This window comes from Xenopus laevis, chromosome 7L, assembly GCF_017654675.1.
Source record: "Xenopus laevis strain J_2021 chromosome 7L, Xenopus_laevis_v10.1, whole genome shotgun sequence".
NCBI classification, from domain to species: Eukaryota; Metazoa; Chordata; class Amphibia; order Anura; family Pipidae; genus Xenopus; species Xenopus laevis.
Window position 1 is genome coordinate 6833259 of NC_054383.1, and position 72089 is coordinate 6905347.

General features: G+C 43.0%; 3 protein-coding genes across 6 annotated transcripts in view; 2 read left to right on the forward strand and 1 right to left on the reverse strand.

Annotated features, from left to right (window-relative positions):
* Positions 1-463: 463 nt before the first annotated feature.
* Positions 464-17847, forward strand: lipa.L (lipase A, lysosomal acid, cholesterol esterase L homeolog). The gene is given in 10 exon segments (NM_001096228.1): positions 464-542; positions 1604-1745; positions 6477-6591; positions 9411-9609; positions 10628-10737; positions 11314-11450; positions 12758-12904; positions 14458-14529; positions 16111-16179; positions 17458-17847. Coding segments are annotated over 9 exon segments (1215 nt in total). The 5' UTR covers positions 464-542; positions 1604-1613; the 3' UTR covers positions 17692-17847.
* Positions 17848-21933: 4086 nt separating this feature from the next.
* ankrd22.L (ankyrin repeat domain 22 L homeolog) lies at positions 21934-35689 on the reverse strand. The gene is made up of 6 exons (XM_018225037.2): positions 35304-35689; positions 28260-28451; positions 27903-28010; positions 25203-25280; positions 24133-24231; positions 21934-22773 (listed from the first exon to the last, which is right to left on the reverse strand). The coding sequence occupies exons 1-6, from the start codon at positions 35322-35324 to the stop codon at positions 22696-22698; spliced, it is 576 nt and encodes a 191-aa protein (XP_018080526.1). The 5' UTR covers positions 35325-35689; the 3' UTR covers positions 21934-22695.
* Positions 35690-42005: 6316 nt separating this feature from the next.
* Positions 42006-72089, forward strand: part of stambpl1.L (STAM binding protein like 1 L homeolog) — a 30843-nt gene continuing 759 nt past the window's right edge. The window contains exons 1-10 of one of the 4 annotated variants that reach the window (XM_018224497.2): positions 42006-42168; positions 42425-42519; positions 62888-62982; positions 64509-64726; positions 65852-65927; positions 66836-66931; positions 67964-68306; positions 69498-69622; positions 70860-70997; positions 71904-72016. In XM_018224497.2, coding sequence (XP_018079986.1) covers positions 62953-62982; positions 64509-64726; positions 65852-65927; positions 66836-66931; positions 67964-68306; positions 69498-69622; positions 70860-70997; positions 71904-72016 — 1139 coding nt within the window. In that variant the 5' untranslated portion in view covers positions 42006-42168; positions 42425-42519; positions 62888-62952. 4 annotated transcript variants of the gene reach the window in all.

Below are 72089 nucleotides of genomic sequence, written 5' to 3' on the forward strand. Positions count from 1 at the left end.
TGCTGAATAAAAAGGCAAATAACTCAAAAAACACAAATAATAAAAAAAACAATTGCAAATTGTCTCAGAATATCCCTCTCTACATCATACTACAACTGAACAACCCCTTGAAAGAGTTTACACTGTGCCCACGCTGCCTGGTGCTTTGACAAGTATCCAGCCCGGGCCCACCATTTCAGCTTTGGGTAAATTTACCTTTACACAATAATTGCCCATTGATTCTCAATTCCCTCTATATTCCCTGTTATTTAGTTGATCCCCCTTCCCTGTCAATGGGTTAGTCCAGCCAGACCCTAAATCCTCCCCCCCCCCCCCGTCAGGCATTTGGAATCACCCAGTCCCTGAATCCCCCTCTTCCTGTCAGACAGGTCTGCCAATACCCTTTTATTTCCTGTTAGGCGCTAAACGATTGGTTGTTGCATGTCATGTCCTCAGAAGGATGCCCCTCCCCGTTATGTCTATGGCGTGACCGTTTACTGGACCCTGATTGGCTAGCCGCTTCCTGGTTTGTCTGTCAGTCAGATTCCTCCGGTGCTCTTGAGGTGAGTATCACTCTGTGCTGTGATGTAAATAATATGTGTGCCCGGCTTTATTATCCGACTGTCTGTCTAGACTTAACATATAGACACTGCACTTACAGGCAGCAGAGCTCACTAGAGGAGGGTTTGAGAGGCTGTAGTTCTGGCCAACAGCATGTGCAGTAAAGTAACCCTGTGCTCTATGTGTGACCCTTTAGTGTATAGACATTTAATAGAGCCAGGGAGGATGGGCACAGAAATACTGGCAGCAGCTGAACCCTCACACCTTGTCTCTCACACACACTGGTCTTTATTAGCTCAGGACTCGCTGCTGGGCGGGATTCAGGGACTGAGCCTTATTATAGAATCATTTCATTGGCATTTTAATTAGCCTTATTCATTGCTGCAATTACTGTAACAATTAGTGTAAGTACTGTATTATTCTCTCTTTAATGGCAATCTGGAAATTATTATAATATCAGGGTGTATAACTGTCTATAAACTTGTGACCCTGTAATACTGCCCATGTGCACATAGATGTACCCCCACATTTATATGGTCACAGAACAACCCCTCAGTGACTTCTAATATCCTTATCATTTACAGTAGGGGGTACATTATCCCTTATAATACATCAGTGATACTCAGAGTTCCCTGTATAACTCAGCCTGCAGCCTTGTGCCTTTATATGGTCACAGAACAACCCCTCAGTGACTTCTAATATCCTTATCATTTACAGTAGGGGGTACATTATCCCTTATAATACATAAGTGATACTCAGAGTTCCCTGTATAACTCAGCCTGCAGCCTTGTGCCTTTATATGGTCACAGAACAACCCCTCAGTGACTTCTAATATCCTTATCATTTACAGTAGGGGGTACATTATCCCTTATAATACATGAGTGATACTCAGAGTTCCCTGTATAACTCAGCCTGCAGCCTTGTGCCTTTATATGGTTACAGAACCCCTCAGTGACTTCTAATATCCTTATCATTTACAGTAGGGGGTACATTATCCCTTATACTACATGGAAGGCAATTCTCTATAACTTAGATGTAACTGATTTTTTTGTGTGATTTATAGCTGTCCCGCAATGTGGCTGTTGGTGGCTGTGACAGTCCTGGTCCCGGCAGTGGCCCTTACAGATGATGTATCGAGTAAAATCAGACAGGGATTTGCCAGTGACTTGCTTTATTCTGCAGATCCCGAGGCCTTTATGAATATTGTAAGTTTTGTTTTTTTTTTTCTCTTAAATAGTTTGAGAACACATTAAAGGAAAAGTAAAGGTAAAATTGCTGGTGGGTTTGAGGTAGTGGGTACTCTTCATGCTAGCCAAGGACGCATTCTTCTGTATGCCTAAAAACTTCACAACCCCATTCATTTTTTTTACTTTACTTGTCCTTTAAAGGACAGTCGTCTGTTTTTGACTGTGCTACATTATCATCACTATGAGCAGGCACCTTACTGAGCAGTGTTGGCTTTAATTGGCTTTCCTTTTCATGTAGTCTTGTTACTGCTCCTTTGGCTAATACACCCATCACAATGTCAGCCAGTGCCTTAAAGGAGAACTAAACCCTAAAAATGAATGTGGCTAAAACTGCTATGTTTTATATAGTGAACTTATTGCACGAGGCTAAAGTTTGAGCTTGTCAATTGCAGCAATGATCCAGGACTTCAAACTTGTCACAGGGGGTCACCATCTTGGAAAGTGTCTGTGACACTCACATGCTCAGTGGGCTCTGATTGGCTGTTGAGAAGCTAAGCTTAGGGCTCGTCACTAATTATCCAGCAGAAAATGAGCTTCCCTGGCTGTAATATAAGCTGATGCTACAGGTTTGCTGATTATTCAATTCTGATGCTAATTGCACTGGTTTCTGTGCTGCCATGTAGTAATTATGTGTATTAATTACTAATCAGCCTTATATTGTGACATTTCTATTCTATGTGTACTGTATATTGTGAGTGGCTCCCTAAGCTCAGTAAGTGACAGCAGCACAGAGCATGTGCAGTGAATCAGCAGAAAAGAAGATGGGGAGCTACTGGGGCATCTTTGGAGACACAGATCTTTACTGCTAAAGGGCTGTGGTTGCCTTGGGCTGGTACAGAAGCACAAAACATCATGTACAACATTTCTAGCTACTTCTTTAGTTCTCCTTTAATAGTCACAAGATGGGAGCCATGAGAATGTAACAACTCACAGGGTTTATATTATCAAGATCCTGGATAGGCACTGGGGGGAGGGGGGCTGGGATTTGTAGTTCTGCTGTGAGTCCTTATTAGGCTTTATTGATCTTATGATCCCCATCATGCATGAGCAGCTATTTGTCATGTCTGGAGATACATTGTGTTTTATTAAAAAAACAAAAAAAAAAAAACAACCCCAAACTGAAGGCATGTGAGGGTTTATCTTGTGACCAGTAGAGAACTGAGTCTTTAAGGAAGTCCAGAAGATCTTGGCTCCCTAATGTCCCTATGCTCTGCCATGTAACACACTGGATGTAAATAAGCACGCTATGCATGGTGCATTCATTTAAAATAATCAGATTTATTAAAAAAATTCCATCCTCCCCCCATGCAGCCATGAGGGTACTGGTAGGGGGGCATGGTAAGAAAAGGCACAGTGGCTCCTTTATGAAACACTGCAAGGTGCAAAGTTTAAAAAAGAAGTGCAAAAAAGCCAAGTTGTTTGTAATTTGCACCCTGCTTTGCACTTTGCGCTCGTAGGTTCTCCCAGCTGTATTCATTGGTTGGCTGCAGTCAGGGCCGCCGTTAGAAATCACGGTGCCCCCCTACAACAACATTTTCGGGGCCCCCTGTGCCTCACCCACGGCGGGTCCCAAGCCCTGCCCCAGATCCCACCCACTCCACATAACAGTTAAAAGACCACACAGATATTAGCGCTAAAAAAGGTAACACCCCCCCCCCCACACACAAATTAAAAAAGATATTGGGGACCAGGGCGCCCCTATAAGTTAAAAAAGAAATATTGGCGCCAGGGCCCCCCCATAAAAGATTTTTTGAAAAAGCCCCCTTCAGTCCCGGCCTGGGACACTTGCACCCCCTGTGTCCCCCTGATGGCGGCCTTGGTGCAGTACATGGGCATCCCCATTTAGGTGAGCAAGCAAGGGAGTACCAGTAGACACAAGAGGGCTCATTTATCAACACTGGGCAAATTTGCCCATGGGCAGTTACCTATAGCAACCAATCAGTGATTGGCTTTTTAAAGCCAGCTGTAAGAAGAAAAATGAATGCAGCAGTCTGATTGGTTGCCATGGGTTACAGCCCATGGGCAAATTTGCCCAGTGTTGATAAATGACCCAGATGTTACAGAGCCCTGTACTTGCCACATGTCTATGGTGGCCGATAAGTGCAGGCCCTGCACTTTGCACCTTGTGCCATATTTGCACCTCTTACTTCTCATGCATATGCTCCAAGGGCCGTGGTAAATGAGCCCTACAGATTTTGCCCCGCCTCTAGTTACTTAGGGCAGCCAATCGGCACATATCATTTACTGACTGCCTATCTGAAAGCAGATATCTGATTGGCTGCAACATTTGTGACTTTTCATTGCATAGTGATAGTCAGAGAACTGCATCACGTAACTGCACTAGCCAACTAGATATTCACGTAGGCTTCCTTCATGGCAGGCTTGGGAGCAGGACGATTCAATTGGATGATTTCAGCAGCCTATCAGATTGTGATGCCTTATAGATGTCACCTGGGGACACTGATTGTTCTGAGCTCAGAGTTCACCCTGTTGGTATCTAGCTGCCCAGCTGACTGGATGCACTTTGAATTGTGATAGTCACAACCTGAGTCATCTAATGATTCCTACAGTGCAAATTCTCTCCCCTTGTTAATCAGCAGGAATGGTTTCATCATGATTTCACACACAAGGCGAATTCCCCTTTAAATGGAAAGCATATATTAATTATAAGGAAGGTGTTACCCCATTGGAGAGACATTTAAGGGGTTGTTCACCTTTAAATTAACTTTCAGTGTGATGTAGAGAGTGGTATTCTGAGACAATTTGCTATTGGTTGTCATTTTTTATTATTTGTGTTTTTTGAGCTATTTCATTTTTTATTCAGCACCTCTCCAGTGTGCAATTCCAACAATCTGGTTGCTAGGGTACAGATTACCATAGCAACCATGCACTGACTTGAATAAAAGACTGGAATATGAATAAGAGAGTTCTGGATAGAAAGATGAGTAATTAAAAGTTGCAATAACAATAAATTTGTCGCCTTACAGAGCATTTGATTTTAGATTGGGTCAGCGACCCCCGTTTGAAAGCTGGAAAGAGTCTAAAAAGATGGAGAATAATTCTAAAACGAAAAAAATAAATCATGAAGACCAATTGAAAACTTGCTTAGAATTAGCCACTCTATAACATACTAAAAGTTAACTTAAATTTAAACAACCTCTTTAAAGTGTTGTTCACCTTTAAATTAACTTTTAGTATGATGTATAGAGTGATGTTGGTTCTCATTTTTTATTATTTGTGGTTTTTGACTTATTTAGTTTTTTATTCAGCAGTTTGTAATTTCAGCCATCTGGTTGCTAGGGTACAGATCACCCTAGCAACCATGCACTGACTTGAATAAGACACTGGAATATGAATAGGAGAGGCCAGAATAGAAAGATGAGTCATTTAAAAGTAACAATGCATTTGTAGCTTTACAGAGCATTTGATTTTAGATGGGGTCAGCGACCCCCATTTGAAAGTTGAAGGAGTCCGAAGAAGATGGAAAATAATTCAAAAACGAAAACAATAAATAATGAAGACCAATGAAAACTTGCTTAGAATTAGCCACTCTATAACATACTAAGGGGCTGATTCACTAAGGGTCGAATATCGAGGGTTAATTAACCCTCGATATTCGACTAGGAATTAAAATCCTTCGACTTCGAATATCGAAGTCGAAGGATTTAGCGCAGATAGAACGATCGAACGATTATTCCTTCGATCGAACAATAAAATCCTTTGCATCGAACGATTCAAAGGATTTAAATCCAACGATCGAAGGAATATCCTTCGATCAAAAAAAGTTAGCCAAGCCTATGGGGACCTTCCCCATAGGCTAACATTGACTTCGGTAGCTTTTAGATGGCAAACTAGGGGGTCGAAGTTTTTTTTTAAAGAGACAGTACTTCGACTATCGAATGGTTGAATAGTCGAACGATTTTTACTACGAATCCTTCGAAGTTTTTTACCTTCAAATCCTTCACTCGAAGTTAGTGAATCGCCCCTATAAGTTAACTTAAATTTAAACGACCACTTTAAACGGTTGTTCACCTTTAAATTAACTTTTAGTATGATGTATCGAGTGATGTTCTGAGACAATTTGCAATTGCTTTTAATTTTTTATTATTTGTGGCTTTTGAGTTATTTCGCTTTTTATTCATTAGCTCTCCAGTTTGCAGCTATCACCTATTTGGTTGCTAGGATCCAAATAATCTTCTCAACCAGGCATCGATTTAAATGGGAGACTGGAATATGAATAGTAGGGGGGCTGATGAGAAAGATGAGTAATAAAAAGTAGCAGTAACAATATATTTGTAGCTTTTCAGAGAATCTGTTGTTTCAATGGGGTCAGTGACCCCCATTTGAAAGCTGGAGAGAGTCTAGAAGGCAATTCATTCAAAAACTATAAAAAATAAATAAATAATGAAGACCAATTGAAATGTTGCTTAGAATTAGTCATTCTATAACATACTAAAAGTTAACTTAAAGGTGAACCACCCCTTTAAAGTCTGAAGACTGTACTTGCTCAGTGCCCAGAACAATCCTTCTGTTAGCATTTGCCATACCAGTATACTTGATATACCTCAGCAACACAGCGCCACCTAGTGGCCATGCTCATAAGGTTTTGGGGCCCTGTAAATGCCAAGTTTTTCTTGCTTCTCCCAATGCGTAGATCCACTTATCACTGACACTTTTTTCTTTGCATAGAGCGAGCTAATCAGATACAGAGGGTATCCCAGCGAAGAGTACGAGGTGCTCACTGAAGATGGCTATATCCTGAGTGTGAACAGAATACCACACGGGGTTAAATATGAATCTGAAGGTAAGTCTTCCAGGAGCCTATAGGTTAAAGGATATGTAAACCTTAAAAATAAGTGAATGTTAAATAGATGAGGGGGCTTTTCTAAGCACTTCTGCAATGTACATTTATTATTTATTTATTTTTAATGCCAAGATGTTAAGGGATACATGTACAGTTAATATGAATGAATTTTGTTACAACAGCGCCACCTGCTGGTCATTTTCCCACCAGTCTGACCAGCAAGTAGTCAAGGAAGTTGTCAGGAGAAAGAAAGAGGCTGCTCTGATGTTCTTCTGCTTAGGAAAGATTTGAGAAAGGTTTCTAATTTTTTTCCTAAGCAGAAGAACATCAGAGCAGCCTCTTTCTTTCTCCTGACAACTTCCTTGACTACTTGTTGAGTCCTGCGCAGAAACAATTTCTAAGACCCAGACCCGAACCCCCAACCCGCATATTTACCCACTTTGATCCGCTACCCGACCCATATCCGCCAACCACCATCAAACAGGAAGTGATGGTGCTGCTAACCGGAAGTGACCTCATCAAAAGGGGGACTGGGACAGAAACAAGTTTTGTAAAACTTTAAAAGGAGTAAAATATAGACAATATTACATAAGATAAGAAATTTAGATGAGACCCGCAACCCAACCCATGGGTATACCCGCACCTGAAAATCCTCCCCTCGTTCCGCAGGGTGCCTGCTTTTTTTGTGTTTTTTTTTTGTAGTTGTCAGGAGAAAGAAAGGCTGCTCTGATGTTCTTCTGCTTAGGAAAGATGTGAGAAAGGTTTTTAATTTTATTCCTAAGCAGAAGAACATCAGAGCAGCCTCTTCTTTTACTACTTGGTGGTCAGACTGGTGGGAAAATGAGCAGGAGGTGGTGCAGTTGTAACAATTCATTCATATTAACAGCACATGTATCCCTTAATATCTTGGAATTAAAAGAAAATAAATAATGAATGTACATTGCAGAAGTGCTTAGAATAGCCCCCCTCATCAATTATACATTCACTTATTTTTAAGGTTTACTTATCCTTTAATAGATTGCAGGACATGCCTAATTCCATGTCCTCCCCTTGACTAGAGCCCGCGCCTTGCTGGCTCGCTGCCTCCCCTTGTGCCCAGCTGTGTGTCTTTCTGCCAAACTCACCATATATTCCCATGTACGGTGGCCTAATGGCACATACTTTTACATAAGTGTCACTAAGCAGCTGTGTTGGGGACAGCCTGGCTTCCTCCTATGTAGCAGGCTGCAAGTTCATGGAATATATTACTGACATTATCACACACACACACTCTCTACTTCTGTTCTGCTGTGCTGAAAATCTAGTGAAGTGCAGCCCCCTGCTGACAGGTGACTGGTAACTGAATTCCTCCACCCAGTCCTCAGCTGTGCCCTGTCCTCACTCACTTTTCTGGGAGTTTTCTGCTGGAAAAGAACATTTTAACATTGTGTGCCAGAAGCGAACATGAGGTTTCCTTGCGGCCGGGACAGTGTGTCCATGTCAGGGTGAGACTGAATTCTTGGAAATAACAGATGATTTAGGAAAACAGCGTATTTTTACATTGGACGTGCGTGAAGATGCAATCTAATTCCTGGCCCTGTCAGGAATGATAACAGAACATTACAACAGCACCATTGTGAGCCCTACTGCTCCTTTCCAGGCCTGGTTCATGGAAACATGTAAACCCCAGTTAACCCATTAGGTAACCAATCACAATGCAGTCAGGAAAATAGAGAAATAAATATCTGCATGCTTCACCTGCTAATAGGGATGCACCGAATCCACCATTTTGGATTTGGCCGAACTCCTGAAATTTTTCGCGAAAGATATGGCCGAATACCGAACCGAATCCTAATTTGCACATGCAAATTAGGGGTGGGAAGGGGAAAAATTTTTTTACTTCCTTGTTTTGTGACAAAAAGTCACTGAATTTCCCTCCCCATCCCTAATTTGCATATGCAAACTAGGATTCAGATTCTGTTCAGTCTGGCAGAAGGATTCGGTCGAATCCTGCTGAAAAAGGCCACATCCCGAACCGAATCCTGTATTCAGTGCATCCCTACCTACTAACCATGAAACCCAAAGAGTGCCTTTAAGAGCATAAAATAAAGACATAAATACAATGTATGATGGAGCTGCCTATGCACCTGTTTAACTCAGGTTAGTGTATTTAAAAGGATACTGTCATGGGAAAAAAATTTTTTTCTCAAAACGTTAGTTAATGCTGCTCCAGTAGAATTCTGCACTGAAATCCGTTTCTCAAAAGAGCAAACAGATTTTCTATATTTCTATATTTAATTTGGAAATCTGACATGGGTCTAGACATATTGTCCGTTTCCCAGCTGACCCCAGTCATGTGACTTGTGCTCTGATAAACTTCAGTCACTCTTTACTGCTGTACTGCAAGTTGGAGTGATATTACCCCCTCCCTTTCCCCCAGCAGCCTAACAACAGAACAATGGGAAGGTAACCAGATAGCAGCTCCCTAACACAAGATAACAGCTGCCTGGTAGATCTAAGAACAACACTCAATAGCAAAATCCAGGTCTCACTGTGACTCCTTCAGTTACATTGAGTAGGAGAAACAACAGCTTGCCAGAAAGAAGTTCCATCCTAAAGTGCTGGCTCTTTCTGAAAGCACATGACCAGGCAAAATGACCTGAGATGCACCTACACACCAATATTACAAATAAAAAATACACTTGCTGGTTCAGGAATTAAATTTTATATTGCTGAGTGGATTATTTGCAGTGTAAACAGTGTCATTTAGAAATAAAAATCATGACAGAATCTCTTTAACCAGGAACTAATCCTTTGGCTTGTCTTTGTTTCCCCTTCAGGCCCCAGACCGGTGGTTTACTTGCAGCATGGGCTTCTAGCAGATGGCAGCAACTGGGTCAGCAATCTGGAAAACAACAGCTTGGGCTTTATCCTGGCTGATGCCGGCTATGACGTTTGGATCGGAAACAGCAGAGGGAACACCTGGTCCAGGAAGCACAAGACCCTTTCCCCCGAACAAGATGAATTCTGGGCCTTCAGGTGTGTAAGGATTATATGGTCCAGTGGGCCTGTGTTACTGTCCCTGCTGAAAATAATAATTATAATCTAAAAATATTATCAGATTATGTATTATTAAATAGCACTGACACACTTTACTGTCGCATTAAATAATTCCTGAAAAGGCATCCAGCGTTCGACATGGTAAGAAGCAAGGGGTGAAGGGATTCTGTCATGACTTTTATGGTGCAGTTTTTTGTAGTCAGATATTTGACAGTTAACTCCAATATATCTTATAGGGGGGCTCCTTTTGCCTAGAAGATGTATTAGAGCTCACTCTTAAAATCACCACAAATCCTGTCTCTCTACATGCAGAATTTGTGCAAAAGGCAGTTATTTTGTTAGATTTTGTTTGTACTGGAATCGGTTATTTGAGTGAGCTCTAATTCATCTGCTAGGAAAGGAGCTCCCCTATAAGATATATTGGATCTAACTGTCAATGAATATCTGACACCCAACTGCTGCATGAAGAGAGAATGAAGAGAAACAGATGCTGAGAGAGGACTAGTGAACATAAACTTGATTATTTGTACTTAGAAAGCTTATATTACATTTTAATTTTCATTATATTAGGGATGCCATGAATCCAGGATTCGGTTCAGGATTCGGTTCAGGATTCGGTTCAGGATTCAGCCTTTTTCAGGAGGATTCAGATTCGGCCGAACCGAATTTGCATATAGAATTTGGGGGCGGGGAGGTAAATCACGTGACATTTTATCACAAAACGAGGAAGTAAAAAAATGTTTCCCCATTCCCACCCCTTATTTGCATATGCAAATTCGGATTCAGTATTCGGCCAAATCTTTCATGAAGGATTCGGGGGTTCGGCCGAATCCAAAATAGTGGATCCCTAGCTGAAATGCAAGTGTTAAACATCCACTTCCGTTAGACAGTGACCAAATTGTTGTGAAATGTTGCAGAAAGTTTTACCTGCACCCACAAGCCTGGGCTCTGTGTCTTTGTGTCATTTTATTATTGTGACTATTGTTTCCCCTTACAGCTACGATGAGATGGCTAAAAAGGATCTACCTGCTGTCATAGACTTTATCACTAAGAAAACTGGCCAGGAGCAGATATTCTATGTTGGCCATTCTCAGGGGACCACCATTGGTACGTATGAATACTGTCATATATTTACCGGCTCATCGTGCAGTATTTGTCCTAATTAAAGGGGTTGTTCACCTTTAAATTAACTTTTAGTATGATGTAGAGACTGATATTCTAAGAAAATTTGCCATTGGGTTTTCATTTTATTATTATTTGTGGTTTTTGAGTTATTAAGCTTTTTATTCAGCAGCTCTCCAGTTTGCAATTCCAGCAATCTAGTTGCTAGGGTCAAAATTACCATAGTAACCATGCATTGATTTAAATAAGAGACTGAAATAAGGAATAGGAGAGGGACTGCATAGTAAGATGAGTAATAAAAAGTAACAATAACAATACATTTGTAGCCTTACAGAGCATTTGTTTTTAGATGGGGTCGGTGACCCTCCATTTGAAAGCTGGAAAGAGTCAGAAGAAGGAGGCAAATAATTCTATAAAAGAGAAAAAACAAAGAGCAATTGAAAAGTTGCTTAGACTTAGCCATTCTATAACATACTAAAAGTTAACTTAAAAGCGAACCGCTCCTTGATGTATTTTTCACCTACAAATATCCTTTATTTGTACTGTTCTCTGTTTTCTCAGCATTTATTGCGTTTTCAAGCTTGCCGCAACTGGCTAAGAAGATCAAAATGTATTTTGGCCTGGCACCCGTCGCCACAGTCAAGTTCTCCAAGAGCCCGTTAGCAAAACTGGGAGTCTTGCCAGAGTTCGTGATCGAGGTACAGCATTTGGTTTCATCCATGTAGAACTCAGTACAAAATGCAGAAGGTTCCTGACAGCATTGCAACTGCACATGTAACATGCATGCAAGTAATCTCAGCATGTTGATCCAGGCTTCTTTTTCATTCTCAGCTACTATTCACCTATACAGTACCCTGCAAATGCATCCAGACCCCTGAGACATATTGTTTTCTTTGTGCTTCTGAGTACTGAAATTAAGGATTTGCTTAAATATCTATACGGAGAGGTGCTGAATAAAAAGCTAAATAACTCAAAAACCACAAATAATATAAAATCAAAACAGAATATCACTCCCTACATCATACTAAAAGTTAACTCAAAGGTGAACAACCCCTTTAAAGGGGTTGTTCATCTTCCAACACTTTTTTTCCAGTTTGGTTGATTTTAGATAGTTGACCGCAAAAGAAAGACTTTTCCCAGTTACTTTCTATTTGTGACCATTTTCCTAATTCTGAAGTGTAAAGTTTCATTTTTCAGCTTCTTATAGCTTTCTAAAGCAGCTCTGGGAGGAGGGGGTCGCCGACTCTGTAACTGCTCTAAATTGATACATTTAGTTGATACATTTCTTATCTTCGTCCCTGCTGAGCAGAATCCCTGAGTTTTATTAAAGGCAGCTGTTAGAATTGATACAATAGTTGTTAATATTCCAGAGATGTTGCTGAGAAATGTATTAACTAAATGGAGCAAATCGCAATGGTTCAGAATCTGCCAAACTGAAACACCAAAGACAGGCACATTCAACTTTAAATGGGGAAAAACGGTAGCAAATAAAAGAAGGATGGCAATTTGAAAAAGACTTGATTTTTGGTGAACAAACTGAACTGGAAAAAAAGTGTTTAAAGGTGAACAAGCCCTTTAAGGGTCTGAATACGTGTGCAGGGTATTCTTTGTATTAAAGACGTTACACAGGAATTTTCTTTTCATATTCATGGTTGCTGAAAGCAGGCCTGTCCCTGTGCCTTTATGAAATGGAAGATCTTCGTCTGTGCTTTTGGGTGGGTGATGTAGGAGACATTGTTATTCTCTAGGTTGCCCAATTTTTTTTATTTTTTTTTTTGCATGTTTAGAGAAGCTTTTTACCTTATATAGATGTTTTACTTGCTCCTGCTTCATTGATGGGCTGTTTGTATTGAAGGCAGTAATACCACATAGGATGATTAGATAGAGTGGATGTATGAGAGCTCCTCCTTATTCATACAGCCAGTCTGTAGCTCTAGTACCCCAAGTGCAGGTAAAGGAACATGCCCCTGATTTGTACACAATACATCTCTGTTTGTTGTTGCAGAAATTGTTTGGAGAGAGAGAGTTCCTCCCGCAGACCTACCTCATCACCTGGCTCGCCACCCACTTTTGTACGCATGTGATCGCCCAAGAGTTGTGCGGAAATATTTTCTTCATTCTGAGTGGGTTTAATGAGAAAAACTTAAACATGGTATGTGCCATGCATCTGCCCGGGCTGCTAACATGCACTTCAGAGCAAATCACAATTTCTTGCACTTTTGGCCAATTTGCACAGAACAAGGTCTCGACACTCAAATCTTAAGGGGAACTATCGCAAAAATGGAAATGTAATATATGAGCTTCATCATACTGAAATAAGAAACTTTATAAATACAATCAATTAAATATTCTGTACTGTGTCTGAAATAATAAAGTTTATGTTCACTTTTCCTCTCTCAGCATCTATTTCTCTTCATTCTCTCTTCATGCGGCAGTTAGGTGTCAGATATTCATTGACAGTTAGGGTAAGGCCACACTAAGCGATAGCGCGGCGATTTGACTCGCCGCGACTATTCGCCGCGACTTTTAATCCTCAATCGCTGGCGAAACTTTGGCGCTGGCGTCTATGGGGAATCGCTGCGTAAAAACACACGCGGCGATCTTTTTTCTATTGTCGCTCGAAATCGCCTCGCTAGGCGATTTCGAGCGACAATAGAAAAAAGATCGCCGCGTGTGTTTTTACGCTGGCGATTTTGCGCGATTTCCCATAGACGCCAGCGCCAAAGTTTCGCCAGCGATTGAGGATTAAAAGTCGCGGCGAATAGTCGCGGCGAGTCAAATCGCCGCGCTATCGCTTAGTGTGGCCTTACCCTTAGGGTAAGGCCACACTAAGCGATAGCGCGGCGATTTGACTCGCCGCGACTATTCGCCGCGACTTTTAATCCTCAATCGCTGGCGAAACTTTGGCGCTGGCGTCTATGGGAAATCGCGCAAAATCGCCAGCGTAAAAACACACGCGGCGATCTTTTTTCTATTGTCGCTCGAAATCGCCTAGCGAGGCGATTTCGAGCGACAATAGAAAAAAGATCGCCGCGTGTGTTTTTACGCAGCGATTCCCCATAGACGCCAGCGCCAAAGTTTCGCCAGCGATTGAGGATTAAAAGTCGCGGCGAATAGTCGCGGCGAGTCAAATCGCCGCGCTATCGCTTAGTGTGGCCTTACCCTTAGAGGGGGGTTCCTTTTGCCTAGAAGATGTATTAGAGCTCACTCTATTAAACTCACCAGACATCATGTCTCTCTACATGCCGGATTTGTGCAAAAGGCAGTTATTTTGTTAGATTTTGTTTGTGCTGGAATCAGTTATTTGAGTGAGCTCTAATACATCTGCTAGGAAAGGAGCCCCCCATAAGATATATTGGATCTAACTGTCAATGAATATCTGACACCCAACTGCTGCATGAAGACAGAATGAAGAGAAACAGATGCTGAGAGAGGATAGTGAAGATAAACTTGATTATTTCAGAAACAAGGCAGCATTTTTAATTGATTGTATTTGGAAAGTTTGTTACTTCAGTATGAGGAAGCTTATATTATTTCATTCTGCGATAGTTCCCCTTCAAAGCCAATATCCCTGCTGACTGACCAGTGGATCTCTCCTTGAAGCCGTTTTGTGATTATCAATCCCTTGCACCAGAGCTGGTGTTTCCATTCTGATTTTACCATCATTATTTATGACTTTCTAACTTTTTCCCCTTTTTCATTTAGAGCCGTGTCGATGTGTACTCTTCTCACTGCCCCTCGGGAACATCTGTACAAAATATGCTGCACTGGCGTCAGGTACTGAGTATTACTGTCTGTCTTTCCTCACACTAAGATATTAAGAATTAGGAAATGGATTATATTGCAGACACCGAAGATTGGCAAAAATATGCCCTGGCTTGTGTGACCCATCATCTTTTATGTAGAAATAAGAGCATATTACCTTTTTTACAGTTATGGAAACACAAAACACACTTTATTACTTCTTCCTGAGTAACTCCACTTGTCGCAGGATTTCATTGCCTGGCAAAGCTAAACAGGCATTCTACCATTCACATTAGAATCTGTGGATGTGGTTCTACTCATGGCTGCTCCCACTGATTTGGATAAATGCAAATGTGAAAGGTAAATAAGGTTCACTGTGCAAACCTAGGCCAATATGTCCTTAATTAATGAAAATATAACGTACAGTTGCCCTACACTGGTAAAACTGATGTCTTTCCTTCAGAAACACTATTATGGTTTATATAAACAAGCTGCTGTTTAGCCATGGGGGCAGCCATTCAAGCACAGGATACACAGTAGATAACAGATAATACTACTATAGTTTATATAAAAAAAGCTGCTGTGTAGCCATGGGGACAGCCATTCAAGCACAGTATACAAAGTAGAAAACAGATTAGTACTACTATAGTTTATATAAACAAGCTGCTGTTTAGCCATGGGGACAGCCATTCAAGAACAGGATACACAGTAGATAACAGATAAGTACTACTATAGTTGATATAAACAAGCTGCTGTTTAGCCATGGGGACAGCCATTCAAGCACAGGATACACAGTAGATAACAGATAAGTACTACTATAGTTTATATAAACAAGCTGCTGTGTAGCCATGGGGGCAGCCATTCAGGCACAGGATACACAGTAGATAACAGATAAGTACTACTATAGTTTATATAAACAAGCTGCTGTGTAGCCATGGGGGCAGCCATTCAAGCACAGGATACACAGTAGATAACAGATAAGTACTACTATAGTTTATATAAACAAGCTGCTGTGTAGCCATTGGGGCAGCCATTCAAGCACAGGATACACAGTAGATAACAGATAAGTACTACTATAGTTTATATAAACAAGCTTCTGTTTAGCCATGGGGGCAGCCATTCAAGCACAGGATACACAGTAGATAACAGATAAGTACTACTATAGTTTATATAAACAAGCTGCTGTTTAGCCATGGGGGCAGCCATTCAAGCACAGGATACACAGTAGATAACAGATAAGTACTACTATAGTTTATATAAACAAGCTGCTGTTTAGCCATGGGGGCAGCCATTCAAGCACAGGATACACAGTAGATAACAGATATGTTCTGATGAATCCCATTGTATACTACAGAGCTTATCTGCTATTTTGCCGTGTATCCTGTGCTTGAGTGGTTGCCCCCATGGCAAGTGAAAATATAATGTACTGTTTCCCTGCTGTCTCCATTTAGCTCTGCTGTCTCCTCTTTGTCATACCTAATCTAATATATTCCATTTTCCTATCTACACCTCTTCGAGGCCTCACTATGATTGGGCCCAGGGCCACTTGCTCTGCAACCTGTGAACTTTTCTGTGAATTTAACCACTACTGAGCTCTGTTCCTTGTTTCCATAGGCCGTCAAATCTGGGGAACTGAAGGCTTTTGACTTCGGTACCAAAGGGAACATGATTCATTATAACCAGGTAAATTCCATATTCTGAAGTGCAGCAGGATACAAATAGAACATCCCTGCCTTAGAAGAAAGAGACCCTGTCGGGGTGTCAGGCCAGTCTATCTCTAGCTTCAAATGAAAATCAAGGACATTCTCTTTACTAATCAATTGTTTTCAGGCAATGCAAATAAAACCTTCATTTTGCATACCTAGATTTTATGTTTTCCAGCATTTTATACTTTTTTTTTGTGGTCCCACCAACATATAATAGATATCGCTTATTTTAAATGTTTCCAGATTTTACACAGTTTTTTTTCGGTCCCCTAAAAAACATAAACTTTGGCTTCTACTCTAGTCTTTCATATTAGACCTCTGCATTGTGCAACACCACTAAATTTCATTATATTCATGTGACTTACTGCTCATTCCCAACCCTAACTAGATACAATGGGGGTTTTATAGTTTGGCTCTATGTCCTTAAAGGGGGTGGTTCACCTTTGTTAACTTTTAGTATGTTATAGAATGACAAATTCTAAGCAACCTTTCAAATTGGCCTTCATTTATTCTTTTTTTATAGTTTTTGAATTATTTGCCGTCTTCTTCTTACTCTTTCCAGCTTTCAAATGGGGGTCACTGACCCCATCTAAAAAACAAATGCTCTGTAAGGCTGCAAATGTATTGCCATTGTTACTTTTTATTACTCCTCTTCTATTTAGTCCTCTCCTATTCATATTCTAGTCTCTTAGTCAAATCAATGCATGGTTGCTAGGGTAATTTGGACCCTAGCAACCAGATTGCTGAAATTGCAAACTGGAGAGCTGCTGAATAAAAAGCTAAATAGCTCAAAAACCACAAATGATAAAAAATGAAAACCAATTGCAAATTGTCTCTGAAAACCACTCTCTACATCACACTAACAGTTAATTTAAAGGTGAACAACCCCTTTAACTATTGACTATCCTGGCTGAGGCTGCAGGGAGTTGCTGTTTGGAGGTCATAACCTATAATTGTTTTGAAAATATAATGGAGAACAAGTGGTTGTAAATGTGCAGTGCTGGTCAGCTTAGACCTCATTCCTGCAGCAAACGCTTTTTAATTACCTAGTTCTAGGATCCTGTATAGGCAACTGTGGCTCTCCTGATGTTGCTGAACTAGAAGTTTTAGTTGAGCAACACATGGAGCACCATTCACCTGTTTAGTATCTATAAAACAGGTGGGATAGGTGATTGATTAGCTGACACAGCTGAATGTGATCAGTTTAACCAACTTGCCATGATCTAAATGAAATCCTTTTCTTCTTGGCTTTCAGACTACACCTCCTTTTTACAACGTGAAGGACATGACGGTGCCAACGGCTCTCTGGACGGGAGGCAATGATTGGCTCGCTGACCCCAATGATGTTGCCTTGCTGCTTACACAAGTCAGCAATCTGGTGTACCACAAAGAGATCCCCGAATGGGAGCACCTCGATTTCATCTGGGGCCTTGACGCACCTCAACGCATGTACAATGAAATCATTGCATTGATGAAGAAGTTTGGCTAGTGAATCAGAATACTCTCTTGCCCATGGACTTCAGAGCTTCTGGCAGGTCTGGAGCAGACATTTCCAACTTACAAGTCACTTGCTTTAGCACCATTTTTGCTCATCTTGTTTATCCTGGGCCAGAATTACAATTCTCAATAAACTCCCACCTGTCTAGGCTGTTGTTCGTCCACATACCTCAACACAACTCCCAGTCAAGAATAGTCCTAATTCCCATATCTGAACATGGATGGGTCTAGAGGTTACGCAATGTTAAATGAACAATAACACCAGAAAATGAAAGTGTTTTAAAATTATCAAAATATAATGTACTGTTGCCCTGCACTGGTACAACTGGTGTTTTTGCTTCAGAAACTCTACTATAGTTTATATAAACAAGCTGCTGTGTAGCCATGGGGACAGCCATTCAAGCATAGGATACACAGTAGATAACAGATAAGTACTACTATAGTTTATATAAACAAGCTGCTGTGTAGCCATGGGGGCAGCCATTCAAGCACAGGATACACAGTAGATAACAGATAAGTACTACTATAGTTTATATAAACAAGCTGCTGTGTAGCCATGGGGGCAGCCATTCAAGCACAGGATACACAGTAGATAACAGATAAATACTACTATAGTTTATATAAACTAGCTGCTGCGTAGCCATGGGGGCAGCCATTCAAGCACAGGATACACAGTAGATAACAGATAAATACTACTATAGTTTATATAAACAAGCTGCTGTGTAGCCATGGGGGCAGCCATTCAAGCACAGGCTACACAGTAGATAACAGATAAGCTCTGTAGTATACAATGGGATTCTTCAGAACATATCTGTTATATACCGTGTATGTTGTGCTTGAATCCTGGATTTGGTACATCCCTAAAGTTAATCAGAGGACATTTATCTGCTCTTTAGTTTCTTACTACAACTACAGGTATGCGTTCTGCTATGCAGAAACCCGTTATCCAGAAAGCTTCGAATTACGGAAAGGACGTCTCCTATTTTATGCAAATAATCCAGATTTTTAAAAAAACAATTTTTCTCTGTAATAATAAAACAGTAGCTTGTACTTGATCCCAACTAAGATATAATTAATCCTCATCCCTATTGGGTTTATATAATGTTTACATGATTTTCTAGTAGGCTTAAGGTAAGAAAATCCAAATTAGAGAAAGATCAGTTATACGGAAAACCCCCAGGTCCCGAGCATTCTGGATAACAGGTCCCATACATGGTATTTACTTTGCATAAAACATAGGGATGCACCAAATCCACTATTTTGGATTCAGCAGAAATCCGAATCCTTCGCCGAAGAATGTTTTGTGCCAAAAAGTCACCCCTTCCCCTGTAAATTTGCATATGCAAATTCAGATTTGGTTTGGTTCAGCCGGGCAGAAGGATTTGGCCGAATCCGACTCGTACAGAAAAAGGCCAAATCCTGGATTCGGAGAATCCCTAATACAAAATGAAAAGACTGATACATGTGATATGACTTGCTGTGTGCCTTATAGAGGGAAAGCCTCTTATCGGGGTTCCTTTTGGTCAACCCCTTTTTCGTTGTTCAGATTCTATTCCCAGAAGGCACAGCCAACTGTCAGAAGTCTCTGTACAGTATTAATATCTCAAGCAGAGGCTGTGGCCCTGGCACTTAGTGACTCAGGTATGTTTCCTAATACTGACCCAGTGTGAGTCTGTGCATAATTATGGGTCAGATACTTTAACTACTAGATCATTATATTGCAATACAGAGAGTAATAAACGTATTTTTGTATTCCTTCTCTAACACAAAGCACCAATGGGAACTTGCACTGATCTTAGTTATAATAATGTTTCTCTTTACTAATAGATCTTTGTGTATTCTATATATTCTAACTTTAATACAGTCCATGCTGAGTAACCTATAGAATACAGATAGAGTACATAGGTGGGGGGGGTAGTCTACAAATAAGAGAATGCCCAGCTGCCAAGGGGAACTATGGCGAAAAATGAACATTTAATATAAGCTTCCTCATACTGAAATAAGAAACTTTGTAAATGTAAATGGATCTAACTGTCAATGAATATCTGACACCCAACTGCTGCATGAAGAGAGAATGAAGAGAAACAGATGCTGAGAGAGGGATAGTGAAGATAAACTTGATTATTTCAGAAACAATGCAGAATATTTAATTGATTATATTTACAAAGTTTCTTATTTCAGTATGATGAAGCTTATATTAAAGTTTCATTTTTGTGATAGTTCCCCTTTAAGGTTCGAGTTGATTTTTCCAAGAAAATTTGAGTTTTCTTTTTTTTTATTAAAACTTAAATTTTTGGTTTAAAAAAATCTAATATTCGAGATTTATTATAAACACCATCTAAAACCTGTCGAGGTCATGTAGCAGAGGTTCCTTGAACCATTTAAAGATATTAACAGCCGGTTTGATGCTTGAGTTTTTTTTGCCCAAAAACTCGAATCATTCGAGCAATTAAGGTTTTTTTCCCCCCCGAGTTTTCAGGTTGCGGGACTCGAACTTGCAGAATCGCGTTTTTTGCCCGAGTTTTTTTCTTAAACAAGAAACCATTCGAGTTGTGAGTTAATTCAAGGTCAAAAAAAAAAACTCTCAACCTTTGATATATAAAACCCTTAAATATATTAGTGAAATGAGTAACCCTTTCTGGCTATCATTTATATGTTGAGATTTTATTTGTTGGCACGATTCTATTGCAGGTTATAGGCAACTAATGGTTCTGTAGCTGAACTACATCTCCCAGCGACCCCCTCCAACCTAGTATGCCAGGTTTGTACTTGTTCTGTACAGATTATCGGTTATTCAGATCAATTATATAGGATCTGAGCTGTTGTGTGACTATCGTGTATAATCTATGCGCTAACAGCAACTGTGATGTAAATCAGCCATAAGAGAAGGTTAAATATGAATTATGGGGTGGATAATGTTGCCTTGAAGCTCTTGGTGTTGCCCATAGGGAATGGCACTGTAATAGGCGTCTCTCTCTCTCTCATGGGGTTTTATACAGGGCTGAAATCCTCAGTAATAGTGGTCCATCTTTATGATACATTGCTATTTATGGCTATGAAGTCTTTATGTCTGTGTGTGTTTTTGGGTTATAATCGTTTGTCATGAAACAAAGTGGTCTCATTAAAGGAATTATTTTAATCATTAAGTTAACTAGTCCTGTTATTTCTATGGTATGTCTTATTAATGTCACTGTTACTACAAGGGCTTTCCGGTCTGTGGCCTTCACGCTCTTGTTGAACTGAAGTTCTCATCACCCATCCAACAGCTGAAGTTTGTGAGGGTATGTTGGATATTGTAGTTCAGCGTCGAACCGGGCCGGGCAGGACACTGGGAAAAAACCCGATGGGCCCCAGCCCTCGTTGGCTCAGACCCGCTCCACAGAGCCAATGCTCCTGACCTCCCCCATCCGGTCGCATATAGAAGATGTGAAGCAGGTATGTGCCTGGTTGGGGGGGAGAGGGTCAGATGGGGGCTCTGCGACTGGGAAGCGGGGCCGTTGGGAGCCCTGTTGTGGCAGCCCCAGTGGGCCCTGCCCCCCCCAGACTCACCCTGTTGTAGTAAGGGAATTGTAAACCCTTCCTGAGAAAATCTGAATTCTATCAAATCTGAATTCTTAAAGGGAAACTGTCATGGGAAAACATGTTTTTTCTCAAAACACATCAGTTAATAGTGCTGCTCCAGCAGAATTCTGCACTGAAATCTGTTTCTTAAAAGAGCAAACTTTATATTTTGAAATCTGACATGGGGCTAGACATATTGTCAGTTTCCCAGCTGCCCCAGTCATGTGACTTGTGCTCTAATAAACTTCAGTCACTCTTTACTGCTGTACTGCAAGTTGGAGTGATATCACCCCCTCCCTTTCCCCCCCAGCAGCCTGACAACAGAACAATGGGAAGGTAACCAGATAGCAGCTCCCTAACACAAGATAACAGCTCCCTGGTAGATCTAAGAACAACACTCAATAGTAAAATCCAGGTCCCACTGAGACACATTCAGTTACATTGAGTAGGAGAAACAACAGCCTGCCAGAAAGCAGTTCCATCCTAAAGTGCTGGCTCTTTCTGAAATCACATGACCAGGCAAAAGGACCTGAGATGCACCTACACACCAATATTACAACTAAATACACTTGTTGGTTCAGGAATGACATTTTATATTGTAGAGTGAATTATTTGCAGTGTAAACAGTCATTTAGAAATAAAAACGACACCATAAAAATCATGGCAGAATCCCTTTAAGGGGCATATTTATCAACTCTGTGCTACTTTTAACTTTACAATGGATTCTGCCATAGGGTGGGAGGGGGGAAAAGAAAACAAGAAATAGTTTCTATTAATAAATAGGCTCCTTGAGTAAGGGCTCTATATATTATTACTTCCAACTTCCAAGGGAAGCAATATGCCAGCGTATTTATAAATGCTGATATTAATGTCACTTGCACACACCACACTCCTTATTCCTCCTGTTCTCTCTGTGTATTGAATGACGGGAAACACTTCTTATAAATAGTTTTTTATTTAAGCAAATTATAGGCGGAACCAGTAGCGGCTGCCTTTGTTAGAGAACAAATATATAAATAAAGCAGAAATCTTATTGCAGTCTGTTGCTGTGTAACACTCTCCAGAACCCACCAATCAGAATTCACCTACACCTATTCCATAATAAGGCGGCGAGAACAAATGCTGTTTGTGGTTTAGGGAGAATCAAGGGCGCAATAAGTGATTTGGGGGCCCCATTGGATGTCCAACCTGAATGTCCTATGACTCCCAGCATTTATCCCAGATGTCTATGATAAGAATATGAATCAGGTGCTTTTAGATGCATTTCCTCCAGGGGCCACAGATTAAATCATCTCAGTGTAATATTAAAAGCTGGATAAAATGTTGGTTATAGTAACATCCCTACTGACTCTCTCCACTTCTGTCTAATCACCAGCAGGGGGAGCCACAGTTTGCAGAGACTTTTGCAGCCAGGGCAGTGGGTATTATCTGGGATTTAGGAGGATTTCTTGAGCATCTGTAAGATTTTTGCAAATTCGAGTCTCTCGGCGATATCGATTGGACTTTCCCCATCCTGGAAAACAGAGAGAGAAGGAGAAATTGAGGTGCAAGTAAGATACAGTTGGCTTTTTATTTCTCATTTTCTGCTTGGGAAGTGGGGAACAGGGTTTCTGCATAACTAATGGTGCACTGGTCCCGAGATCAACTGTGAAATAATAATGGTTTATCTCTATGTCTTGCTAAATATCCATTCAACCTATCTATAAATCCCGCCAACCAGTGACTCATTAATACCTCTCTAATACGGCTGCCCTTAAATTAAAGTAACTCTTCCTATGCTGATGATTAAAGCCCCACCTTTGTCCGGACCCAATCTCCATGTGCATCTGAGTCCTGCAGCGGTTTGGGTACCAGCAAAAACCTACGGTACCCTGCGGGTAGAATTTCTGGGTACGGGCCGGACCAGGGGCGATCCTGGCCCCTCCTCCGCCTGAGCCCTCCCCCTGAAATTCGCTCAAAGTACCAGGAGCAGCATTTTTGCTGCCCCTGGTACCTAGTGGGGCGCTGCTGCCTGAGGCGACAGCCTCAACTCGCCTCATTGGGCCAGATGGGTCGCGGGTTTGGATTTCTGATCACGCCTACTTCCGATGATGTCACTTCCAGATTACAATGACAGCACTTCCTGATTCTTGATGGACAGCGGGTTGTGGGTCCGGGTTGGGGATAAGGTACTTGTGGGTCGGGTAGCGGGTCCAAACGGGTAAGAATGTCGGTTACCGGTGCGGATTGAAGGTTGCGGGTACAGGTTCCAAAAAATGGACCTGCGCAGGGCTCTAATCTGAGCTACTCCCTGACCTCCCCTGCATGAATAGATGGTCGGTATACATTAGCAGGGGAGAAAGGGGGGTTCAGGGGGGCATGTGGTGGCAGGGGGGGGCTCGGGGATGCAAGTCAAGGATGCGATTTTACCCCCCCAGCTTGACACTGATATTGTTCATGTACTTTTAAGATGCCTCCTTCCTGGTAGATCAATCTCAGTTTGTCCAACTAAATTGGAAGGAGGTTTCACTATCAGCATAGGAAGGGTTGCTACACTGCAAGGGCAGTCAGGTAATGAAAGACTCTACTTAAGGGCCATGCATAAGTGAGTTGATGTAGTTATATTAAAAAAAATGCCCTTTTCACTTTTCAATTAGGGACTGACTCAGCTCAGAAACCAGTAACCAATGTATTCTGCTTCAAAATATATTGATTAATCCTGTAGCATCAGATGAACCTGATGTGTGAAGAGCCCCTAAGCTCCGCTTCCCAGCGCCACTGAGCATGTGCAGTGCCACTGACACTCCTTTCAGTATATCAAATACAGAATTTCCAGCCATGTCCATTTACTTTGCAAATCTCAGTCAGTATTTAAGTATCAGTCAGTGCTCACCTTATTCTTGATGTTGGGATCGGCCTGAGCATCCAGAAGAAGCGGCACCACAGACTTGCTTTTCATGCGGCAGGCGTAATGCAGCGCAGTGTTCCCTTTCTGCAACACAAACCCGGGGGGCAAATATCAGCCACTGATAGGAATCCACTTTACCTTTTTCTATTTGATTCTTTATAAGGATGAAATGATGTAGGAGAGGCTTCAAAATGTCTAGTATTGGAAATTCCAGTCCATGTGATTGTTTAGTGGCTGGACCCTTGTATTTGAGGGGTACATAATAGTAAATGCAGTGACGCAAATAAAATCATTATAAAACCCTATAAGGGAGATGGACAAGACAAGGCAGCGCTAATTAACTCTCTAAATGGATTTTATGGGTCTAATGGATTCCTCGTTGGCTTGTTCTCCAAGGAATGCGTTGTGTTGCCACAGGGTCCTTCTATTCCATTACCATCCGCGCAGCCCAGTATAATGCAATCCATGCACAATGCAACTGAAATGTATACAGCACTTAATGCTCTCCCCTTCTGCACATGAGATCACCAGCGTTGGGCAGATAATGCTGCCGGAAGCTGTGGATTATGCACTAGTGACTATTAGACACATAACCGGCAGCTAAAATCAATGTGAGGGAGCAGGGATGAAATAAGGACAGAGGCCAGACAGCATTAACCCTGCGGTAGCTGAGCAAGTGCTGCAAAGTAATATCCCAGCAGGATCCCAGGGAAAGGGTTAAACATGATCCTGCACCTGTTTTCTATAGGGATATACTTCCTATAGGGTTATGGGAGATAGCTCATAGTACAAGTTGATCCAGGGACTGATCCGATTTTGCATCTTGGAGTCAGGAAGGATTTTTCCCCCTCTGAGGCAAATTGGAGAAGCTTCAAAACAGGGGTTTTTTTTCACCTTCCTTTGGATCAACTGGCAGTTAGGCAGTTTATATATAGACTTAAAAGGTTGTCTATGATGGACGTGTGTCTTTTTTCAACCTAACTTACTATGTTAGTTCCCCTTTACTAAAATAGACCCACCATAAACAGCGCCCACTGCACCCCTGCACAACTTACACTATCCACAGCATTGACGGACACCCCTGACTGTAACAGAAGCTTTATCAGCCGCTCGTTCTGCTTGGTCTTCGATACCTGGGTACAACAACAACAGCATGTTAGTACAGAGCAAGGGTATGAGTTCACTGGCACAAATGGGGGCATAAGAGCTAACACTCAAATAGGTTTCCCAGCAGAAATTGGAAGTAAAACTGGTGGAGGCTGAGGAGAATGCTGGGGTGACATTAAAGAGGTTTTTCACCTTTAAATTAACATTAAGGGGCAGATTTACATAGGGTTGAATATCGAGGGTTAATTAACCCTCTGTATTCGACTGCCGAATGTAAATCCTTCGAATAAAGAAGTTGAAGGATTTACCGCAAGTTCGATCGAACAATTTTTCTTTGACCAAAAAAACATTAGAAAGCCTATGGGAGACAGTACTTCGACTATCGAATGGTTGAATAGTCGAACGATTTTTAGTTCGTATCATTCGATTCGAAGTCGTAGTTGAAGGTCGAAGTAGCCAAAAAAAAACATTCCAAATTCGAAGTTTTTTTTATTCTATTCCTTCCTTCGAGCTAAGTAAATGGGCCCCTAAGTATGATGTAGAGAGTGATATTCTGAGACAATTTGCAATTGGTTTTCATTTTTTATTATTTGTGGTTTTTGAGTTATTTAGCTTTTTATTCAGCAGCTCTCCAGTTTGCAATTTTAGTAATCTGGTTGCTAGGGTCCACATTACCCTAGCAACCATGCATTGATTTGAATAAGAGACTGAATATGAATAGGAGAGGCCTGAATAGAAAGATGAGGAATAAAAAGTAGCAATAACAATAGACTTGTAGCCTTAAAGAGGATTTGTTTTTTAGATGGGGTCAGGGACTGCCGTTTGAAAGCTGGAAAGAGTCAGAAGATTAAGGCAAATAATTAAAAAACTGTACAAAATATATAATGAAGACCGATTGAAAACCAATAACATATTAAAAGTTTACTTAAAGGAGAACCACTCCCTGACTAATTCACTGTCTTTTTTTTTTCTTATTCATACCAAAGTCAAATTCAGTTTCTTCCTACAATTCGCCATAGATTTTCTTTCACATTGGCGGTTGGATTCTGCTGTGAGGCGGTATAAATCATTATCAGCTACGGCAAACATTGAAGCCAGTGTTGCGGAATATTGCAAAAAAAAAGTTGCTGAAAATGTTTTTGGGTGTGTCTGTGGGAAGGTCTCTGTTGGGACAGGTTGAGAATCAGAGGTCAGATGATCGATTAATGGTAATTTCTCAGCTGCTGGTATGTGGGCGGCGTTGGGAAAAACGGGACTGGGCAGTGGGACACTGGGAGAAATCCCGATGGGCCCTGGAGCTCATGGGCCCCTCACTGCATACTGGGATCTGTGGTGCAAGAAGAGGTTGGAGAGTTGGCCTCCATGACTGGGGTGATGGGCCCTTGGGTGACTGCCTGCGGCAGATTTAAATTGGAAAAGATTTCATATTTTACTTTTTATCACCAGTGACGAAATTGAAATTGTCTAGGAATTAGAGATGTATTATATACATATATCCAGGATTCCGTTTGGGAATTTTTCTAGGAAATGTTTCTGTATTTATCCTCTTTGTTTGTCACCTGTCCGATTTTGATCCAGACAGCCGTGTTTTTGTTTTGTCTGGGTCAAAACCAGAAACTGACGCGGTGATCAACCAATCGCCAAACGCCCTGTGACAACACAAGCCCATCCCTCTCCTCCTGTGACATCACTTTCCCAACTGGAATAAGGAGCTGGGAAACACCCAGTGGTGTAACTAGATATTACGGGGCCAACAGCAAATCGTTTTTCAGGCCCCTAAAATGTCTAGAGGTTGTCCTGTATTACCAATATTTAGGGATACACCGAATCCAGGATTGGATTCAGGATTTGGCCTTTTTCAGCCTGGCTGAACCGAATTGGAATCCTAATTTGCATTTGTAAATTAGGGGACGGGGAGGGAATTTGCGTGACTTTTTGTCACAAAACAAGGAAGTAAATGTTTTCCCCTTCCCACCCCTAATTTGCATATGCAAATTCGGCTCGGTATTCGGCCGAATCTTTCGCAAAGGATTCAGGGGTTCATCCCTACCAATATTTATTGCAATTGTATATGAATTAGGGCCTAATGGGGCCCCTATACCTCCTGGGCCCCCCTGCAGCCGCAGGGTCTGCTTCTATAGTTACACCACTAGTGACAACCCTAATTCGGCCAGGATTCTGCCTTTATCAGCAGGATTTGGCTGAACCAAATCCGAATCTTTAAAGGGATACTGTCATGGGAAAACATCAGATAACACATCAGATAATAGTGCTGCTCCAGCAGACTTCTGCACTAAAATGTGTTTTTCAAAAGAGCAAACCGTTTTTTTATGTTTAATTTTGAAATCTGACACAATGCTAGACATATTGTTAGTTTCCAAGGTTCCCCCATGTGACCTGCACCCAGGGAAAAACACAAACAAAGAGGATAAATACAGAAACATTTCCTAGAAAAATTCCATTTGTCACTGATGATAAAATGTGAGGGAAAAAATATGATTTTTCCAGACCTTTGGTAAATCTCTCGCTAAGGAAACAGATAAATATTGGAACATTTCCTGACTATTCAAGTTTTTCATTGTGATAGCATGTAAACAAGAAGATCTTTTCTTCATTTCCCATAATCCCCTGCATTGTTCTGTGCTTACCATGATTATGTAGCCCACGAGCAGCACAGGCATTAGGATTATTATGATCAAATAATCCAGGAACGAGAATCTCCTCCTGACGGCGTAGTGCAAACACGTGCGCTCTTTCTGCAGGGACAGAGACTTCTTTCAGTGCATCATGTTAAGTAATGGGTCACCTCTGAATGTTTAATGTACATGGGAACCCTCAGAATGTCTGGCACCCCTCTCCCTTTATTTATACTGACCCCCCATAGAGGTAAGTCGGCCAGATATCTAGGCCTGTTCTGCATAGACTTGCCCATTTTATAATATGTTCCTTGACCTGGGACCAAACAATCAGATCAGTAACATGAGTGCCATTTGGTGACTTCTTACGTTATTTGTGAGGTTGACATTGGCTTTCATAGAGAGCAAGTAACTAGCCACTTGCACGTGTCCCTTCCTGCAGGCGCATATGAGCGGCGTGTCCTCACCGAACTTGTCCTTTACGTTCAGATTCTTGGGGTCCTCTGCTAGAAGGAGCTGCACCTCTTCCAGGTTATTCTCGTAGGCAGCCTGACAGATTGGCTGTAATAGAAAGAGGGCAAAGGTGAGTGATTATACTTTCTTGTAAATTACTTATTTGCTTTGAATATTTGCATATATATGGGGTGGCTGCCATGTATTGGGTCAGGAGAGGCTGATGTATTGGGTTAGTGAGAAGCAGAGGCTGATGTATTGGGCCAGTCAGAAGCAGAGGCTGATGTATTGGGTCAATGAGAGAAGCAGAGGCTGATGTATTGGGTCAGTGAGAAGCAGAGGCTGATGTATTGGGTCAATGAGAGAAGCAGAGGCTGATGTATTGGGTCAGTGAGAAGCAGAGGCTGATGTATTGGGTCAATGAGAGAAGCAGAGGCTGATGTATTGGGTCAGTGAGAAGCAGAGGCTGATGTATTGGGTCAATGAGAGAAGCAGAGGCTGATGTATTGGGTCAGTGAGAAGCAGAGGCTGATGTATTGGGTCAATGAGAGAAGGAGAGGCTGATGTATTGGGTCAGTGAGAAGCAGAGGCTGATGTATTGGGTCAGTGAGAAGCAGAGGCTGATGTATTGGGTCAGTGAGAAGCAGAGGCTGATGTATTGGGTCAGTGAGAAGCAGAGGCTGATGTATTGGGTCAGTGAGAAGCAGAGGCTGATGTATTGGGTCAGTGAGAAGCAGAGGCTGATGTATTGGGTCAGTGAGAAGCAAAGGCTGATGTATTGGGTCAGTGAGAAGCAGAGGCTGATGTAGTGGGTCAGTGAGAAGCAGAGGCTGATGTATTGGGTCAGTGAGAAGAAGAGGCTGATGTATTGGGTCAGTGAGAAGCAGAGGCTGATGTAGTGGGTCAGTGAGAAGCAGAGGCTGATGTATTGGGTCAGTGAGAGAAGGAGAGGCTGATGTATTGGGTCAGTGAGAAGAAGAGGCTGATGTATTGGGTCAGTGAGAAGCAGAGGCTGATGTATTGGGTCAGTGAGAGAAGGAGAGGCTGATGTATTGGGTCAGTGAGAAGAAGAGGCTGGTGTATTGGGTCAATGAGAGAAGGAGAGGCTGATGTATTGGGTCAGTGAGAAGCAGAGGCTGGTGTATTGGGTCAGTGAGAAGCAGAGGCTGATGTATTGGGTCAGTGAGAAGCAGAGGCTGATGTATTGGGTCAATGAGAGAAGCAGAGGCTGATGTATTGGGTCAGTGAGAGAAGGAGAGGCTGATGTATTGGGTCAGTCAGAAGCAGAGGCTGATGTATTGGGTCAGTGAGAAGCAGAGGCTGATGTATTGGACCAGTGAGAAGCAGAGGCTGTTGGATTGAGAAGAGAGAATGAGACATTGGATATTAACTGGGGGTGATGTGCAAGGAATGTATAAATCATTGTCTAATGCAGATTAAAATGAAATGTTGGTACAATTCTTGTCTGTTGGGGAAATCTGGGAGTTGTAGTTCAGCCATATCAGAGGGCTGCTGTTTCTTTCCTTGGTGTCAATCAGCACAATATTGTTTAAGAATGACCCGGATACACAAACCTTCCCCTCCCTGTGTGTAAAGTCACATCTCTCATACATTATTAATGCTCCTTGTGTATGAGAGACTGGGGAGCAGCAGGAATTCATTTGTGTGTGACTCATACTCTGCTCTACCCTGTGCCCACGGGCCAAATAGTAACTACTGAGTCACACAATTTATTCACTACTATGAGTTGCCCGCCCAGTGCACGCTTGCTTCTATTATACTATCAGCTCTTACTCAGCACCACGTTTACCCTTTGGATCACATTAACCCCCAGCGGGATTCATAGATTCCAATTCAGCTTGTTCTCCACTTAAATGCACCAAATGTCCCAATGTGTGTGGCTTTATATGGTCACAGGACCCTCAGTGACTTCTAATATCCTTATCATTTACAGTAGGGGGTACATTATCCCTTATAATACATGAGTGATACTCAGATTTCCCTGTATAACTCAGCCTGCAGCCTTGTGCCTTTATATGTTCACAGGACCCTCAGTGACTTCTAATATCCTTATCATTTACAGTAGGGGGTACATTATCCCTTATAATACATGAGTGATACTCAGAGTTCCCTGTATAACTCAGCCTGCAGCCTTGTGCCTTTATATGGTCACAGAACAACCCCTCAATGACTTCTAATATCCTTATCATTTACAGTAGGGGGTACATTATCCCCTATAATAACTTTAGTAGAAAACATAAGGTTCCATGCTGTGTGAGTGGAACATCCCTTCCTTGTTTATCTGCAGTCAAACATATGGGGCAGGATTATATAAGGGAGAATAAGGCTCCTGGGAGAGCTCACCTAACCTTCACCTAAGGCAGGTACTGGAATCTCTCTCCCCACCCATTCGGGTGCTGTCCCATCAGACTGACAGACAGAACAGCTTAGGGGAATCTGAATGTTCTGGTTCTGCTTGTTCCTCATCATATACTCACACCTCTAGGCTATAGGATACAACAAGCACAGTATATTTGCTGACTCGAGGGGCCCTGGAGTATTAAAGGGTTGCTTAAACTTTACGTTAACTATTTGTATCATATAGAAAGGCCAATTCTAAGCAACGTTTCAGTTGGTCTTCATTATTTATTTTTTATAGTTTTCCAATTATTCGCCTTCTTCTGACTCTTTCCAACTTTCAAACGGAGGGTCACTGACCCCTATCTTAAAAAAAACAAATGCTCTGCAAGGCTACAAATGTAATGTTATCACTACTTTTTATTCCTGATCTTTCTATCCAGGCCTCTCCTATTCATATTCCAGTCTCTTATTCAAATCAGTGCATGGTTGCTGGGGTCATTTGGACCCTAGCAACCAGATGGCTGAAATTACAAACTGGAGAGCTGCTGAATAAAAAGCGAAATAACTCAAAAACCACAAATAATAAAAAATGAAAACCAATTGCAAATTGTCTCAGAATATCCCTCTCTACGTCATACTAAAAGGTAACTCAAAAGTGAACAACCCTTGGGGTGCCAGGCTGATCTGTGCTTATAGTGTACATAGGGTTGGCAGCTTAGCCCAATATCTATAGAAACACATACAGGAAATAATGAATAAAGGCGGTTTAAAATACTGATGTATATTTTGTCATGTTTCTGCCTGTAAAGCTCCCCATAGACACGACGATTCTTCTTGCCGAACAACCAATTTTAGGGAAGTCAGACCAATCCTTCGAAATTATCGTGCGGTTAGTGGGATTCGAACGATCGTACATCTTACGATTTTTCAGCCGACATCTGTCAGGAAATTGATCGGCCAGGTCAATAAATCTTTGTCGGTCCCAGTGCAATGTATCTATGTTTGCAGGGACAAGCAGGCAGCTCCCCTTTGTTTTCCTCGCAAATTGGTCTTTTTAGTTGATGGTCAATTCGTACGATTGTTCCGAGAAAATCGTGGTCTCACCATGAGGATCAGATCTTTTAAAAATCTCAACATCTATGGCCAGCTTAAGGGTAAGGTCACACTGGGAGATTGGGAGAGATTTAGCTGCCCAGTAGGGATGGGCGAATTTGACCCATTTCGTTTCGACAAAAATTTGCTGCCGGTGAAATGTCGCCGACGCCCATTAAAGTCTATGGGCATCAAAAAAATGTTGTCGAGTGGAGAATTTTTTTTGATGCGGGTCTTTTTTTTTTTGACGCACAACGCCATACAAGTCTATGGGCGTCGTTTTTGCTGCGAAACAAGGCGAAAAAATTTGCGCATCCCTACTGCTCAGCGACGAATCACCTCTTCTTTGGGACGACTAATCTCCCCGAACTGCTTCCCCCTGTCCTCGCCTGCTAGAATGAAAAATCGCTTGCGGCATGGCACTCGCTGTGCTTCATTTTCCAAAGTCGCCCGAAGTTTCCTCGTGAGGCGACTTCAGACGACTTTGGAAGAAGCAGTTCGGGGAGATTAGTCGCCCCGAAGAAGATGAGATTTGTACCCGGCCACTAATCTCCCCAAATCTGCCGATGTGACCTTACCCTAAATGATCAATTGCAATGAGTGTGTCCCTTATACAGTCCTGCACCAATCACTTATTGCTTTAGGTTGTGTATGTGACAGAGAGTCTTGCACGTGCCCCCCATAGTGTAACATTAACACTGCAATGTTTAACCCTTGTTATTAACCCTAAATATTGTATCTCAAAGTAAAACTGACTCCTGTGCTTATATCCTTTCAGTACTTGAAGAAAAAGTTACTTTAATACATTTCCCTGATTTTACATTTTCCCGGATTTTACATCATTTTTTCCTGGTCCCCTGAAAAACGTAACACGGGGGTTTTAGTGTAGTTTCCTTTAATCGTGAAGGGCCTCTGCTCTCCCAGCCCCTCGATATCCAGACTGTGGGTGCAGCAGGTGCAGTAGAAATCCTTCTAACTGAGAGTGCACAAAAAAATCACTCCCCCTTGATCACAGCTTTATCCAAAATAGCTCTAGCTGTAACATGGTGCTGAAACATTCCGTGTATAAGCGACAGGATTGTGCCAGTGGTTTTATCAATAGGAGAGAGAGATCTAATTGTCAAATTCACAAGCCCCCTGGGCCCTGGGCCCTACACTGTCCACGGCTCTGACAAACAGCTTCTATAAACAGAGAGATGGTATAACAGAGCATTCTGTCCCAGTGGCTGCACAGATCCTATCTGATCCCCATTGTAAGCAGCAGTCCTGTCCTGCTTTATGGCAGCTGAGATTCTAGCTATCTGTATAACAGAACATTCTGTCCCAGTGGCTGCACAGATCTTATCTGATCCCCATTGTAAGCAGCAGTCCTGCGCTGCTTTATGGCAGCTGAGATTCTAGCTATCTGTATAACAGAACATTCTGTCCCAGTGGCTGCACAGATCCTATCTGATCCCCATTGTAAGCAGCAGTCCTGTCCTGCTTTATGGCAGCTGAGATTCTAGCTATCTGTATAACAGAGCATTCTGTCCCAGTGGCTGCACAGATCCTATCTGATCCCCATTGTAAGCAGCAGTCCTGTCCTGCTTTATGGCAGCTGAGATTCTAGCTATCTGTATAACAGAGCATTCTGTCCCAGTGGCTGCACAGATCCTATCTGATCCCCATTGTAAGCAGCAGTCCTGTCCTGCTTTATGGCAGCTGAGATTCTAGCTATCTGTATAACAGAACATTCTGTCCCAGTGGCTGCACAGATCTTATCTGATCCCCATTGTAAGCAGCAGTCCTGCGCTGCTTTATGGCAGCTGAGATTCTAGCTATCTGTATAACAGAACATTCTGTCCCAGTGGCTGCACAGATCCTATCTGATCCCCATTGTAAGCAGCAGTCCTGTCCTGCTTTATGGCAGCTGAGATTCTAGCTATCTGTATAACAGAGCATTCTGTCCCAGTGGCTGCACAGATCCTATCTGATCCCCATTGTAAGCAGCAGTCCTGTCCTGCTTTATGGCAGCTGAGATTCTAGCTATCTGTATAACAGAACATTCTGTCCCAGTGGCTGCACAGATCTTATCTGATCCCCATTGTAAGCAGCAGTCCTGCGCTGCTTTATGGCAGCTGAGATTCTAGCTATCTGTATAACAGAACATTCTGTCCCAGTGGCTGCACAGATCCTATCTGATCCCCATTGTAAGCAGCAGTCCTGTCCTGCTTTATGGCAGCTGAGATTCTAGCTATCTGTATAACAGAGCATTCTGTCCCAGTGGCTGCACAGATCCTATCTGATCCCCATTGTAAGCAGCAGTCCTGTCCTGCTTTATGGCAGCTGAGATTCTAGCTATCTGTATAACAGAGCATTCTGTCCCAGTGGCTGCACAGATCCTATCTGATCCCCATTGTAAGCAGCAGTCCTGTCCTGCTTTATGGCAGCTGAGATTCTAGCTATCTGTATAACAGAGCATTCTGTCCCAGTGGCTGCACAGATCCTATCTGATCCCCATTGTAAGCAGCAGTCCTGTCCTGCTTTATGGCAGCTGAGATTCTAGCTATCTGTATAACAGAGCATTCTGTCCCAGTGGCTGCACAGATCCTATCTGATCCCCATTGTAAGCAGCAGTCCTGTCCTGCTTTATGGCAGCTGAGATTCTAGCTATCTGTATAACAGAACATTCTGTCCCAGTGGCTGCACAGATCTTATCTGATCCCCATTGTAAGCAGCAGTCCTGCGCTGCTTTATGGCAGCTGAGATTCTAGCTATCTGTATAACAGAACATTCTGTCCCAGTGGCTGCACAGATCCTATCTGATCCCCATTGTAAGCAGCAGTCCTGTCCTGCTTTATGGCAGCTGAGATTCTAGCTATCTGTATAACAGAGCATTCTGTCCCAGTGGCTGCACAGATCCTATCTGATCCCCATTGTAAGCAGCAGTCCTGCCCTGCTTTATGGCAGCTGAGATTCTAGCTATCTGTATAACCGAGTATTCTGTCCCAGTGGCTGCACAGATCCCCAGCCCCAGGGTTTTGGACCCTTAGCCACGCAGAGTGGCTAATAGGAAGGGCTAGGAAGGCAAAGGAAATAATTCCATGACTCTTTGAATATGTGTAACTGTGTTAGTAAAGTGGCTCTGTATTATTTCCAGGATTTATAAAATTAAATAAAAATATGTAGAAAAACAGCATGATAGTTTCCCTTTTAAAAAAAAAAGAGTTGTGTTTGGGTGGAGGAGGCACAATGATATCACATAACTGGGGAAACAGGATTTTTGCTGTGGAATGAAATCCGGGGACGATTAAACTCTATAAGGTCTAAAGGTCTATAAGGGATACATGAGTTACTGTATACAGGATTGCAAAATAAGACATTCCTATTTCTAGGGCTTACGGGGAAAAATCTTTATCCAGGATTCCCCCTGACCCCCATACTCCTGACCCCCAGCAGTCCTTCTATGATCAGACTCTGTTGCTTTTGCCCTGTGGGCACGACGCTGGCAGTAAGATACCCACATACCTCAGAGTAAAGAATTCCCATGATCCCTTGATGGATTAGCCAAGTCCTCTTCTTGTCTGGGGCCCCGCACTCTCTGGGCTGCTGCCTTCCCTTGTCCCACAGCAGAGTTCTGAAAATACCCCCCAAACAATGGCCGAGACCTTCCTGTAACCTGAGGATCCCAAGGTGCAAGTGTGGAGATCCTGATGAGCCAGATCTGTACTGGGTGCCCAGCCCAAAGTGTCAGGTTACCCAATTCGATGACAGTTGTGCACGGGTTGCAACACAACCCTCCCCGTTCAGTTCCTTCCTAGTTAAGGTGCAGGCAGCCCAACTTTACAACTTGTTGCTACAGCAGCTTGTGCTCATCATCTGTTACTCACATCCTGGGCATATGGGACGGGCTGAGGGCATCACCAACCTGTGGCCCTGGCAGTTGCTTCTTGGGTCCAGCATTGGCTTTAGGCTATTTACCAAGGGCCCCCCGGATCAGAAGCACTGATGTTACTATAAGTTACTGGGACCTACAGCAAATTTAATCAGGGGTCCATTAAACCCTCACTGTTCTCAGGCCCCCATTTATTGTAGGGTCAGATTCCTCCTTGACACTGTATCCAAAAAGAATGTGAGGACCTCCAATAATGAGAAGAAAACAAAAGTCTAAAAAGTAAAAAAATGTATTAGGACATAAGACCTAACGTGTTTCGTGCCTATTGGGGCACTTACTCAGATTCCTCCTCCACCGCCCCCCCAGCCACAAAGTTTTCTCTGCACTATCCCCCTCCCACCCCTGGAGCACGCACTCGCGCTTACCTCTTTCCAGTGCAGAGCGTAAGCGCGACCGACTTCAGGGACGGAGAAGAGCCGGGGCCCACCGGGTATTTTCCCGGTGTCCCGCCAGCCCAGTCCGACCCTGTCGGCAGAAGACTTGGATATCAGTCGGCTCGTCAATTGGGCTGGCCAGAAAATCTTGATCGGGCACTTTTGAAGGCACCAGAACATCGGCCATTGTTAGTGCTAAATTGTCGGATACAGGTAGAATTCTATTGTTTCTATATGTATATCTGACCATTCAGCTCTACACGTGTGTATTGAAATGAACAATTGTAACGTCTATGGCCACCCCAACACCAACAGGGGAACGAGGTTTTGAAAGTATAAAGGACATATTATACCTTCACAGATAATGATAAATATAAAGAAAATATTATACTGATAATGATAAATATACTGATGTCCAACCCGTGGCATTCCAGCTGTCTTTGAACAACTACTTCCACAGCCCAACTTTTCGTTTTCACTAATTGAGCCCCAGGCCTGGTCATGATTTGGCGACCCACTGCCAACGTAGTGTTTCACCCAGAGAATCTCGAATTTCTCCAAAAGGGGGGTGATGACCCTGTACATACTGGGGCTCATTTATAAATGTTATAACAGTAGGACAAGATGGTGGCAGTTGAAATATATGGTGGAAATAGGGAGGAGGGTGACAGTCAGGACCACCATCATGAATAATCAGCCACCATACTACTAAGTTAATAGGACCACACCAATAAGTAGAATGAGGTCCCAATTATGATGCAACCCCTCCCACAACCCACTCCTGCCCCGTCCACTCTCTACAATAAATTTTAAGTTTCTTGGGCCCCCCTCTGCCATAAGGCTCCTAACTGCAATTTGCTAGCCAATGTGGAGACCCGAAGTCTTGTCTATGGAAGGTCCAATAATATAGATCAGCAGAGGATTATGGGACAAATAAGGTTTTGCCTACCATGCTAGTTCTCAATGTCATTAGCCTGGTCATGGCCGTTCCTCTTTTCCCATCTAATTCCATATTTCTGTTTATAGACATAGGGAGAGAACCTCTCTTTCACGACTCGGCACACTGGCACATTGTTTTCTGCAGAGCGGTCACATGGGACGTGGCAGTTGCGGTTGTGAGTGCAAGTGCCACATTAAAGGCAAATGGCACTGAGGATTTTGATCAAATACAGCTTCTATTTGGGAGACTTTTTAAGGGACGCTGCTAATAACACAAACAGGCAGAGTTGATTTAAGAAGAAAAGCAAATAAAAGATGTTTTTATGATCGGCCCTGGAGCAGTATTCTGACGCTGAGCTGCACAGGCTGCCAAACGCCGCTCACATACCCATAAGTCTGTGACTTTACTGCAAGGGCATTTGCAAGAGGGGTGTGGCCTTTCATATTAAAATTCCCAGAAGCCCTTGGGAATGTCTTCTCAGGCTTAAAGGGGACACTGTTCACAAAAATAATGTATGCATTTGTGTCTGAAAACAGTGTGTATTGCCGAGTAAATCAGGGTCATTTTGTTGGGGAAAACAAAGTTACAGGAATTGTCTGGGTGAACATTAACCTGTCTATAAGGCGGGGGGTCCTAACCTTTTTTACCTGTGAGCCACATTCAAATGTAAAAAGAGTTGAGGAGCAAGACAAGCATGAGAAATTTCTTGGGGTGCCAAATACGGACTGTGATTGGCTAACCACCAGCCACTCGTTGGGGTTCACTGGTCTAAAGGATACCAGCAGATACGTTCTACTTCTAAATCGTTACACGGTAAAACTAGGATTAGTTTTGTCATGGGAAAAAATGTTTTTTTCAAAACACATCAGTTAATAGTGCTGCTCCAGCAGAATTCTGCACTGAAATCTATTTCTCAAAAGAGCAAACAGATTTTTTTATATTCAATTTTGAAATCTGACATGGGGCTAGACATATTGTCAGTTTCCCAGCTGCCCCCAGTCATGTGACTTGTGCTCTGATAAACTTCAATCACTCTTTACTGCTGTGCTGCAAGTTGGAGTGACATCACCCCCTCCCTTTCCCCCCAGCAGCCAAACAAAAGAACAATGGGAAGGTAACCAGATAGCAGCTCCCTAACACAAGATAACAGCTGCCTGGTAGATCTAAGAACAGCACTAAATAGTAAAATCCAGGTCCCACTGAGACACATTCAGTTACATTGAGTAGAAGAAACAACAGCCTGCCAGAAAGCAGTTCCATTCTAAAGTGCTGGCTCTTTCTGAAATCACATGACCAGGCAAAATGACCTGAGATGCACCTACACACCAATATTATAACTAAAAAAATACACTTCTTGGGGCTCGCTGGTCTAAAGGATACCAGCATATACATTTTACTTATAAATCTTTGCGCAATAAAACTTGTATTTCTTTAAAATAATCCTGCAAAACAAACAAGTCCATTGTGTGAGAATACAAGTAAATTTGTTTTGGATTGATAGGCAAACTTTTCCTTTAAACCCGTAGCTTGCACCAGGCTAACCATGTACTAAAGATAAGCATTTTCATGAGCTGTTCGGTTTGCTTATTGTGAATGAGCTGATAACTCAAGCAGAACACACTAAGGACACAAGGGCCTCTGCTGGATATGATATGTGTTTAGGGGGGATGCACTCAGGTTACCTGGTGATACTAATGCTGGTACCACACACAGGCTCCAATAACCACTCTCCTGTTCACATTCTCTCTTCCTTTTCTCAGTTTTATCCCTTGTTATCTCCTGTTCTTCCCCCAATTGTTTGATCTTACCCTCCCTGTTCTAATTTTTCTCACATTGATAAGAGATATATAGCCAAACTACCAGAAAAGTACCAATTTATAACTATCTGGTGTCATTGTGGCCTCCCAATGTCCTACAGAGTATGAGTTCTGATAGTGGACCCTTTCAAGTGCCAACCACACTGTGACTGGACAGTAGACTCTTTCAGTGGCCTAGAGCATGGGAAGCAAGCCATGGTAGTGATAAGGAAAGTCAACTGAATGAGTAGAGCACTTATAAAAGTCTAGGGCTGCTGGGACATATTCTGGTAACCCGGCGGAGCAGTCCTAGCCTCCCAGTGACAACCCTGGTTCATAGAAATTGATGTTAATGATAGGCTGCACTTACTGGTACCCTACCATGGCTTGTGCCTTGGGTCTAGAGGTGCCCACGTTCTGGACACATAAGTAGGGGTCAATAGACAGTACTAGACCACTCCATTTTGGATATAGTTTTTGGCTGATGGTCTCTTTGTCCTGTCTGTCACATGGGTCTTGGACATGTCCAGACAGGAACAATATCATGGAGGCTCCCAGACAGCAGGGATGGAACCTAGGGTACCGAAAGAAGGCATGTGCCCCACATAAACAGGTAGCAATTCAGAGGGAGACAACTGGGGAGCCTGATAGGACCAAATAACATTGGGGTTTGTGGGATGCAGATCAAGCAGTACAGGGGAATGAGCAATGGTGGGGGGTTGGTTTGGTTGATGCAATAGGGGACTTCCCAGCTGAAAGTGCTGGATACCTTCTGCTCCCCCACTTTTCATACCAATCTATAGGAAAATAAAAATGTATATAATTCTGGGATGTCCAACCTTTCAGGTGCTGAAACAACTTGACCATGGTTGAAGTTTGACACCAGGAGAACTGCAAGATGGACTTTCTAGTATAAGTAATTCTAAAACAACTGGAATTGCTGAGACGTTTCACTACTCATCCGAGCAGCTTCTTCAGTTCAACTGCAGGATGGACATTAAACAGCATTGCAACTTTTTTTCACCATGCTGGGGCAGCATTTGTCCTGTCTGCACCACTTTAACACGGGGCCTATAGACGCAAGAGGCCTTGCAGAGCGAGGTGCAAAGTTTAAGAAATGGACACAAAACACCACATGTTTTACACTCAGGTGCACAGGAGCAAAAGCAGTACTTTAAAGGATACATTTCTCTATGTACATCACTGCATCACTAATACATTGGTTGGGTACACATCCTTATTTTATAAAGCAGTATTATCTAAATTAGGCAGAGCCCCCGAGGAAAATGGAGCAGTTAGTGGAAGGCCAATTAGGGTGAGATTTGGACAGAATGCCTATTGGTTGTCCTAGATACCCCTAGAAGCCCAACATAAAGGTCAGCTAGGGTGAGAACTGGAGTGGAAATAGGTTTTAAAAATTCTGGGGTACTGTGGGGATCTTAAAGAGACAATTGCCAGTGTAGGGATGTAAAATGGTAACATGTTTTCCCTGTGACCACAAGAGTGATCTATGCCCTGTGGGTGGGAGATTTTACCTCTTTGGTTCAAGGATAACATGACAAAACTGTTGAATATTCAGTAAACAACTAACTGGCCAATGGCACCCAACTGATTTTAATCTACCTGAGAGTTATAGTTCAGCTACAACACCCTTCCTCCGCCATTGTAGTGAGGGTCCATCTCAGTGCAAAAGTCACATGTAACAGCTGTGGTGTGCGAGAGGTAAGGGGCAGTGTGCTAGGCCAGAATTGTAACACACCACCACATGGACTATGGGTTCAAGTATTGAGTTAGGGCAAATGAGGATTATGAGTAAGTAGTCCTATATAAAGCTATACCCCCTCTCTTTTAGCTCAGGCAAGGCCAGGCCAGCAGGCAGCAATGAGGATCAGCCAGTTAGACTGCTGCGTGGCTGCTAGATCCATCACTCAGACTGCTGCGTGGCTGCTAATTCTGCCAGTTAAACTGCTGCGTGGCTGCTAATTCTGCCAGTTAGACTGCTGCGTGGCTGCTAATTCTGCCAGTTAGACTCAGCCCCAGATTTCTGGAAAGGCCTCCTAGGCCCGGGCCTAGGGCGGCAGGATTTTAGGGGGGCGGCATGCTGCCCAACCACACCCACATTGGTTCAATGGAGATACAATAATTCTTTAAATTTCCTGTGTGCCAATCCTCATTGCTCCAGTCCAGATAATGAAAATTTGCATGAATAAAGGGGAGGGTACAGGGGGTGACGAATGGCAGTGGGCCTAGGGGCGCCCACTATGTAAATCCGGCCCTGGTTAGACTGCTGTGTGGCTGCTAATTCTGCCAGTTAGACTGTTGTGTGGGTGTAAGATCCCCTATTTCAGAGACAGTTCAGGAAAGTGAAAAGCACAATGTGAGTAGTGTCAGACTGGGGTGTCTGGGGCCCAAAGGGGTTGCTGCCTGGAGGATCCCCACTGCAGTCATAAGCTCCAGTTCCTTGAAAGCCACACACACACAGGGCTGGATTTACATTGGGGGCGCCCCTAGGCCCACTGCCGTTCGTCGCCCCTGTCCCCGTCCCCTTTATTCGTGCAAATTTTCATGGAAATTGTATCTCCAGAGCATCCCCAGTGTTTTTGAACCAATGTGGGTGTGGTTGGGCAGCATGCCGCCCCCCTAAAATCCTGCCACCCTAGGCCCGGGCCTAGATGGCCTTTCCACAAATCCGGGCCTGCACACACACAACAACACGCACTGCACTTACACCCTGCACCCACGATTGGGGTGGGGGGAGCACCAGTTGTTGGGGAAGAAGCGGACGGTGCGGACCCCATGAACCATAACCGTTACATGGCTACATGTCTATGTATGTAAATAGTGCATCTGTCTGAGCAGGACATAGTTAGCCGCATGCTTTCTTAGAAAGCAGTTCGGCTGCATCAGACTTCTACAGGCTTTGCCTTTTTAGTAGTATTTCTCTAGTTTTAAAGGGTTAAAACTGCCAACCCCAGTTTGGCCCCCGAGGCTGCTCAGCCGTGCCTGTAGTCTGAATGGAATGGACATCTGTACATGTAATACCAATGATAACAATGGAAGGAAAAAGGAGCAGCTCCCTCCTGCATGTCCTTAGCACAGCCATGGGAGGTCAGTACGAGGCTATAAGATGCAGGGGCAGCCATGTTGGTTCCTGGAGAGGGCGGGCTCTTCCCTTACACTGCAGGCTGCACTGGCTGTACCAAGGTTGCCTGATAGTACATGAGGGAGCCGCAGTCACAGCTCTCACATTTCTGACTGTCTCTTCTCTCTCTCTCTGGGGTCTGGCCATGAGTCACTGGTAGCCAGCTCACTGCCTGCAGTAGCCCAGGTAACACAATGACAGGGTGGCAAGCAAGGGGAGGTGGGCGGCTACTAATAGAAGGCTTTCCATTGGAGAACTTATTCTGTATATGTATTTATATGAATATGTAGGGCAGGGACTCTCTGTTTGGGGAGGCTGATCATTATTTTCATGGCGGGAGACCAATAGGAATCCACTGTGAAACCAGAAAGAAAAAAAAAATGTGACCCCCCCCAACTCCCTGTCATTTAATTTCTCTTTCTCTCTCTCTCTGGTAGAACAGAGCTGCTTCCAGCAAAATCCGGAGCCTTCTGATCCCATGAAAAGGCAGAGGAACTGCCAGCGGGGGCGGCAGCTGCTACACGGATCAAACTGCTAGTAAGTGGCTGCTTTGTATATTAACTGGGATGCACATTGCTCACCTCTCTGGCACAGCAAGGGTTACACCTTAATCAGGATAATAGGGGCCCTGTTGTAGATCTGGCACATGGGGTGGAGGGGGTTAATGATTAATTAGTGATTGTTGCTGCTGATGATGATGATGAACACATGGGAGAAATGATGTACAGCTGCTGAGTGGGGGGGGCTATTTTATACATTTACACAATCATATGGCTCGTTAGCTGAACAACAACTCCCAGCATTAGGGCACAGCAGTTGTTCCACTACTACAGCAAGAAGAGCTGCAGGTTCACGCAACACTGATAACAATTATTCCATTTCCTATGAGTGGGGGTGTTGGGGTAGGACTCCACGGGCGATTTCCACGCGATCCGACGTGCTGCGCAAAAACACAGGCGTCGTGTCGGTTGCGACAGAAATAAGGTAAGAGATGGAAATGTCAGATGAAGTCGCAGCGTTGATCAGACGCGGCACAACTGTCGGATGCAGACACATCGCTGCAACGTTGATCCGACACAGTCGCGTCAGATCAACGTTGCAACGCCTTCCGACAATGCTATTACTTACTTTATTTCTGTCGCATTCAACGTGACGCCCGCATTTTTGCGCAGTGCGTCAGATCACACAGAAATCGCCCATGGAGTCCTACCCTTAAACTAAGAGAGAGTACGGGGAGCACCAGTTATTGGTATCAGGGGTAGGGGGCAAATAACACCAGGCATAATGGAGCAGAGGGGCAAGATCGGGACTCGGGACAGTAGCCAGTGGTGGAACTACCGGGGGAGCAGGGGGTGCGAGCGGGCCAGGGCCTGCACCCCCTCAGGGCCCCCGGGCAGTTCACGTGCCGCTAATTCCCGGCCAGTTCCGGGCGTACGGAGGGGGGACGGGGGGCCCGGCTGCGCGTCCTGGGCCAGGGCCCGCCCCCCTCTAGTTATGTTTCTGACAGTAGCAGTGGGTATTCCTGTTGTTCCTCTACATTTGATGTAGTACAACTCCCACTGGCATCCAAAAAATGTGTGTTGCAGTACTACAACTCCCAGCAACAATGACAAAAGCTGGGGACAGTAGATAGTAGTACAATTCCCACTGGCATCATTAGTTTTACAACGGCCGTAGGCTTCCTATGTACTCTACACACGGGTGTTTTTTCCTGCGCTCCCCCACGTTGCGCTTTCTTCCGTTCAGCCGCAGGGGAGCGCAGGAGTAGACGCACTCAATTATTGTGAAGGCGGCTGTACTCACAAAGACGCATGTAAGCACCAAACGCAGGTTGGGACGCAGCATGTTGCATTTCACCTGCATTCAGTGCATACATGCGCCTGTGTGAGAACAGCTAGGGTTGCTACCCGGCTGGTACTTTACCGGCCTGGCCAGTAAAAATGATGGTTGATCCCAATGTTATTAATAGGGGAGAAAAAATAAATATATAGGAAGGCCAGCATTTTTTTCCAGAAAAGGTGGCAACCCTAATATCAGCACCCTTAACAATAATTGAGTGCGTCTATACCTGCTCTCCCCTGCGGCTGTACGGAAGAAAGCGATACACAGGGGAGCGCAGGAAAAACCGCCCATGTGTAAGAGCCCTTAGCCTAGGAGTTATAGTTCTACAACTTCAACTGGCATTTGGGATTTGTAGTTTAGCAACAATGAAAGGGCCATATGGTGTGTGTGTGTGTGTATAGATAGATAGATAGATAGATAGATAGATAGATAGATAGAGATTATAGATAGATCCGGTTAGTGAGTGAGCCAATAACCAATATGGCGTGAACGACTTCAATGGGCGGACGCCTGCGTGCTCGCTTCTGTGACGCACTGACGCTGTGGCGTCTTTGCGTCGGAGTGACCGGACACGCAGCCTTCGCTATATCAATGGTGATGACCGGCTTCCGGGTCCTTTTCTTATTCCATGCGAGATACTACGGGGACACGCTTGAGAAAGGGGGCAGGGGACCCCCGAAACGTCGCGTGATGTCTCCCATGTAGATGAGTATATCTTACTGAACATGTTTTTATGATGGAAAAATAAATGCTACGTTTTAACATTTTTGGAGTGCGACTCTGCTGGAACATATATATGTTATACATGGATTCACTCACCATTTTATTATTATTATTATTAACATGTATTTATATAGCGCCAACATATTGCGTAGCACTGTAAAGTAACTGTGATTATACAACTACATCACATGAATTACATACATAGAATATATGGAGTAACAAACATCACAGTCAATACAGGTACAAAGAGGTGAGGAAGGCCCTATGCATAGGCATACAGTCTAAAGGGAAGGGAGTAATACACAAGGTGTGGGAGTGGGCAAGATCGAAGTAAGTGGGTGAGAAATGTGGTGTTGTATGTGGTGTTGCGTTTGGTAGTTAAGCAGAGTGAGGGTAGGCTTCTCGAAAGAAGTGCGTTTTCAGAGATTTTTTGAAAGCAGAAAGGTTGGGAGAAAGTCGGACAGATCGTGGGAGAGCGTTCCAGAGGAGGGGTGCAGCCCTTCCAAAGTCTTGAATGCGAGCATGTGAGGAGGTAATGAGAGAAGAGTTGAGTAGCAGGTCAGTAGAGGAGCGAAGTAAGCGAGTGGGTGAGTATATAGAGATGAGTTCAGAGATGTAGGGTGGAGCAGAGTTGTGAAGTGCTTTGAAAGTCAGTGTCATTAATTTGAATTTGATTCTGAAAGGTAACGGAAGCCAGTGCAGGGATTGACAGAATGGCGAGGCAGAGGATGAGCGGTTGCTGAGGTGTATGAGCCTCGCAGCAGTGTTCATTATGGACTGGAGAGGTGACAGTCTCTGGAGGGGGAGGCCGATTAAAAGAGAGTTACAGTAGTCTAGACGCGATATGATGAGAGAGTGAATAAGAATTTTGGCACGCACCCTATATATCTTGATATTTATGCAAAGGGAGTGCATTACAATATGGTTGGACTACATATGTATATGTATATGTATATGTATATGTATATGTGTGTATATATATATATATATATATATATATATATATATATATATATATAATATATATATATATATATATATATATATATATATATATATATATATATGTGTGTATAAAAATACAGTACAGAGTTGGTTGGCTAACTCCTGCATGATTAGTCCTCTTTATTATTATTATTATTATTATTATTATTATACATTAGGGGTGTCCACCACATCCCTTTAATAATACATGCAGCTGGAGCTGGTGAATTCCATGAATTAAAGGGATGAGTAGATGAGACAGTAGATGGGTCCTACATCATTGAAATGATACCACCCTATAGCCGCTAAATGCACTAACTGCCATGCAAGCAGCTCCCCGGGGTTCCTTTAAGGCGATGGTGTGTGTGGAGTCATTGGGACTGAGCGACTTAATGGAGGTCGGGTCAAAGGGAGAGGGGAGGGGGCTCCAACCAGGTGGAAATGATTTTCTGGTTTCTTATAAATCTCTGTAGCCCAGGGCCATGGATTCAGCCTCTGAATGAGCAGCTTTTATAGTGGTGACGTTTCCTCTGCAAACCATTAACTTATAATGGATATTAGTCCTGCCTGCTAGCGACTGCCTGCTAGCGACTGCCAGCTCATTGTGTGTAGGGATGTAGCGAACGTCGGAAAAAAAGTTCGCGAACATATTCGCGAACTTGCGCAAAAACGCGAGCGGTTCGCGAACGGTTCGCGAACCCCATAGACTTCAATGGGAAGGCGAACTTTAACATCTAGAAAAGACATTTCTGGCCAGAAAAATGATTTTAAAGTTGTTTAAAGGGTGCAACGACCTGGACAGTGGCATGCCAGAGGGGGATCAAGGGCAAAAATGTATCTGAAAAATCTGCCTGTGTGTGCTTGGAAGAGATAGTGTAGGGGAGAGCTGTTAGTGATTTCAGGGACAGATGATAGTAAGTTTGCTGGCTAGTAATCTGCTTGATACTGCTCTGTATTGGAGGGACAGAAGTCTGCAGGGATTTGAGGGACATTTTAGCTTAGGTAGCTTTGCTGGCTAGTAATCTACTGTTCTCTTTAAACAACTGCCATACGTTGACCTTGTAGGCATTGTTTGCCCAGTTTTTTTGGACGCAGCCACTGAAGCACAGTTGCCAGAAAAAATATGCCATATAAATGCTGAAAATAGTCATTTTTCGCCATACGTTGACCTTGTAGACATTGTTTGCCCAGTTTTTTTGGACGCAGCCACTGAAGCACAGTTGCCAGAAAAAATATGCCATATAAATGCTGAAAATAGTAATTTTTCGCCATACGTTGACCTTGTAGACATTGTTTGCCCAGTTTTTTTGGTTGCAGCCACTGAAGCACAGTTGCCAGAAAAAATATGCCACATAAATGCTGAAAATAGTCATTTTTTGCCAAAAAAAGTGACTCCGGTGTTTTTTCTGGAGACGGTAATATTATGGATATTTAGACAGAATGGGAACAAGGTCACACAGCTCGATGGCGGGTTGAAGAAAACAGTGTGCAAATAATGCCTACAAGGCCAACGTATACACTACTACAGCGGTGGATACGGATTACGTAAAATATATTATGGCTGCTTGAAAAAAGTGACTCCGGTGTTTTTTCTGGAGACGGTAATATTATGGATATTTAGACAGAATGGGAACAAGGTCACACAGCTCGATGGCGGGTTGAAGAAAACAGTGTGCAAATAATGCCTACAGGGCAAATAATGCCTAAAAGGTCAACTTATACACTACTACAGCGGTAGTAAAATAAAAAAAGTAAAATAAAAAAAAATGAATATTAAAAAAAAAAATTAAAGTTGGTGCTGCTGAACTACTAGGAGCAGCAGATTAGCACACCAGTCCCACTCCCCAACACTGCTAGACTAATAGCACTGGGCTCTTATAGTAGTAGTAGTAGTAGTAGTAGTAAAACAACAAAAAATAAATAAAAGCAGTCCTTACAAGGACTACTGTTATTGCAGCAGTCAGCAGATGAGATCAGAAGCAGGACAGCTGCCCACTGCAGCTACATACAGAGCACTGCAGTAGAAGGTAGATTACTAGCCAGCAAAGCTACCTAAGCTTAAATGTCCCTCAAACCCCTGCAGACTTCTGTCCCTCCAATAACAGAGCAGTATCAAAACGATTACTAGCCAGCAAACTTTCAACTGTCCCTGAAATCACTAACAGGCAGCAGCTCTCTCCCTACACTATCTCTTCAGCACACACAGGCAGAGTGAAAAACGCTGCAGGGCTTCGGTTTTTATAGGGAAGGGGAGTGGTCCAGGGGAGAGCTTCCTGATTGGCTGCCATGTACCTGCTGGTCTGGGGTGAGAGGGCAAAAAAAAGCGCCAACAATGGCGAACCCAAAATGGCGAACGTCGCGCGACGTTCGCGAACTTCCGGCGAGCGCGAACAAGTTCGCCGGCGAACAGTTCGCGACATCTCTAATTGTGTGCACTGGGGGCTGCCATTGTCTCTCATTGTGCTTTGTGTTGCTCTTGTGTTGCTTATCCCAGTGGGATAATAAGGAGACCTATGTTTTGGTTAGCTACAACTCGGCTAAAGAGCTTTCCGTTATGTTTGCTGGCGTCAGGCTATGCTACTATATTTATAATACTGCGTCTCCAGCAGAACCAACCAGTGACTGGCTGAGCTTGATGGGAACTGTAGTTTACAGGGGTGGTTTACCTTTAAGTTAACTTATTTTTAATTTTTAATTTTTAGGGAGAGGGATACAAAAAATAATAAGGGAAGGGAGGGGGAGAATAAATTCTTAAAAATACAATTACTAATGTACAATAGGCAATATATCGCATCACCTTTTACTCATAAACAATTCTACAAAAAAGGCACTTTCTATCCAATTTTAGACGTCTCTCTTGTTGCTCCAGCTAATATAGTATTCTTAACTCGGTACAGTATTAACATAAAAATCTATTTTTTGAGAAAAGATAGTTAACTTTTAGTAGGTTATAGAATGGCCAATTCTAAGCAACTTTTCAATTGGCCTTCATTTTTTCCTTTGTAGGAAACTATTTTTGAATCATTTGCCTTCTTCTGACTCTTTCTTTTAAATGGGGGTCACTGACCCCCATCTAAAAAACAAATGCTCGGTAAGGCTACAAATGTTTTGTTATTGCTAATTTTTATTCCGCATTTTTCTATTCAGGCCTCTCCTATTCATATGCCAGTCTCTTATTCAAATCAGTGCATGGTTGCTAGGGGAATTTGGATCTGAAACTGCAAACTGGAGAGCTGCTGAATAAAAAGCTAAATAACTCTTTAAGGTTACAAATGTATTGTTATTGCTACTTTATATTATTCATCTTTCTATTCAGGCCTCTCCTATTCATATTCAGTCTCTTATTCAAATCAATGCATGGTTGCTAGGGTAATGTGGACCTTAGCAACCAGATTACTAAAATTGCAAACTGGAGAGCTGCTGAATAAAAAGCTAAATAAGTCAAAAACCACAAATAATAAAAAATGAAAGCCAATGGCAAATTGTCTCAGAATATCCCTCTCTACATCTTACTAACAGTTAATTTAAAGGTGAACAACCCGTTTAAGAGGTCAGGAGCCATTATGAAGTATATCTATATTCTGTAAAACTGCTTCTGGCAGCCTGCTGATTGGAAGACTCTCCACCAATCAGCAACCGAATCCCTCTCATGGGCCTGACCAAATTGCTGGTGGGGGATGTGGGCAGTACCATAGTGGGAGGCTGAGCTGATTGTAAAGACACAAATGCCTTTGGGGAAGTAAATGTATCCATGTTTGGTGTCTAACAAGTAATACAATAAATATTTGATGTTTCTTTGTCCAGCAGTTCCATAGGGAAATGAATGAGAGTTTTAGTTGAACAAAAGCAGAAAGCTAAACCCCCCTTGCTTATCTCACAGTGTTTTCTATAGTATTCCCTGTGTGAGGCACGTGATTAACTGTTTGCACTATATGAGCCATGTGACACCCAGTAACTGCTTTTCCAGATGCCTGGCAGTTTGTTATGGAGTGTGTAGGAGGCATTTAGTAGAAGAGGACAATTTCCAGTGACTGCCTTTACCCATAAATCCCACCGGCCGGTATGTGAAAGCATTTTAAGGTCATGAGATCCTCAGATGTTTTAAGCGTGTTGCTAAAAAGATAAAGAAATAATTTTGATATTTCTGCTTTGCCGCCTCTGACCTGATATCCTGGAATAGCACTGGTATGATTTATAGGGGATCTGGTCCTAGGGATGGTACAGCAGAAATTTTACTTATGGTATTGCTTTAAGGGTAAGGCCTTAAGACTTATCGCCACGTCTTTTGGGGAAATAGTCGCGCAAAAGACGTGGCGATAAGTCGCCAGGCGACAAAACCTCCCCGAATCTCCTCGTCTGGCCTTACCCTTATAGGGTGATATACCTATAAATTGCTCCTGCTGAATTGTGCTTAGTACAGGGAATACCTATGCTGCCATAATTTTATGGGATCTCTCTGTACAGACTATGAGCAAACTTGGGGGCTGTTCCTGCTGAATTGTGCTTAGTACAGAGGAATACCTATGCTGCCATAGTTTTATGGGATCTCTCTGTACAGACTATGAGCAAATTTAGGGACTGTTCCTGCTGAATTGAGTGAGTATTTGAGTAAAACTGGCCATAGATGTAAAGATTTTTAAAAGAGACCGCAATTATCTCGAAACAATCATACGATCGTACGAATTGTCCAATCAACGAATTGCCTTTAAGAATGGCTTGGATGATTTTTTTGGACAGACATAATATCAAAGGCTATTGTGATACTAAACTCTATAGTTAGTATAGGTATGGGTATATAGAATTTAATAAAAAGTAGGGAGGGGTGTATGTATGGATGCTGGGTTTTCATTTGGAGGGGTTGAACCTGATGGACTTTGTCTTTTTTCAACCCAATTTAACTAAGTAACTAAAAAGACCATTTCAGGGGATATTGCCAGGAAAACCAAGGGGAGCTGCCTGCTTGGCCCTGCAAACATAGATACATTGCACTGGGACCGATAAAGATTTTTTAAACTGGCCAATCAATTTTCTGACAGATGTCGGCCGAAAAATCGTAAGATGTACGATCGTTCGAATCCCACTAACCGCGCGATAATTTCGAAGGATTGGTCGGACTTCGCTAATATCGGTCGTTCGGCAAGAGAAGTCTTTGCGTCTATGGGGAGCTTAAGTGAGATCCACTGGTAACACTTGTGCCTGTCCCTGTGTTTGATAACATTGAGCTTGCAGGGAGTTTGCTCAGGGAGTGCCAAACAAGACCATTATGTGGGTTATTTTCTGTATTAGAAACAGTATATGGCTGGGGGGAGGAACAGCCTATTGTTACTGTCAACAAATATCAGGGAGAACTTCCGTGACCTGAGCTGGGATATGGACACCTCAGTGGGTCCTTATGGGGACCTTGTGCTTATGTAACCCCTGCAGTTCACACAGTGTACACCAGATGGCACTGTGCCAGAGTATAAAAGGTTTAGGAATCATGTGCTCTGGGTCCATTGCTTTAGCCCAACCAAGCAGGCTGGAAGGGAATGGGTGATGCTGACCCTAGGTGCCTTGGCCCTAGTAATTAGACAGCTATACTCGTTTATAGATCGCTCTAGGAGTGATAGAGAGGTTAATTAGTTGAGCAGCTCAAGGCTCCGCCGAGGAGACTAGAGGGATTAAGATCCCAGGGTATTACTGGCCCAGAGTAGGGAACCAAGTGTTGAGATAGGGATGTCAGGAGTTCCCCTAGTCTGCCACTGGAAGATATCCTGAAAACTGGGCAATACCCATCACATGCTGTCAACTTACTCTCTGCTGTATATTCCCTAGCCTGTGGGGATTCAGCCTATACGTGCTGTGAGTATATGCTTCCTTTATGCTGCTGTGTATGTTCTATACTCCATTGTGGATCAATGTGCTAAATGATCTCTGTGCTATTGTTCAATAAATACTGTTCTTTGTTCAACTGTTAAAGAACTACTGGCGCCCATCATTGTGCTATCGCATCAGGTTACAGTTACACTACACCCTTGCCTCCACCCCGCTGCGAGGGCTTACCCCTGAGAAAGAGAGCTCATCGGTCTTAGCCCACCAAGGAACGTAGCTTAAACTGCCCTAGCATTTTTGGATTTTGCACCTGTGTGTGCGTTTTTTTTGCTGTATACATGTTCTGTTATAACCAGCACCTAGGCATTAACGTTTGTTTTGAGTGCACCAGTATTTGGACTGTGTATATATATATATATATATATATATATATATATATATATATATATATATATATATATATATATATATATATATATATATATATATATATATATATATATATTATACAGTGTGTGTTATTCCAGAATTTGGAATATCTCCTACTCCAGTATCCAGCATTATCCATTATATGATATTACATTTCCTACTGTAGTGTTATCTGTGCAGTATTAACAGAAATATAAGGTGGGATGACCCTAAACTCTGACACTTCCCCAATGATCTGCTTGTATGTATCTAGATCAGAACTCTAAGGGGGTTATGTAATAAACGGCACAAAGTTTGCCCAGGTGCAATAACCCATAGTAACCAGAAGGAATCAGAAGGTAGAATTTACTGGGCACCTGTTTAAAGGAGTGGTTCACCTTTAAATTAACTGTTGGTATGATATTTATTTATTATAAAGGCCAATGGAAAAGTTAATTATAATTGACCATTCTATAACATACTATAAGTTAACTTAAAGGTGAACCCCCCTTTTAAAAGCAAACATCTTATTGGATGACATGGGTTGTGCTACTGGGTAAATGTAGTGCCTTTTATTACATAACCCCCTTGGAGTTCTCATTATCTAAATGTGTTTTTGTTTTGCCCCTAGCGGTCATGTTATTATGTCTTCCCTAATACATGTGTGGGACCTGTTATCCAGAATGCTTGCGACCTGGGGTTTTCTGGATAATGGATCTCTCTGTAATTTGGATCTTCATACCTTAAGTCTACTAGAAAATCATGTGAACATGAAATAAACCCAATAGGCTGGTTTTGCTTCCAATAAGGATTAATTATATCTTAGTTGGGAAGTAAATGCTGCTGTTTTATTATTTTAGAGATAAAGGAAATCATTTAAAAAAAAAAGTGAATTATTTGGATAAACTGGAGTCGATGGGAGATGGCCTTTCTGTAATTTGGAGCTTTTTGGATAATGGGTTTCCAGATAACGGATCCCATACCTGTACTGTTCTGTATGATCAGGGGGGAATGAATGGCAGGTACGCACTGCTTATAATATGGGTATTTTTGTGCCTTGGAGCTGTGGATAAGGTAATTTATACTTTATTTTATTGTTCTAATGGCAGCGCTGGGTGCTGGGAGTTGTTCTCTAAGAACGTCTAAAGGGCTGCAGGTTGGGCAGAGCTGTTATAAAGGGTAACTTGTCCTATTGCTCTCTTCTTTTTCTCCTGTTCCTCAATCTATACATATATATACATATATATACATATATACATATATACATATATACATATATACATATATACATATATACATACATATATATATACATACATACATACAGCGGTTGCACCTATATTCACCCCCTCCTGGCAAGTTGACCTTAATAAGCCCCAGTCTGTCAGGTGACTGTGTGGGGGCGGTGCTCTAACACCTGTCTGCACCTGTACAGCTTTCATCAGCTTCAGTGCCCCGGGGGCTCGTCCTGCTAGAGGAAACCACTAAATCATTGATAGGAACGGGTAGAAATGCTGAGAAACTGGAAGAATCACTGTGAATTTTCAGTTCTGCTTTTTTTTGCCTATTTTCGGGCTGTTTGATATTGTCAGGTTTCTGATTTACTCACAACTGAGGGTTTCTGTGTTATACAGGGAACTCTGAGTATTATAAGGGATAATGTACCCCCTACTGTAAATGATAAGGATATTAGAAGTCACTGAGGGGTTGTTCTGTGACCATATAAAGGCACAAGGCTGCAGGCTGAGTTATACAGGGAACTCTGAGTATCACTCATGTATTATAAGGGATAGTGTACCCCCTTCTGTAAATGATAAGGATATTAGAAGTCACTAAGGGGTTGTTCTGTGACCATATAAAGGCACAAGGCTGCAGGCTGAGTTATACAGGGAACTCTGAGTATCACTCGTGTATTATAAGGGATAATGTACCCCCTACTGTAAATGATAAGGATATTAGAAGTCACTGAGGGGTTGTTCTGTGACCATATAAAGGCACAAGGCTGCAGGCTGAGTTATACAGGGAACTCTGAGTATCACTCATGTATTATAAGGGATAATGTACCCCCTTCTGTAAATGATAAGGATATTAGAAGTCACTGAGGGGTTGTTCTGTGACCATATAAAGACACAAGGCTGCAGGCTGAGTTATACAGGGAACTCTGAGTATCACTCATGTATTATAAGGGATAATGTACCCCCTGCTTTAAATTATAAGGATATTCTTAAGGGGATATTGTAAGGGAATTCTAGTTGAAAGGCAGCAGGATTAGCAAGTTTATTAACCTCAAAACAGCCTCTTCCTTCCTTGAGTGACCTGTGGACCATGAAACTCATCACAGACATATATCTTAGATCGGACTCTGGCTATTTTAGGCAAAAGCGTTTATGTGACTTATTGGTTGATAAAATCAACAAGAAGATTGAATTGAACTCAGCCGCCTCCGTTGCATCAGAGAGTTTCTGTCCTGTTACTGGAAATACATTTATCTCCTAGAAAATAGATATCAGAAGGAAATGAGTGTTCATGGAAAACATTAATCGCCTAGGAAGGGGCACTGGGAACAGCGAAGTCAGAAATAGATTTTGTCTTAGAATAGGGCCCCCTGCTGGCCAGACTAGATAAAACAAGGATATTGCTAATAACGTAACGCTGTATTTATTCCCATGCTATTCAATTGGATGGCCTTTAAGGGTAGAACTAAACGAGCGTTCTTGATCCGACGCGCTCCGACAAAACGCAGGCGCCAAGTCGGATTTGCCGGAAATAAGGTAAGAGAAAAATGTCGGATCAAGACGCAGCATCCAACACGTCACGACTGTCGCATGCAGACGCAGCGTCGAATATACTCACAACTCGACTGGGAGGTTATTAAAAAAATTTGTCTAATATTTGATCGAATGGTTCCCACCCAAAAATTTGAATAATTGATTTGTATTCTATTTGTACAAATCAAGTTTTACTCCCAGAAAAAAAAAAACCTTGAATGTCAGGAAGACTATTAACATCTCCAATGGGCTCAACGGACCTTGACTTGACTTGAACATGAACTTGGGACTGTTTCCACGAGTTGTGACAAATTTTACGTTCTAATAGCGAGATTAAAATCATAATGTGTGAATTTTGAAACTTCTCTAATTCAAATTCGAATTTATTATTCGACCCTTGATTCCTGCAAGGGAATTCTTCAATGAGCGTCGTTCTTCCCTTTCTATGGTCCATATGACCCATTTCAACCTGTTCTTTCTAAATTGGGTGGGTTACAATGGCCGCTTAGCTGTGGGGAGCAGTGCAGCTAACCTTTACTTGGGTGCCCTGGCTTTTTTCCTTTATCTCAGACTCATTATATTTTAGCTTAAAGGGATACTGTGATGGGAAAAAAAATGTTTTCAAAATGAATCAGTTAATAGTGCTGCTCCAGCAGAATTCTGTACTGAAGTCCATTTCTCAAAAGGGCAAATAGATTTTTTTATATTCAATTTTGAAATCTGACATGGGGCTAGACATTTTGTCAATTTCCCAGCTGCCCCATGTCATGTGACTTGTGCCTGCACTTTAGGAACGAAATGCTTTCTGGCAGGCTGCTGTTTTTCCTTCTCAATGTAACTGAATGTGTCTCAGTGGGACATGGGTTTTTAATATTGAGTGTTGTTCTTAGATCTACCAGGCAACTGTTATCTTGTGTTAGGGAGCTGTTATCTGGTTACCTTCCCTTTGTTCTTTTGTATGGCTGCTGGGGGGGGGGGGGAAGGGAGGGGGGTGATATCACTCCAACTTGCTGTAAAGAGTGATTGAAGTTTATCAGCGCACAAGTCACATGACTTGGGGCAGCTGGGAAATTGACAATATGTCTAGCCCCATGTCAGATTTCAAAATTGAAAATAAAAAAATCTGTTTGCTCTTTTGAGAAATGGATTTCAGTGCAGAATTCTGCTGGAGCAGCACTATTAACTGATTCATTTTGAATAAAAATGTTTTTTTTCCCATGACAGTATCCCTTTAAAATAAAATCCCCTGGCTGCAGCTTGGAATTGAAGGAACATGGTTTTCCCTATCACTGCAGATGGATTCAGTTTCCCTGTGCCAGGAGTAGTCACACTACACACGTACTTGGGTCCATTGTTGTGCCCCCGGCTGTAATATATGATGATTATAGAGGGAGATCTCCATGGGACCCTGGGCACAAGGGCCTTTCTGTTCTATCTTGTGTATTGGCTGCCAGATAATCTGTGATGCTCTTATTAGGCATAAACAAAGCAGCTCTGGGTGCTCACACTCACCCCTATAGGATTTATTAGGGTTACAGAACCTTTCGTCTGCTTTATATTTATGGATCTATAATGTGGCCTAGTGGTTGGCATCACTGTCTTGCTGGGGTTGATGTTGTCGGAGGAGGTGTATACTGTGAATTGTAGTTCAGCACCATAATTCTGACCGCTCACCATTTATCCATCCCTGATGTAAATTGATACAGAGAATGTCAGCTCTTTGGGGCAGGGAATCATGCAGTGGATGGGTTGGACAACATTTCCTATTGGAAAGAAAAATCTGCATTCAAAGTGAAGTTTAAAAGGGGGTGCAAAGTCGTGTAGGAAATAGGAAAAAAATCATGTAGGAAAATGATGTGCTCCTCCAGGCACTATTGTGGCCTATGTGGGGTTGGACTTAAAAGGGCAAGTCTACATTTCTAAATATATAGTCATTGAAAAATTTCGGTGCTTTTTAAAGTTTATTTGTAAAAACAATTGCTATTGAAAGCGGCATTTGCAGAACTCGTGGTTGTTACAAAAGTCTTAGTTCCCCAGCATCTGTTAATCCGCTGCCCTGTCTTACATTGCATCAGCAGTCTGAACCACCAGTTCAGAGATCAGAAAGGGAAAGGCAAACACTGCTTTCAATAGCAATACATATACAAATAACTTAAACACCGTAGAATATTTGTAATGAATGGATATCGGAAAGTTGCTCAGTATTATGTTTTCTGTTATTAAGCAAAATTTTATTTTGGGGTTGACTTGCCCATTAAGGTGGCCATAGACGTTACAATTAGGAAAGATTGTTTGTTTTAAATACACGTGTAGAGCTGAATGGTCAGATATACATATAGAAACAATAGAATTCTACCTGTATCTGATGATTCAGCACTAACAATGGCCGATGTTCTGGTCCCTTCAAAGGTGCCCAATCAAAATTTTCCATCCAGCCCGATCGACGAGCCGACCAATATCCAAATCTTCTGCCGATATCGCTCTGCTCGTCTCCCACCATATACGCACCAAATATATTAGGAAAATTTGTTTTCTACGATATTATCGGTGTCTATGGCCACCATTAGTGATGCGTGGGTTGACCCATGGGCTGACCATCAGTTGGACGGGTTTGGGTTGAAATGTGGCCAATCATGTGTCGTCCACCTAACGGAAAATGTGCATTTATTTGCTTAAGGACAGGAATGAATTAGGTGGGTGTGTTTGCACTCGCTGTGTTGCCTTTATACACACTTGAGCAGGCCCAGACTGGTAATCTGTAGGTTCTGGCAAATGCCAGAGGGGCTGCTATAAGGTCCCATAGAAAGTCAGTATTTAGTGGGCTGGTGGGGGCTGTTTGGGCCTCTATGTGGGTTGATTGGGTTTCTGTGTACCTGAAATGCCAGGACCTATTTTAATTCTCAGTCCGGACCTGCACTTGAGCTCAGACCTGTGAGTGTGTAAAAGATCACATGGAGACCAATTCAAACACTGGATCTGTATATTTAGTATACAGTACATTGCTCTCCGCATGCTGCTGAACTACAAGGTTGAGCAAGAACATGCCCATTTCATGACATCACAGCGTATATTCATTTCTATTTCATGACCTCACAGACTGGCTTGGGAGGGCGAGGTTGATGTAAGTCACATATAATAATAATAATAATAATAATAATAATAATAATAATAATAATAATAATAATAATAATAATAATAATAATAATAATAATAATCCTCATCTCTGAGCTGGGTGTCTTTCTCTCCCATTTTTGACTTTCCAGGAACGATGCATTATAAACGCTCAAACAACTTAAGGGGCTTTTGATAAAAATTGGGGGAATTTTGAGAATTCTAGGATCTAGATCAGTGATCCAGAACCACTGGCTTATGAGCAACATATTTATCTCCAACCCCTTGGATGTTGCTCCCAGTGGCCTCAAAGCAGGTGCTTATTTTTTAATTCCTGGCTTGGAAGTTTTGGTTTTATAAAAGCCTCCTGTAGGCTGCTAGTCTCCGTAGGGTCCACCAAGTAGCCATTTACAGCCCATCCTCCGGGACTTTCTTGTTGCTCCCCAACTTTTTTTTTTTACATTTGAATGTGGCTCACTGTAAACAAAAGTCTGGGGACTCCTGATCTAGATGATGAAGGGGATTCTATGTTGTGCACATCGGTGTTTATAGTTATAAAGATACATTTAGCATGTGTGTATATCTTGGGTGTACGGGTTTATTACACATGGGTGCAGGCCCGGGCCAAGCCAGCCGGGCGCTCAGGGCAACCCGGCTGGCCGCTTTGCTCCCTTGCCGGTGGGCAACTGAGCATATGCGCGTCCGGAACTGTGTATGCGTGCCCGATATTTAGTGGAGGGTAAGAGAACACCCACAGAAGTGTGCTGGTGGGAGAGACAGGGTCCAGACCAGGGGTAGCCTGAAAGAAGAGGTACATGCTTGGCACCCCCCGTTTGTTGCGCCCTAGGCACGTGCCTCTTCTGCCTACCCCTAGTTCCGGCCCTGCATGGGTGCTGCTATTTCTCTGACTGATAGTAATCGCCCTCCAGCAGAACAACCTTCAATAACCCCCTTATCTCTCTCCGCTGCAGATTTGCTGCCACTTAGGCCTGTATCACACTTGGCACTTTCTCAGCTGGCAATGCCGATCTGCTCCCGTCTGCTGATCCTGTGCCAGTCTGTGTGTACATGAGACATTCAACCTCCAGCAGAAGTGCACCTAGGGTTGCCACCCGGCTGGTATTTTACCGGCCTAGCCAAGGCTGGGGCCGGTATTACAAATTTACCGGCAATGTAACTGCCGGTAAATTTGTAATACGATCAAAAGGAGCCCTCGGCCTGCCCCCAATCCCCTGCAACTTACCTTTTCTTTTGCCTCTTCTAGCGTCCGTGGCGTGGCCCTTCCCCTTTTGACGTCACGTCCCGCCCCTTTTGATGTCACGTCCCGCCCCCAGCAGCCGGTAAATTTTTTTTATAAAAGATGGCAACCCTAAGTGCACCCCATGCCCAGTTGCCCCCTTTTAAAAAGCGATGAGGAATAATGCTTGTGTAGCTAAGTTGCTATTAATAATTTTCTGGATTTATAAGGGGCAAATTTATGAAAATGTGAGTTTAGAGCTTAAAGGGATACTGTCATGGGAATTATTTTTTTTCCCAAAACACATCAGTTAATAGTGCTGCTCCAGCAGAATTCTGCACTGAAATACGTTTCTAAAAAAGAGCAAACTGATTTTTTTATATTCAATTTTGAAATCTGACATGGGGCTAGACATATTGTCAGTTTCCCAGCTGCCCCGAGTCATGTGACTTGTGCTCTGATAAACTTCAGTCGCTCTTTACTGCTGTACTGCAAGTTGGAGTGATATCATCCCCTCCCTTTCCCCCCCAGCAGCCTAACAACAGAACAATGGGAAGGTAAAACCTTTAAGTGAATGTTCTTACGTTCTGCCTGTGATTGCCATTGTAGAATGCATCAATCCTCATTCAGGGCACCGCTTCCCCTTAGGCAAATCTTTAAACAATTGGTTGAAGGAGACCACTTCAAAGCAAAATTATGTGAAAAAGTATTTATTCACTGACTACCATACACGACATTTTTCGGGCCATTCTTGCCCTTTCTCAACTGTAGGGAAGGTAACCAGATAACAGCTCCCTAACACAAGATAACAGCTGCCTGGTAGATCTAAGAACAGCACTCAATAGTAAAATCCAGGTCCCACTGAGACACATTCAGTTACATTGAGTAGGAGAAACAACAGCCTGCCAGAAAGCAGTTCCATCCTAAAGTGCTGGCTCTTTCTGAAATCACATGACCAGGCAAAATAACCTGAGATGCACCTACACACCAATATTACAACTAAATACACTTGCTGGTTCAGGAATGACATTTTATATTGTAGAGTGAATTATTTGCAGTGTAAACAGTGTCATTTAGAAATAAAAACTACATCCAAAAAATCATGATAGAATCCCTTTAATACATAAAAACTCACCCATAGTCTATTCAGTGTTATGGGGTTTTTAGAACCGTATTTATCAATGGGTAAAAGTTAGAACTCACCAGTTTTTATTTACTTAGCTCAAATTTTGATAAATCTGTCCCTAAGTATTCACCCCAAATTTCAAACTTTTTGAACTTCAGTGTCTTGTTCCTTCAGTACCTCAGGGTGCAAGTAGAAATTCTTCAAAGATTAACCCTAACTGGTCTTCTGGCTGCCCCCAGACACTAGGCTACTGCTTTAGGCACCCATGGGGGCAAACACATAGTTTGGGTTCCCTTATGCTTCCACAGTGCTGAGCCTTCTTATTAACTGGCAGTCAGTGGACAGGTGGAGTTGAATAAGGGGGTGGTGGGCAGTCAGTGGACAGGTGGAGTTGAATAAGGGGGTGGTTGGCAGTGAGTGGGCAGGTGGAGTTGAATAAGGGAGTGGTTGGCAGTGAGTGGGCAGGTAGAGTTGAATAAGGGAGTGGTTGGCAGTGAGTGGGCAGGTAGAGTTGAATAAGGGGGTGGTGGGCAGTCAGTGGACAGGTGGAGTTGAATAAGGGGGTGGTGGGCAGTCAGTGGACAGGTGGAGTTGAATGAGGGGGTGGTTGGCAGTGAGTGGGCAGGTGGAGTTGAATAAGGGAGTGGTTGGCAGTGAGTGGGCAGGTAGAGTTGAATAAGGGGGTGGTTGGCAGTCAGTGGACAGGTGGAGTTGAATAAGGGGGTGGTTGGCAGTGAGTGGGCAGGTGGAGTTGAATAAGGGAGTGGTTGGCAGTGAGTGGGCAGGTAGAGTTGAATAAGGGGGTGGTTGGCAGTGAGTGGGCAGGTAGAGTTGAATAAGGGGGTGGTTGGCAGTCAGTGGACAGGTGGAGTTGAATAAGGGGGTGGTTGGCAGTGAGTGGGCAGGTGGAGTTGAATAAGGGAGTGGTTGGCAGTGAGTGGGCAGGTAGAGTTGAATAAGGGGGTGGTTGGCAGTCAGTGGACAGGTGGAGTTGAATAAGGGGGTGGTTGGCAGTGAGTGGGCAGGTGGAGTTGAATAAGGGGGTGGTTGGCAGTGAGTGGGCAGGTAGAGTTGAATAAGGGGGTGGTTGGCAGTCAGTGGACAGGTGGAGTTGAATAAGGGGGTGGTTGGCAGTGAGTGGGCAGGTAGAGTTGAATAAGGGGGTGGTTGGCAGTCAGTGGACAGGTGGAGTTGAATAAGGGGGTGGTTGGCAGTGAGTGGGCAGGTAGAGTTGAATAAGGGGGTGGTGGGCAGTCAGTGGACAGGTGGCAGCAAATTAGCAGATATTGGCGGAGGGCAGGGAGCGGGTGTATCAGAGAGACCAGAGCCAGGCCAAATTATATGGATGCCCAAGGCTACCTGAAGCCAACCGTGGGCACCTGTATCATTTGGCCTAGCTCTGGTCTCTGTCTGTCTTCCCAGTTTTCTCCTCTCCCCAACCCACCATTTCCGTTTCCCTTGTTCCAAAATACATTATCTTGTATTTACATTCTTTCACCACCTCCAGTAAAGGGGAAATATACCCTGTTTTTTAAATAAGCTTTATATGCCACTTAAATTCCCTCTGTGCAAATACAAAGGAGCAGCGAGGCCTATGTTGGATTAAGTTTACAGAATTCTGCGCATTTACTGTGCCTCGCCTTGTAGCCTACGGGCACATCGGCTGCTCTATGGAGGCACATGGCCTATTAGGTGACGCCTCTCTATAAGCTTTTATTGTTCTCTCAGGAACCGGTCCAGTCACCTTCTTTTACACCCCGCAGACCTCATTCTTAGTTTGAGTTTATGTAGCGAGCTCTGTGCATTCAGCCTGGGAATGTGTTTCGCCGCCCGCAAATGTTTTCACAAAACCAATGCAAAAATTCTGTGGCAAAAAATTAGCTGCGACAAAAAAAAAATGGTTGTGCACCAAAATTATTCGGACACCTATTGACTTTAATTCATTTGGACAAAATAGTCGTGCAATTAAAAGTGGTCTGGCGTCAATCTTGACGCCCATTGACTTCAATGCATTTCCTGAATTTATCGTTGCTTCGTGTATTTACCGTCGTTTTGAATTTTATCGTTGTTTCTCTTCCCAGAAAGGGAAGAGAAATTCTTGACCCGCCCCCTTTCCAACCCGCCCCGCCGTTCCCCTTTTATTTATAGGTGCAAATCTATAAATTTAGGGGCCGGTAGTGCTAGAGAGATTTTGTGCAGGAGTTGGCCTGAACCCACCCGACCCCATGGATTTCGGGCCGGCCCGCGTGTCACTACTGGCTGCCTCTTAGTAATGTGTGGCCCCATACCCACAGGACCCACGGGTTTACCCGCAGGTCGGGCTGGTTTGGGCTGACCGCGCACCCCCTTTCCAGTTCGCAGGCGGGTCTGGGTCGAGTTCTTTTTTCGTGACCTTACAATGCCAGACTTCCGCATTCAACTTTTATAGACCCGCGCCTGCTCGCCCTGCCTCTTTTGTGACATCATGGGTGGGGAGGGGCAGCGCGGGTCTATATAAAAGGAACCCAGAAGTGGGGTTCGGGCAGCACAGGTGGAGGGAGGGCGGATATCGGACAGGACCAGCACATCGCTACTGCCTCTCTATTGAGCGAAACACTATAAGGTCACTGATCTAATAGAGTGAGGGCAGCGTTGCTCCAGGGACTGGTCCCATTGCTCTTTTGGAGTCAGAAATGGATTTTGTTCTTTGGGAAATGTGCCTTTAATCAGTTACTATGTCCCTATATAGATATTCCTGACACACTGATAATGATGGGTGTGCTGCTCATAGTCAACCATATAGATAAGGCCCAATAGTTTCCTGCCTATTCGTTGACTTATGATTCATATGGAGGAACTGATGTTACTTGATACATTGGAGCCGTCACTGATTCTCTGTCTTTGTCCCCCCCCCAGGCTGCAGATGGAACGACTGTGAAGCTGTTTCCCCGCTGCCTCCTGAGCAACAACCTGCAGTCACAATGGAGCAGCCCATCTCCGTCTCTTCCCTGGTGATGCTTTTTGCCTTCATTATTCTGTTCTTATTATGAGCAGTGCACTGGGTCTCAGCATTGGGCAACCTGCACCTCTACTAATGGAGGAAACCAAAATAACAGCTCTGATGTGGGAGGGGAGCGCAGTCATCATGGTGGTGTTGGGAGCACAAATGTTTCTGTGGTTGAGCGGCTGCTATGGGAAGGGGTAAAGTTGGGTGAATGTTGGGGGCACAAATCATAGGCAACTGCTTAGAGGGGACATTCATGGGTAACTGTCAGGGGGATGGGCCATGTTTAGGTGACAGCTGGGAGGCATGCAATAAGCCTCACTGCACTTCGTGACTGCTTAGCGGCACTGAACCCCCCCCCCAAAACAAATGTAAAATTGTGCTGAGTGATTCATAAAAAAAATGTTATTGAAAAAAAATTCATAAAATGTTCTTTCTTTTAGTACTCATGATCTTAGCAGTTTTACACAGGCTAGCCAGACTGAACTCCAGACTCTCAAGCCGCTTCTCTACCCCCCTTTGAACAGCAGGAGGCGCTCCTGTTACAAGTTTGTGATAGTAGAAGCCTAAAACTGCTAATATAATGAGAGCTTAAAGAAATTAAAAAAACTATTCAGAGGATCACTAGTACTTGCACTTTATATCCTCATACTTAGTAGACATGGTACAACACTGTGACTTCGAACCAGGCCTGCTAACCAAAAGCAATCAACCAGATACCGGCTTTCCAAATGGGATCTAGTAAATGCTACCTGCTGATTGGCTGTTGAGAGTTACCAAACCAGATGCAATTTTTATTACATTAGCCCCTAAGTAAGATCACTTCATTGATGGATTCATAGCGCTGCATTATCCCCAGTTATGCCAGTAAGATCACTTCAGGGCTGGATTTATAGCATTGCGTTAACCCCAGTTATGCCAGTTAGATCACTTCAGGGCTGGATTCATAGCATTGTATTAACCCCAGTTATGCCAGTAAGATCACTTCAGGGCTGGATTCATAGCACTGCGTTAACCCCAGTTATGCCAGTAAGATCACTTCAGGGCTGGATTCATAGCACTGCGTTAACCCCAGTTATGCCGGTAAGATCACTTCAGGGCTGGATTCATAGCATTGTATTAACCCCAGTTATGCCAGTAAAATCACTTCAGGCCTGGATTCCTAGCATTGTATTAACCCCAGTTATGCCAGTTAGATCACTTCAAGGTTGGATTCATAGCATTGCATTAACCCCAGTTATGCCAGTAAGATCACTTCAAGGTTGGATTCATAGCATTGCATTAACCCCAGTTATGCCAGTAGATCAGCATCTCAAGACTTTAATTTTCTCACTTATTTCAAACAGATGACTTAAATGACCAGCAGGTGGCGCTGTTGTTTCAAAGTAGTTTTCTTAGCAGAGTAAAAACTGACAGTATCTCAAAATCTACAAAAACGAAATAATGAATGTAAATTGCAAAAGTGCTCGTAAGAGGCCCATTTGTCAGCCTATGTTGTTATTGTAGCGTAACCTTTGTGTATTCTCATTGCAGAAGAAGTTGGTGGCTATTCCAGATCACACGGACGTGTCCCTAAGTCCGGAGGAGCGAGTGCGAGCCCTAAGCAAGCTGGGCTGTAACATCACCATCAATGAAGACATCACACCTAGACGCTACTTCCGCTCGGGGGTGGAGATGGAGAGAATGGCGTCGGTGTATTTGGAAGAAGGAAACCTTGAAAATGCCTTTGTTCTCTACAACAAATTTATCACGTAAGAACCCTGGTCATTGTGCTTGGCCTGCGGTGCCATTGGGCTTATGTGATAACAAGTGCTCTGTGCCTATAATCCATGCCAGCCAATCAGATTGCTTTCAGTAAAGGATATAATGGGATAATGGGACCTGGAAACAGGATCTGTTGTATTTTTGGGAGAAGAGCAATCGCCCCCTGCCCTTTCCCTGCGTGACTTGAATGTCTTGCTCCTTCCCAAGAAGCAGCAATAACTCTGCTCTGACGTGATTCCCATAACCTTTTAGTTATAATTTACTTGACTCAGGAATTCTGGGAGATGTAGTTCAGCAGCAGCTGTAGAGCCGGGTTAAAGGCCTTTGGCCATAACTAGGGATGCACCAAATCCACTATTTGGGATTCGGCCGAATCCCTTAATACTTCATGAAAGATTTGGCCAAATACCAAACCAAATCCAAATTGGCATATGCAAATTAGGGACAGGAAAAAGTGAAAAAACACTTTTTACTTCCTTGTTTTCTGACAAAAAGTCACGTGATTTCCCTTCCCGTCCCTATTTATCATATGCAAATTAGGATTGTTTGACAATGATTTGGCCAAATCCTGCTGAAAAAGGCAGAATCCCGACCCCATATCCTTGATTCTGTCCATCCCTAGCCATAACATTTCATTGCAGGGCCCGTAAAGGGGTTGCTCCCCTTTAAATTAACTGTTACTATGATGTAGAGATTGACATGCTGAGACCATTTGCAATTGGTTTTAATTTTTTTTTTAATTTGTGTTTTTTGACTTATTTAACTTTTTATTCAGGAGCTCTCCAGTTTGTAAGTTGGTTGCTAGGGTCCAAATTCTCCGAGAAACGATTCATTGTTTTAAACACGAGACTGGAATATGAATAGGAGAGGCCTGAATAGAAAGATGAGTAATGAAAATTAACAATACATTTGTAGCCTTACAGAGCATTTGTTTTTTAGATGGGGTCAGTGACCCCCCCATTGGAAAGTCGGAAAGATAAAGGCGAGTAATTCAAAAACGATGAAAAAGAAAAAACGAAGGCCAATTGAAAAGTTGCTTTGCTATTCTATAACGTACTAAAAGTTATTTTGAAGGTGAACAACCCCTGAACATGGATTTATTTTTCTTACAGGTTATTTGTTGAAAAACTGCCCGGACACCGAGATTATCAGCAATATGAAATCCCTGAAAAGCAGGATATTTTAAAGGTATATATTTTCTGCCTCTCTGATAAGCTCTGTATAATACAATGGGATTCTTCAGAATGTATCTACTATCTATTGTGTATCCTGTGCTTGAATGGCTGCCCCCATGGCTACACAGCAGCTTGTTTATATAAACTATAGTAGTACTTATCTGTTATCTACTGTGTATCCTGTGCTTGAATGGCTGCCCCCATGGCTACACAGCAGCTTGTTTATATAAACTATAGTAGTACTTATCTGTTATCTACTGTGTATCCTGTACTTGAATGGCTGCCCCCATGGCTACACAGCAGCTTGTTTATATAAACTATAGTAGTACTTATCTGTTATCTACTGTGTATCCTGTGCTTGAATGGCTGCCCCATGGCTACACAGCAGCTTGTTTATATAAACTATAGTAGTACTTATCTGTTATCTACTGTGTATCCTGTACTTGAATGGCTGCCCCCATGGCTACACAGCAGCTTGTTTATATAAACTATAGTAGTACTTATCTGTTATCTACTGTGTATCCTGTGCTTGAATGGCTGCCCCCATGGCTACACAGCAGCTTGTTTATATAAACTATAGTAGTACTTATCTGTTATCTACTGTGTATCCTGTGCTTGAATGGCTGCCCCCATGGCTACACAGCAGCTTGTTTATATAAACTACAGTAGAGTTTCTGAAGCAAACAAACCAATTTTACCATTGCAGAGAAACACTACATTATATTGTCATTTATTCAAAACACTTTCATTTGTTGGTGTTACTGTTCCTTTAATGTAATCTGGCCTGCAGACAAGCCAGATACTGGGCCCACTGCTCTGGATGTATTTGTAGTCATATACACTGTCAGACACAGAGTTTTAATACTCCCTCTAGTGGGTGGAGTTTGGAAACTTAAAACTCTGTGTGTGTCTCTCTTTAAGAAATTAAAGGAAGTTGCATTTCCAAGAATCGATGTCCTGAAGAAGGATCTGCTGAAGAAATACAACCTGGAATACCAGGAGTACCTACAAGGCATTGTAAGTCCCATGATGCTCCTCTTTGGCTGGGAAACAAACCATATTTGAATTTCACATAATTACATTGTGTTTGTTTTGTGTTTCATCCCATGTATTGTATCCATCTAGTATCATTATAGAGAAGAGGAGAGGGGTTTTGCCAGGGGCACCTGGGGGGCAAATATACATAGAACATATTATAACAATTGTTGTCATTGCCTCACCTCCAGCCTTTCTAACCCCCTCCAGCCATGACCCAAATGATTAACTGCCATTAACTGTCGGCCTGACCAAGTATATTTGAGGAGATTTGGGGTGAGTGATTATTTGTACCCTGGGTACCCCTGGAACTATAGCAGGGTGACACCCCAATGTTTCTATATATCTGTAACCTTGTTATGAGCTAAGGGGGCCGAGTCTGAAGGCCAGTTAGGGAGAGATTTGGGGTGAGTGCTTATTTGTACCCTGGGTACCCCTGGAACTATAGCAGGGTGACACCCCAATGTTTCTATATATCTGTAACCTTGTTGTGAGCTAAGGGGGCCCAGTCTGAAGGTCAGTTAGGGGGAAATTTGGGGTGAGTGTTTATTTGTACCCTGGGTACCCCTGGAACTATAGCAGGGTGACTGTTACCCCAATGTTTCTATATATCTGTAACCTTGTTATGAGCTAAGGGGGCCCAGCCTGAAGGTCAGTTAGGGGGAGATTTGGGGTGAGTGTTTATTTGTACCCCTGGAACTATAACAGGGTGACTGTTACCCCAATGTTTCTATCTATCTATATCTATATATATATATCTATATATATCTATATCTATATATCTATATCTATATATAAATATATAGATAGATAGATAGATATATAGATATATATATCTATATATCTATATATCTATATATCTATCTCTATCTGTAACCTTATTATGGGCTGAGGGGGCCCTGAACAATTGTTGGTCCCCTGGAGAATCGGGGGAGACTTGACCCATAATCAGACAAAAGCGACCTTAGTAATTGCATTTTAATTCCTGATATTTGCCCTTTCTTCTTCCTACAGAACAAACGGAAAGCCGAATGCCTGAAGAAACTGGAGCAGCAACAGTTAATAGAAGCGGAAAAGAAGCGCCTGGCACAAATGCGCCAACAGCAGATGGAAACGGAACAGTTCAGCTTCTTTGAGGACCAGTTGCGGAAGCAGGAGTTGATCAGAGATCAGCTGAAAATTAAAGATGGGCCAAAGGTGCCGGAGCAGATTGAGGGAGGAATGGTGACCTGCATCTCTACCACCAAATCCAGCTCCACGGAACAGGCAAAGAGAAATGATGCCTCTATCTATACCGGCCAGTCCCCTCCTGTGACCAGAGCCTTGAAACCGGCAGCTACACTGAGTGCTGTGCAGAGTGAGTACCACTGAGTTTTTAAATGTATTGCACCAATAAAGTTACATATAAATGTACAGCATGGTGCATCCCAGTAATACCAGTATGTATACCAGTGTCCGGGGAACCAGTGATTCTCCAACATGGCCACCATCTCATTCAGGGCCCTATACTGATAGGGTAATCGATAAGCAGTCATTTTGCATCAGCAGTGGGTCCCCATTGCCATTGTTCCTTCTCAAGTGCGAGGACCAGGGCAGCCACCCCTAAGGGCTGATCCGTCTTGTCGGATGTCTAAATTCATCCGTGTGTCGCCTCTTACCCTGAAGGCTGTTTATGGTGTTCCTGAGTTGCAGCTGATTGGCTCTAGGTTCCACACTCCTTATTGGATACTTTTTTTTATAAGCTACAGCATATGTGAAGCCTCAAGGAGTTAAAGGGATACTGTCATGGGAAAATTTTTTTTCCAAAATGAATCAGTTAATAGTGCTGCTCCAGCAGAATTCTGCACTGAAATCCATTTCTCAAAAGAGCAAACAGATTTTTGTATATTCAGTTTTGAAATCTGACATGGGGCTAGACATTTTGTCAATTTCCCAGCTGCCCCAAGTCATGTGACTTGTGCTCAGATAAACTTCAATCACTCTTTACTGCTGTACTGCAAGTTGGAGTGATATCACCCCTCCCTTTCCCCCCAGCAGCCAAACAAAAGAACAATGGGAAGGTAACCAGATAGCAGCTCCCTAACACAAGATAACAGCTGCCTGGTAGATCTAAGAACAGCACTCAATAGTAAAATCCAGGTCCCACTGAGACACATTCAGTTACATTGAGAAGGAAAAACAGCAGCCTGCCAGAAAGCATTCCTATCCTAAAGTGCAGGCACAAGTCACATGACATGGGGCAGCTGGGAAATTGACAAAATGTCTAGCCCCATGTCAGATTTCAAAATTGAATATAAAAAAATCTGTTTGCTCTTTTGAGAAATGGATTTCAGTGCAGAATTCTGCTGGAGCAGCACTATTAACTGATTCATTTTGAAAAAAATGTTTTTTTTCCCATGACAGTATCCCTTTAAGTAAAGCTCGGTTCCCTATTGTTTTTGGAATATTGGTTATTCTGCTTCTGACCTGTCCCATGTACCCCTGCTATCTCCTGTCCTGTGCCATATACCCCATCATCTGCTGACCCCATGCCTTTTCTGCCCATTAGATGAAATAGTGGATGGCCTTCGACTGGTTGCCCTGCCCAGGGATCTGTCACACCGATTTCTGCAGCTGGCCGAGGCTAATACTTCCAGAGGGATTGAGACCTGTGGCATCCTCTGTGGCAAATTGGTAAGGGGACTAGAAATCCATGAGAAATGATTGGACCGAATGATAATCGTTATCTTAACTGTTGAAAATGTGTAGAAATGTATTAGAAAGGTGTTTGAAATTACATTTTAGTGGTGTTCCCCTTTTACATTTTTAAATTGGTTGCTAAGTTAAATAACTGTAGCAACCAGAACACATATTGCAGTTATTTGAACATCTGGGTAGTCTAATGGCACAGATCATTTTATTGTTAATTCTTTCTTGGCAGAGCAGGTTGCAGTGGTTTATGGCCCAAAATTCTCATAAACTGGAAAAGGGCAAATTATTACAGAGAAAATGGTGGAGGACAGGGGAGAAAACAAGCAAAGAAAAGAGAGAAACATGAGAGAGATTAGAAGAAGACCGAGTGAACATGAGCAGGACAATACAAACACACGGGGGGAGAAGTGGAGAGCATTCAAAAAAGTGAATGAGTAGGTCAGGAGATAAAGGGAATAAAGAAAGAAGAGAGCAGATAAAAATAAAGAAAGGGAGAGAAATTAAAGAATAAGAAGCAGAAAATGAGATCAGAATAGGTGGCAGAAGACATTTGGAGAAACCAATGGAGGGAACTTCAGGAAATGGGAAGAAGAAAGATGTAGAGAAATAGAAAGGGGAGTGAAGATAGAGAGCAGATAGGAGGAGAGGAATGGGGGAAGAATTATAAGGAGGAGAGAAAGGACTTGTAAGTAGTAAGGGAATGGGAGTAGAACTGGTTAGGGAGAGGCAGAAGCAAGAGGAGAGTAAAAGAGAAACAAAGGGAGATAAGGAGGAAATCTAGAAACAGATAAGGTGTGAAGGAGACATTGTTTGATGAGAAGAAATGGTGGAAAGATAAAAATAGGAGGTGATCGTATGGAGGGTTGAGAGAAAACCATAAGGAAAGGAGGAGTAAACCAGGCAGAAGAAATAAAAGTTACAATAAGTGCAGTGATGTAAGAATAGAAGGATAGGAAGAAAGAGAGAGACTGACTGTGGATCTGGGATCACAATGTTGGTTATGAGGAACTGTATGGTGGTGGGTCATAACTCCAGGTCTAGACCCAGAAACATTCCTGGGGTGCACATTTCTCCTCCAAATCTACAGGTAACTTAAGGAAGGGACAATTCCTTGCTGGCCATCAAGGGAGATGTAGATAATCGGTATAGTCTGTGGGTCTGTTGGCCTCCTAAGCTTGCTGCCATTTCTGATGGCTCACCTTCCCCATCTGTCCTGCAGACTCACGATGAATTCACCATCACTCACGTGATTGTACCAAAGCAGTCTGCGGGACCGGACTACTGTGACATGGAGAATGTGGAGGAGCTATTTAATGTACAGGACCAGCACAACCTCCTCACTCTGGGCTGGATCCACGTAAGTGACCCGACACCCTACTGCTCACAGCACATTAGCCTTCATTTGCACTTACTTCTGACCAGCCTGACTGGGGTTCAGAAAGTGACCCCTGGAGTTGGAAGCACCATATTGTGCATCGTGAGATAGTAGCCATGGGTTTTGCTGTTTCAGATGTATTTAGTATTAGTTATAGGAATGGCCCGTCTGACAGTCTTCAGGGATATCTTTATGGGAGTGCCTTGAGCCCCATGCATAGTGGTGCTGTAATTTTTGGTAGTTCTGTAAATTTAAAGTATAGTTACTATTGTAGGGCAAGATCAGGCCCGGACTGGCAATCTGTGGGCTGCTGCAGGGTTCCATAGAAAGTTACCATATAGTGGGCTGGTAGGGGTCTGTTTGGGCCTCTGTGTACTTGGAATGACAGGGCCTATTACTTAATACTTAATGTGATATTGCCCATCTGAAAGTCCTAGTACAAGCCCCTACTTGCCACTACTGAGCCTGAGCTTAATTCTCCATGCTTTTCTAGCTTTGGACAAATTCCTAAAAACTGTAGTCTTGACCCAGAGCAGCCAGTCTCGGGTCTCTCCTTGCCGAGTCCATTATTGGCTGGCCTCTTGCACTGAGATTGGCTGCTCGGGGTCTAACCACGCCAGTAACAAAGCCAATAGCCTTCTATATGCCTGGTAGGCGTCCAGAAAAAAAAATCACAATATGGAACCACAAATCAGCAGGTGATTTTTCTGCACACCAAGAAAACGGCCCATATGGAGTGGGGGGCACACCAGAACCATTTTGCATCCTCCGAATTGATGTGTGGCACCACAGGGATTGCAATGGTCACTGATGGTGAAAATGTGTATTATCCAGTTGCAATAGGAGCAAATGCATGTAACTCGCATTAATCTGAATGACTTTTTGCAGACGCATCCAACCCAGACGGCGTTTCTATCTAGTGTAGATCTGCACACTCACTGCTCCTACCAGCTCATGTTACCTGAAGCCATTGCCATCGTTTGTTCACCAAAGCACAATGAGTAGGTTATTCTAACATTCCCCATGTCCCCTGTTATTCTAATGTACCCCCATGTCCCCTTATTGAACCCCTGG

What these genes read in the sequence shown, in the direction of transcription:
- ankrd22.L (XM_018225037.2), bottom strand. Translation starts at nt 35,324, where the DNA reads ATGGGAATTCTTTACTCTGAG. An exon ending in TGGGAATTCTTTACTCTGAG is followed by an intron (nt 28,452 to 35,303) that starts GTATGTGGGTAT and finishes TTTCTATTACAG; the next exon opens with CCAATCTGTCAGGCTGCCTA. An exon ending in CCGTCAATGCTGTGGATAGT is followed by an intron (nt 24,232 to 25,202) that starts GTAAGTTGTGCA and finishes TTTGTGTTGCAG; the next exon opens with AAAGGGAACACTGCGCTGCA.